Raw genomic sequence first — 72,089 nt, 5'->3', positions numbered from 1 at the left:
TGCATTATTGTACCTAATTTGTCAATGCTGTATTCGTATTTCTAACATAACAATATAGCAACACATTGGAATAAATTGCAATGTTCTGATTTTGTTTATATTTTTAATTTTTCATTATAAATCACAAGTTTTTGCTGATACTGTCATTTTTAATCTCCCAAGATCTTTCCCTTGCTGAAAAAACACTGATGAAATTTGTTAGATTTGTTTCAATGCATGACATGCAATTTATGCTTACATTATACATGCTGATCATGGGGTAGTTGCACAGGTACAGAATCTTGAGCAATTATGATAGAAACAGTTCTCCGCTGTTATATAATATATGATGCTATATATGGGCTCTTGCATTCTACCTGCAGTTTTCTTGCTTGTAAGTTATAACCAATCAACAATATTGTTGAAACTAAGAAACTGATTGATCTTGGTTTCTAGATAGGTTATTTCTGGTGTTGAATTCTTCTCTTTGTGCGGCTTGCTTGATCTTATCAAATTGTCAAGTTTCAATTTATAATTGATGGTAATTTCAAAGATGGTGTTTCTTTCATGAATGATTCTTTGGGTAGATTTTCCAAGCTAAAATGGTTTTAACTGTTATTACAAGAGAAAGTGTATTTTGTTACTTATAACAATGGAAAGATTATCCTGATCCATGTGAGCCACCCATCTAGGCTGTTCTGACACATGAGATTTAATTAAACTGAAATTGAAAATATTTTTCCAACTTGAGCTGCGCTGGTTTTAGCTTTGCCATACATGGTTTAAATCCCCATGGGTGGGCCCCACTTGTTTGGTAAGAGTTGTTAGTGCATGTCAAGTGGTGTTGGGACGTTGCAAGTTCAAAACCCAATGGTACGTTTGTATAACTGGTGGGATTCAGTTGAATGGCTGATATCGATACTCAAGTGAATCGTTCTGGCTGAAAAAAAAATATTACGTATCAGTCAGAACATGACACGTGTTAAAGCCATTAAAATGATATTAAAAAATTATTTTAAGTATTTTTTTACATTTATTAAAAATAGCCATTTCAAGGGTGAATCATATCGATTTTCTGCTGATATGATACTTATCGGCCGTCGGTGCGAATTGGCTGATTCTTATTGTATAGGCAGAAAATCGATACAATACTAACCTGAATTGGCTATTATTTTAATATTATTTTAATGGTTTTAACACGTCACTTTCTGATTGATGCAATATTTTTTAATTATTTTTTAGCCGATTCATAGCAATTCACTTGAAAATCAGTATCGACCGATTCACCTGAATCGTGTGCCAAACGATTTGATTGCCGATACGATTTTAACAACATTGGTCTGCCTAACCCCAGCTTGCCTATAAAAATAACAAAAAACCCCATTGGTGCCCGTTTTGGCCCCCAATGAGCCGAAATCGGTTGCACTCATCCCTATCTTCATACCCCTCGGGATTTCATTGATGCAGGTTGTTTTGATAAAATTGGACTCCATGGATGTGATCTACAACTTTCACCAAGTCAATACCTGCATTTAGTTCATTGAAATCTGACTTGTGTAGGATTTTTTGGCAATGAAAAAAAAAAATAAACTGTTGACAAAATACAATTTATTATTAAATTGACCATGATGAATCCATCTTTAAGGTCAGATTTGAATAAAACAATTTACAACATAATGTTTAAGGGTATGAAGATGGGGGATGACATAGGGGATGAGTGGAACCAAACTCATATATGCCGCCTTCAATCTGCCTGAAGCTTTTTTCTGTCATTCCAAAGTTAATTTGAAGATGGCAAGAGCTGATCAAGTCATGCGCAAGGCTTTTATTTGTATCAGTTTATCAGACAGGATAACAATGAACTACTACAAAAACCAACAAGAGACTAAAATATCACAAACACCGCAACCACTAAAGTTTAACATTTTTTTTTTAACAGTAAGTGCAGGAGAGTCAAATTGAAATAGACTAAAACATCACAGACATCACAACCACTGCAGTTAACATTTTTTTTAACACTAATCAATGTGCAGGAGAGTCAAATTGGAATCCTGTCATCACAAATGTTTTTTTTTTAACACTTTCGCGTTAATGTGGGTTTTCTTGTGATGTGATTCCTTCTTCAAGAAGCCAATATGATTTGCATAGCCCGTGAGAGTGGATGCCACTGTTCATGGTCAGGAGAACCCGTGCACGGCTGCGGTTGGGAGCCAACTCGGTGCAGTCAGCCCTGCTGCTGTTGATAAACCTGCACCTCACAGATATCATCCTCATGATCGCCCTCTACTGGTATCCTGTAAGTTCCTGTGTCGTCTGTGACTGCTTCTATGATGAGCTTCGGATGCGCACCTTCATGATCTTCGCATTCAAGTCGGACAGTCGCACCTGTCATTATTGAAAGGCAATTATAAAAGCATGGTCTAGATTATGATGAGACATAAATGACATAACTCATGCTTAAAACCAAGGATTTAATTGGATTTCGAGTTAGGCTAACAAATTCATAAGTCCAAACAAACTAGTTAGTGGTGAGGAGACATTGCAACTGCAGGTTATGCTTTCTTATGCCAGTATTCTATAGTTCATTGGACTAACTAAACACTGCCTTGATCAATCTGGCCTGCAATTCCCAGATCGCCTAAGACCATGTATGAGAGATATTCTTCATGGACTTTTGGTAGCATGTTTGGCAGTGCAGATAATAAGTCCATACATGAATTTGAGCACCAATTAGAGCCTTACCAACCATATATTCAGTGACGTTAGTCTCGCGGCTCGACAAGTGTCACAGTAGGCTCGACCTTGCACATAGAGAAACTCTGAGCAATTGGCTAAGCCTACCAATGACAAACAAATAGATGCAACATCAATACGAGCAACTGATCTTGTCATTCTTTTCTCCTCAATAGTTTTTTTTTTCTTCTCCCTAATAACCTCTTCCTCCTCTTTCCAATTTTGCAGTAACTGGTCCAAAGAAAGAGTTTAAAAAGAAGCGCTTGCATTTGGCAGTTAGAAGCCGTTTCTCAATATTGTTTCTGTATGGCGGAAATGGATTGGACCATTTCTTTTGATTAATGAGGAATTGTTTTTACCATATCTAAGTTATGCTGTCCTGTTTTGGAGGGTCCAGCAGTTAAACATTTTCATGTCTGTAAATGGTTATGGACTTGAGTCCAGGTAGCATATGAGGGGTTCAAGCTAATTAGGTCTAAAGGGACCTTCTGGATCCATTTTCCATGATTATGCTATGTACTGCATAGTTGCAAAACTCTGCGATCCAACTCAGGACTCGGCCGTGTTGGACTGGTCCCTAACCAAGTCAAAGATAAGGTAAGGACTAAACTTGGCCAATTCAGCCAAATTTTATCCTTGACTTGACTGCATCAGCCGAGTATATATTTTTGTAAAACAGTTATATATATATATATATATATATATATATATATATATAGAGAGAGAGAGAGAGAGAGAGAGAGAGAGAGAGAGAGAGAGACTGGAATATGTTTACAAACCAAATATGCTTGCTGCTATGATTTGAGATTTTCATAGGTTTGTTTGCAAATCTAACCCTGCAGATGCATTTGACGTGGTCCACTGTTAGATCTTCGTAATCGGATCAAGAAATGCAATTTTTTATGCTTGAATATTTATGAAAAATCTAAGCCATTGATTTTCAACCCTTAAAAGATTCTTCTTATACATTTTAATTGGATGATCCAAGAGTCTATTTCTATAAAACCAAGTGTCTAGATCACATCCGTACGGTGAAATTTTTGAAAAAAGTAAAAAAAATGTATGGAAATCTTTGTTCACACCAGTAAACATATTTGGTTGGTAAACATATTTTAGTTACCCCATATATATATATATATATATATATATATATATATATATATATAGAGAGAGAGAGAGAGAGAGAGAGAGAGAGAGAGAGAGAGAGAGAGAGGTGCAAACATGTCAAATGAAATATGCTAAATTAAAAATGCTAAATGGGTAGGAATTTTCATTTTATTTTTAAATTCTGACCATACAAATATGATCTACATACTTGATTTTATAGAGATCAGACCTTGTAAGGTTAAAAAAATCAACTGTCCAAAATCCTTGTAATTTTTCAATACTCTAAATATCATTTTTTTTTATCGAAAACACATAATCCTAGTGTCCATTCCTAGTAAATCGACCATGCTGATCACATATATGAGGCTAGAATCACATAAAAAGCACCAAAAAAGAGAGAAAACTCATTTAGCTTGTTATATATATATATATATATATATATATATATATATATATATATATATATATATATATATATATATATGTGTGTGTGTGTGTGTGTGTGTAAATATCTATTGTGGTTTTGAACCACAATACTATACAATGGTACAATCTCGTTTCATGGATCCAGCAACCAGGTGTTGGATCTAGCTATGTAGATGTATTTAGCTGGATCTAGCTATATAGATGTATTTAGCCTGGTTTATTTTTTTCTTTCCATGTTATAATTTTAATCATCTTTAACATGTCATCATATTTAATTTTCAAGATAATGAAATATCATAGGCTCACAACTCATGAAATGAGGATGGTTCAAGAATGGCCCAGAACATCATGTTCTTAAAGTCTAGTAGCCCTTTCATCTTTTAGTAGCCTCTTTCCTAAATTGCTTGTTTCAACAATTAAACTTAAGATGTAGTGGTTGCTCTAATACCAAACATTAGGTGCCTCAACCAATACAAAATAGAGTCCTGGATTGATTAAGGTGTTCCAAATCAAGCTCTTAACTTGGTTAGAATGTGATGACCATTACAATTAGTGAGGATTTAGTCATCGTTATGACAACAGCTGTTGCATTAGTTTATGATCATCACACATTTGCTTCTTATATCGCTGATACAATTTCTCAAGATATCATGAAATACATCAACACCAATGTTGTAAAAATCGGTTCACTAGGTGAAACAGTTTCTTAAAAAAAAACTAAGAATCAAATCAAATCAAATCGACAACTTTTCACCATCAGATGATACATATTATTAAACATTAAAAATATCAAAAAATTTATTAAACCATTTTTAATCCCTTAAGAATATTAATAAAATGAATTGAAATGACACATGAATCGGCTAAGGGCTGATTCGATCTGAATCAGATAATTCAGACTGATTTCAACATGGATCAACACCACATTCTCTTACCAGAAAAATATGTTGTTGCTGATGATGATCGTGATGCTTTAGTCAGGGGATTGGAGGAGGCCTTGTCTCCCCAAATTTGATTATTCAAAAGATACAATTTTCCTTGATCGCCCATAAGTTGAAGAAAAAAGGGTCTAGTCTTTTTTGAACAATTACAATATCTTCATTTCTCTTGAGAGATGAACTCAAAGTGACAGCCCAGAGTCATCATCCTCTTCAAGGGAGGAGGTGTAGGCAAAGTAGAGGGCCCAAATGAGACCAAACACACCAATTAGGATCCAACCAAGGAGGTTGTTGCTCAAGCCTAGGCTCAGGCCAGTCCCCTCTGTGCTCATCCTCTCATCCACAAGCGCCAGAGCTGGGCTTGATGTGGCAGCTGCATAAGCAGCAGCCATCAATGATGCTCCCATGCCCAAGCCATTGAATGCAGCAGGCTTCTCTTCCACTGAGCACTGCACCCTTCCCTTCCTTGCAATTGCTGGTAGACCTGACAGCATGATTATTAACTACTCTTAACACCAATGCATGTTTCTGTGTCTATTTACATGAACCAACCCTTCATTATCAATATCCACAGTTACAGATATCATTAATTGTTGAAAATCTCAACATTTTATAGCATGATTTTCAAATACTGGTACAATAAAAATTATGATATTCTGCATTTTTAATTTAAAAATGTTTTTATTGTGGTAATTTCACATTATTAATGTGATATCAATATTTTTATATTTTTTGTGTTTAAATACATTTCCGTTTATATTTTTAAATTTTAAATCTACCCAGTATTTTCCCAAGATTTTTTTTTTATCTATCATGAGATTTACCTTTACCGAGAAAATCCTGGTAACAAGATTTGTGATTAACTCAATGTCTAACAAAAATTCATTTGTAAGTTATAATACTGAAAACTACTGTACTGAGGAGCCAAGTTTAAGACTGTTTGTCACTTTTAAGCAGTGTTTGGATGCAACCACTTATCCAGATGAACGGGAGAAGATGGGATCTTCAATTATAGATGTTAATGCAGTTTTCCAGCTTATCCTATTTATCTGGATAAGTGGTGCACCCAAACACCTCCTTAAGGGATATTTGTCCTGTATGCCATGGAAAATAAAGGTAACTGAAAAAGCATGCTTCCTTTCAAACGGCGTATGTATGCAGAACTACAGTGGGTATCACACAGTTGAAGAATAATTTTCCATTATTGAACATAAAATTCGCATCACCATATATCCGAAATGAATATTAGAAAAAAGAACATAATTCTAGTTACTGGGTAAAAAGAATTTGTATCAGAGTGAGGGCCAAGCGCACTTGCACCATTCAAATGTAGGTTAGCATAGAATCATGGACCTATAAGATTTTGTGCTTTAGTCAATTAATGAATTAATATTAATGAATGTGTAAGATAGGTTCTCATAAAGGATAAATATTTGTTATAATTGATTGTTCTTACAATCGAATTGGAATCTCATGACACAAGTTGTTTTGACATAATCTATCCTCACAGATGTGTTCAGCATGCTTGATTTAGTAGAAATCAACCTTTGGATCATGTTTTCTCAGTAAAAAAAATATGTTTTCATGAGTTGAAAAAAAAATCTATGCATTCACAGCTGCTGATTTTTTTATTTCCAGAAAACCTGTATACAGGTCGGATTCCAGTGATACAAAAGCTGGTTCTTACTAATAAAAACATGTAGATCACATCTATGGTGTAAGATGTGAGGAAAAAAAAACTTTGTTTGCTAAGTCGATTGTAAATACCATTGACTTTACCAAACATTAACCCTCTCATAAGATCAATTTGATTTGAATATATATATATATATATATATATATATATATATATGCCTTACCTAGAACAGGTGAGGAGGGTGACACGAGCCCAAGATGGCCTCTATGCACAAGGTTGGCACTTGCAAAGAATGAAGCAGCGGTGCTTGCAGCAATGGAGGCCATGGAGAAGAGGGGAAGGAAAGGGGCGAGTTTGCAGCTGCCTGCACTAGTAGTGGTGTAAAGAGGAGTGCTTGTTTTTTTTTACGTGTTATTATTGTTTTTTTTCGTAGGCTTTGTGATCGTCCACCACACACATGGATTGTCAGATACCCCCTCAAATACTCATCTTATCCTCTCCAATACCCCTTGTCCACGTGCCAATTCTTGGTTTTTGGATAAATCCACAAGATGCCCAAGATATTATAGGAAATGACATGCAAGACCAAGGGCATCATTTCACATTGGGCTATTGGTCTCTCTCTCTCTCTCTATTTGTTTAAAGCACGCTCTTTAAATCTAATATAATGTCGTCCAATTGCCACAAGATTTTTTTTTATAGGCAAGCTGGGGTTAGGCAGACCCCTACCAGATATCTCTTAAGCCCCATGTGTCAGAGGGATTCGAACCTGGGGCCTTCAGCTTGGCACAGGACCCTGCTTACCGCATGGGTTACCACCTCGTCGCAAGATGATTTTCCTGTTTCTTGACTTATCAATGAATGGCATGTTTAACAAAACTCCATTTAAAAAAGTCTTTTTTCAAAAAAATTTAAAAAGAAGAAAAAACTTCTTTTCCGCATTGCTGGGAGTAAACCCATTATTTTGAGAGAAATCTTTTAGAACATGAAAATGTATATTAGAAAAATTACCTCTCGAAAATAACTCTAATACGGATCCAAAGTTATTGAATCTTGAATCATGTTAAGTTGTCAATCAAGATCTTATATTCCCTATTCTCTGACATGATTTTCAATAAAAAAAATATCATACAGATGAAATTTGCTTTGCCTCGTTTTATAAATCAAAATCAAACTAAACACATATTATTTGCTATTTTTTTGTATTGATGCCATTTTTTGGGTAAAACAAATATTTTTTCGATATCCAAGGGCAAATCCTCCATTTTCTGGTCACGGACGAATGAAAAACATTTTTAATCAGGTATTCAATCTCATTTTTTCCGTTTATCGCATTACTAACTATAAGATTTGCTCAGCTAGGTTGGAATTTAATTTCATCATGTGGCATTTACTCGGTCCATGGTATATGGGAAATTCTCTTGAACAACCAAAGAACCCTTCAAGTTGCCTTGGTTTAATCAATCACAGAACAAAAGCGTCAAATTGTTTGATTCTAAAGCCGTTTCCCGAAGTTATAAATTGTTTAAGCTCATTAAAGTTAAGGTCAAATTTTAAATTGTTTCTTTTGGGAGACCCCAAAAATTGCAATTCCAACAGCAAGAAAGAGAAACAGAAGAACCGAAGAAACATGTTTTGGTTCAAAGAATTGAAAACCATTTCCATGGAATCAGCATTTGTGCTTGGCAAATTACCAAAGTAATCGATATTCCAACAAAAACGGCTGAAGGATATCAGCCATTAGGTGAAAATGCCTTCTTCATTCTTCTGAGGAACAGTAATTTCATGGATCAAAGTCCAAATTTGCAAATTCACGGAATTAAATTTCAAAGTGCACAAGCCAAACGTAACGGTCATTCTTCCTAATTCATTAGCTAGATTAACAAGCATATAAACCTCACGAGTTAATTGCACAATAAGCAGAGTAACACTGCGACTTCACAATACGAAAAAAGCAGCTGCATATAACCAGTAAGCGCTTCCATTTATTACCAAGGATGACATTGTTCTGAGAATCATAACCAAAATCTCAGGAAAACTGCAAACAAAAATGAACTCTGAAATTGGTGGAAAAGAAAGTTCCATACTCAATGGCAGAGGGAAAATTTATGAATGAAGAATCAAACACCATATATGCCAGATTCTCTATTTACGTGGCAGCCCTGTCAATTGTAATTCATACTTCATAGCTAGCATACCTGAGCATACTCTGATGTCCAAGAGTAAGCATGATCATATCCCAGAAATCTGGAGTCCCTGTCTAGCAAATAGCAATGCACTCAAATTATAGAAGGTGACCACCCTACAGGCAAGCTTCCTAGTTTTCATAAGTTTTCTCCAACCCTGCAATGTAGAAACATGGTTAAATAAAAAGACATAAGAAAGAAAAGAAAACCAACATATCCATTGTCATGGTCTTAGAAGCTCTCATAGGACTCAAACTGGAGCAGTTCCCAACTTCCTATAAGGAGGAATGTTAACTCCCACAACAATTCAAGTTTCCCTGATGCAATGTAGGGTTGAAAGCTGGTAGACACTCCAAAGGTGCATGTATACAGCATGGCCTGCAATGCTCTCGCATACAACCACACCTCCCTTAGGCTCTATTTGTGCTTGTTCAAACTCATTTTTACCTGATTTATTGTGTATTATTATGCATGTTGAATTGTGAACATTTCTAGGAAGATTTTCATGCTACAGATGGGGAATTTTAGCAGCTTTATTGATCATCCAAAGTCCACACAAGACAATAAATCATCTTCATTGTCGGTAGATTACAAGAAGAAAAAGAAGCAGCAGCAGTTTTTTCCACCACATAAACACCTCTCAAACTGGGTCAAAGTTATACCAATCATATTAAAGTGACGATTATACCAGAACCTATGTCACATGGGTGCGGGTGCGGCGCGATTTTAAATTTTTTGGACACGAGGACTCCGCTATATATATATATATTAAAAAAAAAAGTGCAAAGGCACAGCACAGTCACAGTCTGTGACTGTGCACCCCACTGTGACACAGCCTTTTTTTATATATTTTTTTAAATAAAAAATATAAAAAAATTTATTTATTTTTTAGTTTTTTCACCCTACAAATGGACATTTTTGGACTCGGTCAACATTGACAGAGTCCAAAACAAGGACGGACTCAGCCTCGACTCGTTGACCGAGTCCAGTCCGTGTCCGCACCCGTGTCGGGGCGTGTCGACTCGGGTGCAGCACCTCCCTAACCGAGTCCATGTGACATAGACCAGAACAAAAATGCCAAACAAACATACAACAGGACCTTGCACAGCCAGGTTTTTTCAATGTTTTGATTTTCGACTGCTCTTCTCCTCGATTCCTGACTGAGAGAATCGCTCCCTGAGGACTCCAAGAACCTCCTCCATCTTTACACCTTTATTTGCAAGCAGGACCATGGAATGGTACAACACATCTGCCATCTCTGATGCTGTTCGTTTCCTGTCTTCAGCGTTCTCCAGTGTTTGGCACAACTCATCAGCCTCTTCCCTATAAAAAGCCATTTCCCATGGTTAGAAAGATGCAGCTTAATTGTGAAAAAAACACATCCATCTATGGCATGAGAACAAACAAAACCATCCATTAAATGATTTCTAGACAACTACAAATCAAGGATGACATTCTCCTTGTTGATGAAAGTAGTTTGAACTTTGAACCATACATCGAGCAATGACACATGTTTTATGCATATGTTGCTTCTTCATAAGTTCATAATAATTGGCTACCTATTGAGATTTATATGACCATGGTCAGCAGAGTCTATTGCAATTTTGCATGTAGTTCCTCTGCAAAGCGGGAGTATCTAGTTCAACAGTTCTACTCTAAAGCTGGGGTACCTAGTTCAATCATCTATGGTGCAGTTTTACATGCTGCATGATGAAGATTTTTCTGGCCTTAATAGATATCACTTTAACAGGATCTTAAAATGTCCAACTTTCTAATTTCAGCCATCAGAACTATGGATAGCAAAGAGGAATCAAAGCCTTGAAAACCAACATTTTGTATGGCAGTAACAATGACCTAGAGAAAACTTGGCTACTTTCTTGCATTCTTTGATATATGATTACTTGATTTAAGAGTAACATTAAACCACCATCATGATCCATAAGAAGACATACCTGATTTTGGAGCATAGGAGCTTTTCATCAAGCAATAGCTTCTTTGTCCATGAAGGTTTTGCATTTTGTGTTGCCCCAATTTCAGATTTACGTTGAACAATGGTGGATTCAAGGGAGTACAAAGTTGTCAATGCCAACCTGTTTTCTTCAGCCTGTAATAAGATTGGTTGGGTCATATTTCATGAACTAACACCGAGAATAACAAACACCGAGTAAGAGAAGAGTAAACCAAAGGGGACAAGCCATAAGTGTCCCAATCAACAAATAGCAGTAAGGCAAGACCTCAGACTAAGAAAAGAAATAACAGTAAAAGATTAAGATCATAAACCTGCAGAGGTTTTAACACATCAGCGACTGATGTATAATAGCAGGTATCTGCACCTGTGTGACAAGTTGGTCCATCAGGCTTGCCAAGATAGATTATCTGCACCAAAAAGAAAAAAAAGAAAGAAAAAATAAACTCATTCGTCTGAACGTGAGCTTCTTATCAAAGAAAGACGAATAAATGAATTCTGTCGAGGAAAAAAAACATCAAAAACTTACGGAATCCAAAACTTACAGAGTCCCGATCACAATCAAGAAAGACATCATGAACGTTGATGAAATTCATCGAAGTTTCTCCCTTAGTCCATAGTGATTGCCTGGATCGGCTGTAAAAAGTGGCCTTTCGTGACGTAAGGGTCGTAGCAATTGCATCCCTGTTTGCAAAACCTTGCATCAGGATAGCTCCAGTATCTATACTTTGGGCGATAGCCACCACCAAGCCTTTTTCATCCCATTTAATGCTATCCAACAATAAATCCACCTACATTTAGTAATGATTCGTCACAAATGTTGATATCATTCGCACCATACTTAAGTAAGAAAAAGCAGAAAACAAAAGGAGAAAACACAAAAGATTTCAAGCACGTAGTAAAAACAACTAGACATGAACGCGACTCTGTATACGATTAAGCACATAAATTTTCAGTCTTTTGCTAAGGAGTAAGGATATGATTCAGATGAAACACTATGAGAGTTAAGAAACTGAAAGTTCTAACATATACATTGACTTATCTAGATAAAAATGTCAATATGCATAACTTCTACAATATTACAATTCGTTATAAGGTTAGAAAAGGAAGATGTACTAAAGAGTTCTGTACACATCATATCAATTCTTCCTGATCAGCATTCCGCTCCAACTGAAATCCCTCCATACGTTCAAGATTTTATGTAGTCCTCTGAGAGATCCAATCCATTCAAATTTTGTCGCACCAGTTTCAAATCTTATCTCTTTGTAGTTGTACAACAAAACCTCCAAAATTTCGACCTAAATGAGAAACCTTTAAGATTCAAAACTAAACTTCTAAGTAAAAACCGGAACAATCTCACGAAAGAAACATAAAAAAAAAAAACAGAATCCAAACCAAATGCAAATTTTCATACCCAAAACTAATAAATCAAGTAAAAACCGAAGAAAAGACCTGGAAAACCCTAACTCAAGAAAAGAGATAAAGAGAACGCAGACGCGGACGGAAGGCGTACCCTGGTCGCTTCAGGATCAAGATACGCCTGCGAGTTCCGAGAATCAGAGACCGCCTTCGCCGAGACGACGATCGACCTCCTCACGTTTCCGTCACCGGAATCGTCTTTCCGGCTCCGGAGATTGCCGGAGCTAAGCTTCTGCCCGCAGACGAAAGAGCTCGAGAAGGAGATGCGACGGTTGGAGGGGACGAATGACGGAGATGAACGGACGCGATTCTCCGAATCGGAGGGATCTAGGGTTTTGGGGGAAGAAACCCTAGAGATCCCGATCGTCGCCGTCGCCGTCGCCATTTCCTCTCTCTCCCTCTACTATATTTTTCTTCCTCAAAGAGACGAGAGAGAGAAAGTAAATTCTGAAGATCTTAACCAGATTCGGAACTTCACTGTGGGTCATGAGCCGGATCCAAATACGAATTCGGACCTACTCCTCAGAAACAGCTATTACATTGGGTCCAGTATAGTAGGACTTGGACATACTCATGCAAGTTGGGGTGGGCAACCGGCCGGCCGGAAGGCCCAATAAGCCAAGCTGACCCAGCTCGCCATGGATCGGGTTTGGGTCAAGGTTTTAGGCCCGACTCTGTTGGCTATTGGACTGAAACCCGGTTGTTATATAAGTGGGCCGGGTCTACGTTGGCTCACGGGCCACAAGGTTGAAACTCAGTGTACTCTAGGAGACCTCAAGGATAAATCTTCAAGAAGTTAGTCTTACATACAACTCACAAATTTTCTCTTTTTTTGATGAGGATGGAGAAACCACTTCCATGAGTAAGAGACCTTACTGCACGGGACTAAGCCTGCCAAGAACCTTTGGCTCATGGCTTACCCCTTGACTTCGAGGAGTCCCCTTGCTAAGGCTTGCATAAAACAAGTGATGCTAGTGAGATTTGAACTTACCTCTCTACGACCTAAACCCATCCCATTAAGTAGGGAGGTAAAACCCTTAAGGTCTCCCTTACTTATCACAGACCAGTGGCTGAATAAAAATTCTAAATTAGGGTGGGCACAAATTCACAGTGAAAAAAACAAGAAAAACATAAAGAATCTAAAACCTAATTAGATATTCATGTTATAAAGACCAAACCTTGAATTCTAACAAACATCATTAATATATAATAATAATAATAATAATTAAAAAAACTAAACTCCTAAAGTTTTAAGTTTATAACTAAAATAAAGCATGTGAAATCAAGTTCAATATTGATTGAAAAAAATACATAAATTCCTAAATGCTAATTGAAAAAAACATAAAAAATCTAAAACCTAATAAAATATTCATGGTTCATGCTATTTAAAAAATAAAAACTAAATAAAAATATTAAATCTTAAACAAACATCATTCATATATATGCTAATTGAAAAAACCCTTAAATTTTTAAGTTTTTAACTAAAATTAAACATGTAGAATCATGCTTAATGTTGATTAAAAATAAAAACACTAAAATACCTAATTAAATATTCAACTCATTTGAAAAACCAAAATCAAATACCTAAATGCTAATCAAAAAAGCAAAAAAACATAAAACCTAATTAAATATTTATGTTATTTAAAAAAAACTAAATATAAAACCTAAATCCTAACAAACATTATTTATATATATAATAATTAAAAAAAAACATAAAATTATAAGTTTATAACTGAAATCAAGCATATGGAATCGAGTTTGAGGTTGATTAACATGAAAAAAGACAAAAATATATAAAATACATAAAAAAACCTAAAACCTAACAAAACATTCATGGTTCATGCTATTTAAAAAATAAAAAATAAATCAAAAGCCTAAATCATAAACAAATAGCAATCATATATATACACTAATTGAAAAAGAACCTTAAAATATCAAACATAAGATCAAGTTTAATGTTGATTGAAATGAAAAAATATAAAAATACCTAAATGTTAATTTTAAACAAAACACAAAAAACTTTAAATCCTAATGAAATATTCATGGATCATGCTATTTAGAAAATAAAAACTAAATAAAAAACCTAAATCTTAAATAAACATCATTCACATACATACACTAACTGAAAAAAAAAAAACTAAAATTTTAAGTTTTTAACTAAAATCAAGTATGTGAAATCATCAATCATATTTAATGTTAATTGAAAATAGAAACACAAGTGGGTTATTTTGCGGCTGGGTTAGGCCCAAGTGATGCCCATCTTGACCCATGCTTCTCTTTATAGTTTTACCCACCCTGACTCTATACATCTAAGGAGGGTTTCCTAGGTCAGGGTGGGCATGTGCCCACCTTATCCTCCATGTGGCTCAAAGTATATACCCAACTTTGACCTTACAACATCTCCTTAAGTTTCAAACTTGTGTCATTATGTGACGTTCGGTAGGCATAAGAAGTACCTAATGATCATCTATTAGTAACTTATATAGGGAATAAATGTGGTAATTCCAATGTTTTATGCAAGATCAATCCTCAATTCCTCTGTCTCTCACGCGCGCGCGTACACATACACGGACACAATTGTCTGAAGTGCCTTCACACAAATAAGGCTGCATTCGTACAAATAGGGCCGAAGATCTTATTGGACCACTAGGAATTGGATAGGAAAATATGGCTGTTCCAAACAATTTTATGATGTTTGGAGGCATACAAATGTGATTTGGAATCTCATGCAATTTCCAAATTACAGTGGAATATGTGATTTGAAATTATAACTTCATGTCACATTTAGGGTACGTTTGGTTGCGGAGAATGAATCTCATTTGCAGAGCAAACAAAACATATGATTTGAAATCTCATGCAAATGAAAAACAGAAAGTGATTTGAAATTAAAGGGAATCTCATGTGATTCCAAATCACATCCATGTCTCCTTTGTCTTTCTCTTCTCTTCCTCTCTCCAATACGAAGAAGGAGAGCACGGAAGAGGGGGGAAGGGTAAAAGTCGGAAAATCCAAGCCTTGGTGAAAAAAAGATTGCTGGAGGAAGGAAAAGCTTCAACGAAAGCTTGCTAAAAAAAATAAAGTAAACTATTTTTTTTATTTTCCTTGCTGCTGGTGGGGAGCTCGTTGGAATGGATTTCGGCAAGTTCCATTAGCCCTCTCTATGATTGAACATGGACTCTCACTCACGAGACCCTGTTTCAGTCTTTTTTTTGCTTTGGTTCCTTGCAAAGCACAGTGAAGGAAAAGGCTTGCTATAATTGATTTCGGTGAGCTCGGTCGCCTTTCCTATACTGAATATGGGCTCTCGCTCGTGAGGCCCTATTTTAGTCAAAAAAAATTGGGAGGAGTGCATTGGAATGGATTTCGGTGAGCTCCATTAACCATCCCTATGACTGAACATGGGTTGTCGCTAGCGAGGCCCTATATTTTTTTTTTGCTTTGGTTCCTTGCGAAGCACAGTGAAGTGAGGATCTCACCAAAATCAATTTCAGTGAGTTCCAACGCCTTCCCTATGACTGAATATGGGCTCTCGCTCGCAAGGCCCTGTTTCAGTCTTTTTTTTTTCTGCTTTGGTTCCTTGTGAATACAGTGAAGGGAAAGTTCACCGGAATCCATCGCCTTTCCTATGATTGAACATGGACTCTTGCTCGCGAGACCCAAATTCAGCCTTTTTTTTTTCTTTCGGTCCAAAAGGATGCACAGTGAAAGGAAGAGCTTACCAAACAAACAAAATTGAATCTCATACAATTGAGATTCGTTGCCTCAAAACAACCAAACATGAGAAGTGAAATCTCATGAGATTTACATTCACATTTGTAAAGAGCAACCAAACATACCCCAAATGTGATTTAAAGTCATATGATTTCAAATCACATATTTCACCATGTGATTTTGGATCACATGAGATTCACTTCAAATGTGATTTCAAATCACATTATGTTCCTCATTTGCATGAGGTTCAATATCACATGTTTGGTTAGATGTGCAAATGAGATTTCAAATCACATGTTTGGTTGGTTGTGCAAATGAGATTCATTCTCTCATATGCATGAGATTCCAAATCATATTCATATGCAACCAAACATACCCTTGATTCCATCTCATGTGATTCCAAATCACATGAGATGCAACAAAACATTTTTTCCCCTTGAAAATCAAGTATCTCTATTGTTTTAAGTGATCTAATAGCATATGGATTCGTATCATATTCAAAATTCAAGAACCCTACTATGACATTTGAGTTGGAACTAGACCTGAAAAAAATCAGATTGGGACTATCATGATCTAACCAATGTTGTCAATATCAGTTCCGGAAATCAATTCAGAGAATTGGCTGAATTAGACTCGAACCGAATCGAGCTATATCGGTCATGTTTACCTTTTTCTAACAAAAAACAAAAAATTAAAATAATAAAATAAGGGCTGATTCAACCCCAGATTCAAGAAGAATCAGGATTGAATCGTCCCATTCTATGAGGCAGAATTTGCCCCCCATATATATAGAATCAGTTTGGGCGGATTCATGCCCATTCTATGCGAATCAGCCAATTGATACTGACAACATTGGAATTAAGGCTGATCAGATTCATTCTTGTGAGACTACTAATTGAAGTAGTTTTTTTTGTACTGACTGCATTCAACAATGTGCACAAGCGGCAATGATCGCCTGGAGCAACTTAAGGCTGACATTCAGAAACTGTGTGTATCCTAGATTATGGGAGACTTGTAGACTTTGTATATTTACTTTTTGTTGGAAATTTTACTGAAAAAATTTGGACGTATTTGTAGTAGCATAATTGTCTATAGATGTAATTGAAGTCCATGATATTCTAAGTGCGAAATACCTCTGTGGCATATGATGATCATTTAATCATAAAGTAAGTTCATTTATATGAAGCCACTGGGTTTATCTTAGAAAGTAACAACACCATCTCTGTTATATGATTGAAAGAGTGTGTCAGTATTAGTTTAGCAGCTATTGGTGATTACTATATCTTCATTGCATTTTGCTAGGGAGAAGGCAAAATTTAGAGATCTCACAATACTAGTTTTTGCATTAAAAGTCCGGTGACATTATTTATACGAAGAAAAATTTGAGGTCTTTAGTGATTATAAAAGCTTTAAATATTTATTTTTACTGAAGGAGCTGAATATGAGACAACGCACTCAGCTGAAGGGCTAAGGGGTTCTTTAGTCAGTCTCGTACTAAAAAGTTAGAGACTCGTGAAAGGTTTTGTCAACTGAAAACCATTCATGGCAAAACAAAGAAGGATTCAATTGATCAGTCTAAGTTACAGAGGACAGACCCTCAATATGTAAAATTAAAAGTGATGACTCCACAAGATGATACATCTTTTAATCTCAAAGTAGACGATAGTATCGGGATGAAAAATAGAATTTAATCCCATCTAACCTTAAATTAAGGGATGAGCTTTTGAAAGAGGCTTACAAAAAGAAGCCAACTCAAACAGCCTCATCTACAAAATAAAGTAGTCTCAAAAGTCTCAAAGCCGTAACCAATAAGATTTGTACTTTAAACTTCTTGCTTATAAGCCAATCACTTAAACCATCTACATTCTATAACACCTGCTCGGTTCTCCAGAATGGCTACGGGCCTAGGGAGAAGGTGCTGACCCTTCATCCCAGGTTCGACTCCCACCTAGTGTGCAGGTGCCTTTAACTGGTGGGCTCCATAAGGGCCTCGGTGTTGGTGACCCCACCCGGGGTTTACCTTGCAGGGGAGCAGGCCCATTAAGTAACCTGGTTCTTGGTGATGGTTACTCATCATAAAAATAAAAAACCATCTATATTCTATGGTAAAAAAATATATATAAAATATATTTATTAGTTAACTAAGCCTAACCAAACTGAAAACTTGTTTGTGTTCAGCCTGACAAGCCTATTTTGCGAGTTCAAACAAGCTTTTTACAAGCCAAACACACGCTGAGGTACAAGCGGCTCATTTCGTTTCCCAGCCCTAGCTCAAAAGTATTGAGGAATGGGCACAGGGTCCTGCCTTTAATTGACCATTATTAAGAGCCAACTTGGTCATTCTTCCTAATTCATCTAGCCAGAATAGCAAGCATATAAACCTCATCACTCAATTGTACAATAAGGAAAAGCATAACTGTCAGTTAACAGTATGAAAAAAGCAGCTGTACACAACCACTGAGCTCTTCCACTTATTAGTGAAGTTCACATTGCTTATGAGAATCATAACCAAAATCTCAGGAAAATTGAAAAGAAAAGAATCACAGAATTGGTTGACAGAAAATTTCACCTGCAATGGCAGAGGGAAAAATTGTGAATGAATAACCAAACACCACAGATCCCAGTTTCTCCTTTTAAGCATCACCCTGTAAATTGCAAACCATATGCTGAGCATACTGTGGTGTCCAACAGTAAGCATGATCATACCCAAGCAAACTAGAGTCTCTGCTCTTGCAACTCTCATAACAGTGCCCCGTGATCATGGGGAAGATGAATGAAGCTATTGATGGATGTTGCACTGTTGTAAGTAGGGATGATCATAGTTAAGAAACTTGGACCAGTACCCTCTATACTTGGGTATGCTGATCTCAAGCCATGGTTTCAAGTTTCCATCATAGTGAATCACGGCTGCTTGTTTAATCTCTTCTCTACTCTTGCTTGAATCATAGCCAAGGCCAAGCACATGCCACCTTTGATCTAGCACTGCAGTCAAATTATAGAAAGTGGCAAGTCCTAGAGGCAAGCTTCCCAGCTTCCATAACTGCCTTCTCTGACTCTGCAACATTGAAGCATGGTTAAAAGAGAGAAAAGAAAGAAAGAAAACCAACCTATCCATTGTCATTCACAAACACTGCCATTATGAAAAGGATTAAAAGAAAGAAAACCAACATATCCATTGTCATGAACTTGCAGTTAGGCTCTCTCACCAGTTCCTATGTGGAGGAACATTAACTCCCCACAACAATTCAAGTTGCCCTAATGCAATGTAGGGTTGAGAGCAGGTCAGATACCTGAGCAGATATGGACCAATGAATAGAGTCAGTTTGCACCTTTGAGGGGCAAATTGAGCTCAATTTTTCTGATCCAGAGTCACATCTGCACCAGAGTGATTCACATTATCAGGATCAGACTCGGTCCTCATTTTTCCATTTAAAAAGTTTTTACCCGCTTTAGACCCAATCTTGTTGGGTTTAGTAATATACCAGGCAAATATCCAACTAGATCTGAGTCTGTTTTAGATCCAGGTCCTGAGCTGCTAAGAGTGAATCAGATACTGATCAAACAATGGTTGAGCTCACATCCAACCCAGTTTCACCCATTTGCATTGGACAATGAACCTGATGGATCCTACACACATTGGTTCAAGAAAAGGTCACCTGCTCTCATGACCAGACATGAGAATCAAATAGCTCAAGATATGCCTTTCTTACCAATTCTTGCCATTTACGATACACTGCTGTCAAGTTACGGTGTCTCCACTCCAGCAGGTCAACGATGTTCATACCAAATGCCCATGAACATGCATTGGTAGTGAATTCACCCACCACCAATGGATCGGAGAAGTTGAGGAACATGCCAAACTGGCGTGGTGATTCACTATCACCACATGTTTCCACAACTCCAATCACTTTCCCATGCATGTCAAAGCTCCATAAACTGCTCAAATCTCTCTGCACTACCACATCATGGTCAAGGAGAACGATCCTCTCTAGTTTTGGAAATAAGTCTGGTAAGAAAAAACGAAGGTGGTTCAGTGGAGCTGCATATTTTGGGTTCCTGTTCCTGTAAACCAAGGAGCTTGAGTGCTCTGCTTCCAGGCGTTGCAACAGCGAACGGGCACTTGTTGGCAGCCAATTGAGATCATCCATGCTCAAAACATCGATAGTACTCTGGCCTGGTGGATTTGCATGGAACCACATCACCATGGCTGGATAGTTCATTGCATCAGTCACCACATGGAAGACTATCTTTTCTGGATTCTGAAATAGCAAATTATCCAATATTAGCACTGATTAAAATATTTTTGAAGATGCACAATGTAACTTGTTTCCCATCAATCAGTTAGAATTGTGTGCATTGTGTCATGCATATGATCTGGTGCCCTGTGCAAGCTGTAACAATTTCATTCTCGATGTCATTACTGTTGAAGTGGAGATGGTGGAATTGACAACCACTGCACAAGCAAGAACGTTGTCTGAGAACACAGCATAGTGATAAAGATCAGGCAGATACAATTTCTGTTTGTTGGGAAACTTCTGTTCATCAGGATGCAACACAAAGTAGTTGGTCGTAAGCTGCATTGACAGGCAGTGAAGCCCCTTAGGGAGAGTGCCAGCTGCAAGCTTCATGAGATATGAAGTCTGTTTCATATGTGCACGGACTTGTTCTTCACTGTTATATGCCATGGCTCGGAGCTTAGTTGCCATAATTGGGCAGTCATGATACATTTCACCAGCTTTTAATAAGGTAGCATCCATGGCTCTTATGCGCTTTGTTGCACTGTGGAATTCCAACATGGAGCAAGATACAATTAGTTTCCTTATTTCAACTTATTTAACTGATAGATAAATGCGATCACATGTGGCAACAGTAGATATTGCATCATTACCTCTTGGGGAGATCTGAATCCTTTGTAGCTGCACCGACTACCCTTTCAACCTCTCGTATCCGCAGTCTTAATTCTTTAGCCAAATGAGAGTTACTACCTGGTGGAGAAAAGTTCAAGTATGCCTTGGCTCTGATAAGCTGGTCCATCATCAATCTCACTTTCTCATCAGTCGGTTGCCTGGAAACAGGGCCTTGTCTTCTGGTTCCAAGGTGCCAGTTAGACTGATTCTGCAAATAAAAAGAAATGTTTAATATGACCAAATGTAGCCCATGAACTACAATCTGGAGATAGAAATGATGAGACTGTTATGGACATATCATGTTTGTATTGTGAGTGTGTTATCAGGGGCAGTTTGGTCAATTATCTTATTGGGTCATTGTTGAGATTGTTATTTGTTAAAGGGTATTTTCGTACCCTCAATATATTTTAATATAAAGTTCTCTAGGGCATCTCCTCACAGCAGTCAAGAAGAACAACCCATTGTTGCACCTCCTTTCTTTCCATCTTCACATTATTGTAGGGCACGTACCCCAAGACAGCAACTCCCTCAAATCTCACATGGTATCAGAGCGGGATGAGAATAAGCTTCTCATCAAACCCAGCTGCTGATAAGTATTCTTTTCTATTTCTTGTTTCTTCCATATATCTTATATATCTATTTATTTCTTCCTATCCTCTATTCTTGTCTCCTATAGTTTCTTCTTTTTTTATCGCTTTCCTTTATTTTTCTTATTTCTTCCATAATCTTTCCTCTATTCAAGATCATCTATTTCTGGTTGTTTTCTTATTTTCTTTGCTTATTGTGTGATATTGTAATCATTTTCTTATTTTCTTTGTATTGCCCCTTAAGTGGACTTGTATTTGTGATTTAGGCACATTGTTTTTGCATTTCCGCTTGTTTTATTACATGGTATCAGAGCTTCTTGAGTTCTTGGACCTCAGAACGTTTTGATCGTGGTGATCAAGAGAACGTGTGCTCGTGATTGAAGAGTTTGTGTTCATCCTCCTCTCTCTCTCTCTACCACTCACTTCTTCTTTCTCCTCTTGTTCATCATGGAGCATAAATCAAAGATTGAACTCTCCTTCAAGCTCAATGGGGCCAATTATATGATGTGGTCCGCCACTAAGGAGAACCACCTCAAAGGGAAGAAGTTATGGGGGTACGTGATGAGCACCACTCCCGAGCCTCTTCTAAAACTCACAAAACTTGAAGAAGGCATAGAAAAAACTTTTGAAGGAAAAGATCGAACTAAGACCATTTATGATTATCAAATCAAGGTAGAGGAATGAGAAAGTAACCATGCTAACATTTTAGCTTGGTTCATGAACAATGTCGACATTAAGATATGTGTCAACATTGCCAAATTTAGAAAGACAAATGTGGCTTGATTCTTTATAAAGGGTATCTATACCCAAAAAGACCTTACAAGAAAATATTAGAAGCACTAAACAAGGGGTCATGAGTGTCCGAAACTATTTTAGTGCCTTGCCCCCTCTTTGAAATGAGTTGACACTTTTTGAACCTAAGTGGGTAGTCATTGCGGATGTGGAAGTTAGGCATGAACAAATGAAAAAGAACACATTTTTCAATTTTTATATGGTCTACGCCCAAAGTTCGAATAAGTGAAGTCTTCCCTTCTTCATAAATTATCCACTATGCCTTTTGAAGAGTCTCTTGCCGAAATATGCCAAGAGAAAACTCGTCTTGAAATGACTACTAAAAGAGGAGATGAAGTATTGGCTGTGGCTAGGCCAGGTAACAATATGAGAACCTACAAGCCTCCACATTTTAGGAAGCAAAACTATAACGGAGGATCACAAAAAATCATTTGCCATTATTGTAATGAATCAGGGTATATCAAACCGGCATGTTCAAAACTCAACAAAAAGGTGGCCTCCATTGAAGAATCCAAGAAGAATAAAGAGATAAATAGAGGAGATCTTAAAAATTTTATTAGTCAACTAACAGAGGCACTCTAACAATTCCTCAAGACATTTTCTTCAAGTTCGGGTACCGCTATTGCTTTATATCTCTTTCATGGATGTGCTCTTGGATTCTTGACTTGGGGGCTTCCTTTCACATGACTCTGCATGAAAAAGTTTTTCCCGATGTATGCACTAACTCAAAATTACCTTGTGTTTCAACCGCCGATGAGACATCTTTAAAAATCAACTGTATTAGAACTTTAGACTTTAAAAAATTCTTTGTTCCAAAAATTAGAGTTGTTCTTAAATTGAAAATTTTTTCCATAAATTTTCAACCATGGATGTGAAATCTCCTTTTCATCTAAAGGTTGCATTGTGCAACATCTTCGGTTGGGCAAGGGTATAGGAAAGGAGATCTCTACTTCATGATTTTTTTATTTTTTCTATTCAAATCATTTCTAAGATAAAAATATTGTAACTTGGCATAAAAGACTTGAACATCCAAGCTTATCTAAGATGTATCATTTCCTTTCTGCGGAAAATTTTTTGAATAAAAATTGTTTGCAAAGATTGCATTCTTGGAAAAAAAATCAATTTATTTTTCAAATAGAACCTTTATTTCAAAAAAACCTTTTGATTTAGTGCATTCGGATGTATGTGGCATATCCCCGATCATGTCAAAAGGTGGCTAAACATATTATGTTATATTTATTGATGACTTCACTAGATATGTATGGGTTTACTTCCTTAACTTCAAATCAGATGTTTTCTCATGTTTTAAAAAATTCACATGGTTACTAAAAATCAATTTCAAAGAAATATTTTTATATTTAGGTACGACTTGAGTGGAGAATATGTCAAAAGATTTTTAAAATTATTTAAAACAAAATAAAATTTGTCATCAAAGATCTTGTCCTAGGACTCCTCAATAAAATGGGTTCGCGAAAAGAAAGCATAGACATATCATAGAAACCGCTAGAACACTACCTATTTCTAAAGATATTCCTAATTTTTTTTTGGCCAAAGTTGTCTTGACTTCAATTTATTTAATAAATAGAATACCTTCGTCCACTTTGCAAAATATTTTTCTATTCAAAAAATTATTTAATATTACTCCCGCTTTCAAGTAATTACAAATTTTTGGTTGCAAATGTTTTGTTCTTACTCATAAAAATGACAAATTGTATCCAAACGCCTTTGAATGTGTTTTTTTAGGTACGACTTGAGTGGAGAATATATGTCAAAAGATTTTTAAAATTATTTAAAACAAAATAAAATTTGTCATCAAAGATCTTGTCCTAGGACTCCTCAATAAAATGGGTTCGCGAAAAGAAAGCATAGACATATCATAGAAACCGCTAGAACACTACCTATTTCTAAAGATATTCCTAATTTTTTTTGGCCAAAGTTGTCTTGACTTCAATTTATTTAATAAATAGAATACCTTCGTCCACTTTGCAAAATATTTTTCTATTCAAAAAATCATTTAATATTACTCCCGCTTTCAAGTAATTACAAATTTTTGGTTGCAAATGTTTTGTTCTTACTCATAAAAATGACAAATTGTATCCAAACGCCTTTGAATGTGTTTTTTTAGGTACAGTGAAACTAAAAAAAGGTATAGGTGTTTTTATCTTAAAAGCTATGTCACATGGGTGCGGGTGCGGGTGCGGGGATTCGGCACTTCCAAAAAAACCGGGTGCGGGGGTGCGGCAGGGGCAAAAATGTAAATATATATATATATATATATATATATATATATATATATATATATATATATATATATATATATATATATATATATATATATATATATAAGGGGTCCGGGGGTTCCCCCGGAGCGGGTCGGGAGTCCAATTTTTTTTGCTGGTGTGTGTGTTTGTTTGAAGACTCGTTACCCACGTTCTGCTTGTTGTGTTACTTTGAGGCAACGGGACAAAATTGATGAAATGAAAGGATTGGCAATCCCAGCCTGCTGCGTTCTGCTGATTGTCATGATTCAATCATGTCTGAAACTCCATGGTTTTCACGAAAAAAAATATAAGCGCAAGGTTTGATGTGGTTTGTTGGAGAGAGAGTCTTCATGAGGCCTACGACTCCACTGCCACGCCATAGGATTTTTCGAATTTCATTTTATATGCAGTTGCACAGAGATGACAGCTAAAAGAAATTTATTGGATTTGACATGTGAAAAAGAGAGGTCTACACAAGGCTACAGCTGGAGCACCGAGATACTAATAGTTTTTATTCTACACAAGGCTACATCTCGTCAGGAGAACAATGAATACTAATAGCCAGCAAGGCTATCACCATCATTATCATTTATTATGGAGAGAGAAAATCCTTTATGAAAAAGAAGGATCTGGATGGTTTTAAAAGTGCCCCTTTATAAAACAAGAGCAGCAGCAGTTGTCAGTAGAATTTTTTTTTTAAATTTCCGCAGCCCATTTCACAGGGCAAATTTTAAAAAAAAAATAAAAAAAAAAATGGACCGAGATGATCCTGGGTGCAGTCAACGCACCCAGGATCAGGTTGATCGCACCCGGTGCCGCACCCGCATCCGCGTCAAGTCGCGTCGACGCGGGTGCGGCACCCTGCTAGCCGAATCCCTGTGACATAGCTTAAAAGTAATAAACTATATGTTTATAAAGATGTAACTTTCTTGGAAAGTGAAAATGGTTCTGATAAAAAAGATAACAAGGAGGAAGTAGACTATAGTTTCTTGTTTGACCTTTTGCCAAAAGAAGAACATGGTTCCTATAAATCAAATGATTGTGAGATAAATCATGATGATAATTTTGTTTGTGATAACTCCTTAGATAATAATGTTAATGGACATCATCATGTTGATGATAATTTAGATTTATCTCATAATAATGATAATGTGGTTGAAAATTCCTCTAATGATATGCATGTCTATATCCAACATAAGCAAAGCGATCAACCTTGTGCTTATGAAAAGTATTCACAAAGTCTACCCATAGAAGACAACCCTTAAGAGATTCAACCGAGTCTCCAATCCACCAAATAGGTTTGTCATATGACTCCTTATCTCCAAGCTATAGAGCTTGTTTAATGGCACTCCACTCTTATCATGAACCATCACATTACAATAAAGCTAAAAACTATCATCATTGGATTGAAGCCATGAACATAGAACTACATGCCCTTCGTAAGGCCAATACTTAGGGAATAGTTAGCCTACCATTGGAAAAAAAAATCATAAGACGTAGATGGGTATTTAAGGTCAAAACTAAAAGTGATAGTTCTATTAAAAGATACAAAGTTAGGTTAGTTGCTAAAGGGTACACTAAAGAATATGAGATTGATTATGAGAAAACTCTTGTGCCGGTAGCAAGAATGACTAGTGAAAGAACCCTAATAGTCGTTGCCTTCATCCCAAAGTAACCAATTTACCAGTTAGATGTCAAAAATGACTTTCTCAATAGAGGACTTAATGAAGAAGTTTACATGGATCCTCCACCGGGTTTTGACATTAATAGAGAAAAAAATCTTAAACTAAAAAAAGCTTTGTATGGAGTTAAACAAGCCCCTAAGGCTTAGTATGATAGATTCAATGTTATTATGATCAGCTTGAGTTATCGTTCTTGTTATACTGACACTGCTCTTTTTGTCAAAAATACAAGTACTAATATTGTTATTCTACTGTTGTAAGTAGATAATATGCTAATCAAAGGAAATGACAAAAAGGGAGTTGACGAAATCAAAATTATTTTAAAGAAAAATTTTGATATGTCTGATATGGGCTTTTAAAGATATTTTCTAGGTATTGAAGTTGCCTACTCACCCAAAGGGTATATCTTGTAACAAATGAAACTTCCTGTTGATATTGATGTTGCCAGGTATTTAGATGACAAAAAGTTGGACTCCTGAAGTTGTCAATTCAAAACTGAAGCAAGATGAAACATTGCTTGAAGATCCTACACCTCATAGACAACTGATTGGATCTCTTATCTACTTGTCTATCACCAAACCAGATATAGCTCATGTTCATACAACAAGTCAATTTCAACATGCCCCAACAACCGTGTACATGAGTGTAGTTTTAAGAATTGCCAGATACATTAAGGACTCCGTAACTAAAGGGCTTTTCTTATCTTCATTCTTCTCTTTAGATTTAATTGCTTATACTGATGCAAATTAAGGAGAAAACCCTAATGATAGAATCTCAACAACTGGTATTTGTGTATTTTTAGGAGTTTCTTTAATTTTATAAAGATGCAAGCAACAACAGAAAGTCTCATTATCCTCTAATGAAACTGATTATCGTGCAATGACTACAACAACCATGAAGCTCGTGTAGCTAAGGAACCTTCTCAGAGATATGAATGTAATAATCTCCAATATTTCGAATATGTGTTGCGATAATAAAAGCGCAATTTACATTGCAAGCTAAACGAATTCATGCAAACACACAAGACTCTGAGTTTTACGTGGTTCGACTCAAGATGAGTTTACGTCCACGGCTCAATGTTTTTTTCTCTCCATCTCTTTCTATTTATTTGAGAGATGAGAGGTTCCTTGTATAATGAATTGGTGTACACGTTTTGGGACTCATTTCATTAGAGTCCAATGTAGAATACAATGTTCGAGTTATCTCAAGATAGAACCTATCTCTCCAAGGTGCCTCTTCTCACTAGGAGTCTTCATAAGATTAGTTTTGGATCTGTGGGAGACTGAAGGTAGTTGGTCTTTCCTCTCTCTTTCAGATTCATATCTCTAGGAGCCTTATTCAAATTATTGTTTTTCCTTAACGAAGAAGTCTTGAAAGAAGTCTTGGACGGTTGGGTATCTTTTATTTGATTTGGATATGGATTGCCTAATACAGGTGGGTGCAGATTCTGTCCTGGATCCAACATATCCTTAACACAAGCAATCACACCTTCCATAAGCGAACAAAGCCCAATGAGATGGAATGTCATGGGTGCACTTCAGTATCTTACTTTTACGCATCTAGATCTTGCTTATGTGGTCAATCAGGTATCTCAATTTATGCATTCTCCCAAATGTAGTCACATGGATGTCGTTAAAAGAATTCTTATATATATATAAAAGGTATTATTAGTGATGCCTTGTGTATTCCAAGCCCTTAAATATCTCTCCTCAAATGAATTTAGTAGTGGTAGCATACTCAAATGCAGATTGGGCAGGTGATGCATCAACTAGAAGAGATTGATGACTGGTTACGGTGTGTTTTTGGGAAAAACTTCTTGGTCTAGCAAAAGACAAAGGACTGTGGTCAGATCAAGTATTGAGGCTGAGTATTGGGCAATGGCAGCAGTGACAACAGAAATTCTATGGATTAAACATCTCCTTACTGCTTTGAAACAAACGATAGATCAATTACTAATATATTGTGATAATTGTAGTGCTATAGCCATTGCTACCAATCCTGTTCAACATGGAAAGATGATGCATGTTGAATTGAATCAACACTTTTGTTCGAAAAAGAGTTGAAGACAAAGAGGTTCAGCCCTTATTCATTTTTGGGGAGCATCAACTTGCGGATAATTTTACCAAGCCATTAGCTTTGTCTTGCCATTGGATGCTTAAAAACAAATTGTCCATGGTTTTAACCCATGCACAGCTTAAGGGAGAGTGTTAAAGATATCTTATGTTTGTATTATAAGTGTGTTATCTAGGGGGAGTGTAAGGGTATTTTCGTACCCTCAATATTTTTAATATAAAGTTCTCTAGGTCGTATCCTCACAGCAGTCAAGAGGAACGACCCATTGCTGCACCTCCTCTTTTCACGTTATTGCAGGGCACACACCCCAAGACAGCAACTCCCACAAATCTCACAGAGACAACTAAGACCAGGCAATTTTATGACGAATGCAGGGATGCATGAAGACATGCACATAATTGCAGAAGCATGCACATCTTGATTGGAAATATAAGACAGCTGATGATTCTTGCTTGAAGGTAAGTAAAGGCAGAATCCAAAGTCCAACATCATACTAAACGCAGCTATGTTCATAAAAACAAAACATATGTATAATGGTTCAAAGAAATTTTAAGAGACAAGGGACTTATTCATGCTACTTTCAAGTCTCAACAATCCACATGGATTTAACATCAAGACTGAATGCAAGAAAAGATTAAACTATGCCTTGTACTTTTCATTTGGCAAAGTTTTGCTAGGAGCATACACACACACACAAATATATATATATATATATATATATATAGAGAGAGACATCAACAATTAACGGAATTTTTTAAACCAGTAAAAAGTTCTGAAAAACCGTGGTAGATCTTTAAATCAATAGTCATTCAGGAGTGAATTTTAGTAAATTTATAGAGAATATACATTACGCATAATACATGTAAAAATGTGGCTTTATAAAATCATTTAATTACAGTGGTAAGAATTAATACATAGAGCCACCATTGTAGCTGATAACTGTTGTGGGTGAAAAAATGAAGTGACATTTATGTCCACTAAAGACTCTGGTCATCTATCTCACTTAGACAGACATAATTATGGGACACAATATAGATACGCTTGTTATAACATAAGAACCATATAAAATAGGGCAGAGGGAAGACCACACACATGGACATACGTTACATATGAGATGTATCATGACTGTGTATGTCTAATATTCACTATCTAAAGGTTTAAATTCTATTACTCAAACACTGTTTGCTTCCAAGACCTCTACTTTCAAATCACGTGGAATTTAACTGAATGGTGGCAAAATACTCTCTTTCCCAGATGGTATGGTTTTTTACCTAGGCTCCGAATTTGGAGCAAAATCTTCTGTCTTTTTAATTTTTTTCATTTTAGAAACTTCTGATAAATGTAAATCTTCATAAATAGATAACCGTGCTGATATAACACTGTTCTCGACTATCACATGATGAAAGCTAAAACTCGCATCTTCACAGACTCTATCTCCCTCCGAACAGTGTGGATTGAATAGGTTTCCCTCTAAGATCTCTGCCTCTTCATTAATCAAAAGAAGCACAATTATAAGACCTTTCGACACTTTTCGCTCTTCCATAGCCACTTGACATGCTTATCTCATGAGCATCTGCTAACCGGGATAAGACACTAAGAGTAAATGGTGCTTGGACCTTAAACAATTTCCTTTAAGATGATTTCATGTGTTGATTCAGCTGCATACATTGCTTGAGTAGGGACATCTTGTGAAAACAGATTTTCTGCACCTACACTCATCTAACATAAATTTTTTCCCTTTATCATCCTTCAAGACAAAATTTATGATCTTTGAAAAATTCTTTAAAGTAAATCAAGATCTATGGTTAGTCCCAATAGCCAAAGCTTTACATTTTTCATAAAGAAAATGGGACCGTTATAAAGAAGCATGACCATGCAAACAACTTTGAAGCATGACCATTATAGAAAAGCATGGTGTATATATATAGATATATTTTTACATTTATATTCATTCTGAATGCTAAACCAAAATGGCAAAAATCTATACAGGAAAATTAAAGCATGATTATTTTGCCAAGTTTATGTTTGTTATCCTATGTCACACGGAACTCCATTTTGCCCTTCGTACCCGTGTTGACATGCATGTCCCCGTGTGGACACACGTCGACACCTGGACACGCCATTTTACCCTCCATACATACAAGTTTGTATTCAATTTATAATTTATAATTATATTTTCAGTTTATAACTTTATATTTTTAGTATATAATATATATTTTAGATATAGCATATATTTATATTATATTCAGTTTATTTTGTATTTATGTGATATTTAATATGTATAGCCGTGTCCCTGTACCCACATTTTTGGGGATTGCCGTGCCCTCCGTACCTGTACCCGCACCCGGACCCGCACCCATACCCAGGTGACATCGTTGTTATCTTACCTCTGGTATTGTTTAGTGCCTGAAAAATGTTTTGTAATGGCCTCACAGTAAAATCATGATAATTATCATATGATGTAAGACAGGTTGAAGACACTGTGGATGGTCTAGCTAGAATTAGTTGCTTAAAAAACAATAAAATCAAAATTTGCAGATTCTATTCCCTACAAAAAAAATGGTGAATTTCACCAATCTGCATACAGACAATGAATAAACAAAGGCAGTGGTGATGGTGGAAAATCTTTAAAGTGGACCCCCCCCCCCCAAAAAAAAAAGCAGGAGTTTCATTCACAGGGAAATCAAGCTCGATGCTACCAAATATTGAATCACTTGCTAAGGATATCAAATGATTGTTAGTTTCCGAGAGCCAGATCCAGAAATGCTCGTCGCACATTTTTAAGGTTCAGAGTTACATCCAGAAATACCCGTCTAAATATCATTTTAAAGGTTTGCAGCCCACCAACGTACACTAGAAAATCAGGGAAAATCCATCCTGACCTTACGGACGAATTAGATTACATATGCATTACCAATCACTACATTTGGGATGTGAGCTTCTTACAGATATTAAGCTGTCTGTTCAGATTCAAATTTCAATATTGTCTTCTTTCTTTTAGAATCTCCTGCAATATATATGTTCATAAGCATCTTGGTCATGACACTTTTGAAAAGAAAAGTCCGTGTAAGACAATTTTCTGGACACTGCCAAAGAGTGCATATGAAAAATACTACTGGTTTAGATGTGCCCTGTAATGAGCTTATTTCAAGTTAGAATACAGAAAAACAACAAAAGCTTATATGGGTACTCATCCTGGCATGTGTTGTACATGTAAGTATATATATTTAGCTATATATACTTATATATATATATGTGTATGTACATATATATACATATAAATATGTATATATATATTTTTTATATGGTTGTAATAGGTAATACCCATTAGGGATATTTTGGTCATTTCACCTTGTGTAATAGGCTGTGCCCATTAGGGACACAATAGTCTTTTTTTGTACATTTCTTTTATTTCTTTATTTTTGTATTTTCATTATTTGAGTGAGGGCATTTTAGACAAATGTCATAGAGTCATTGGGAGCTTCCCAATGGCTCTATGAGCCCTCTAGCTTGTATATAAAGGGTAGGGATGGTAGTGGACTGGGGCGGAGGTGAGGGACAAGGTCTCCACCCCCACCCCATCTTAAAATTCTGCCCTCCATCCCCGCATGGGTTTTGATTTTTACCACCATCCCTGTTTCATGTCCTCCATCCCCAGTCTAAACAGGGTGAGGCGGGGTGGGGCACCGTTTATCCCCGGTCCATGGACATCCCTAAAGGTATTTTAGTTATTTTACTAATGGGGATCGGGGACGAGGACGGGACGGGGTGGGACGGGGCGGAGAAAACCGTAAGTCCATCCCCACACGGGTTTTGATTTTAACCAACATCCCGTCGTCCATCCCCGGTCCAAACGGGGCGAGGCAGGGCAGGGCCCCGTTTTCCCCCGGTCCACTGTCATCCCTAATAAAGGGGTCATATTCCCCTCGGAGTGCTACACTTTCTCAAGCATATTTTTCTCTAATATATTCCTTATTTTTTACTTGTGTTCTTTGCCCTTTGGTGGCTTATGTGCATGTATTCCTGTATTGACCCATAAGTGGTATTTGTTGTTTATGCTCGTGTTCTTGTAAGCCCATAAGAGGCATCTACTTGTATTATTTTTCCCGTTTCATTACAGCATGAAGAGCTAGTGTTTAAAATATCACAGCAATTTAGGTGTATAGATTCTTGAAATGCTAACTCATTATTAAATAAAAACACATGTTAAACTTACTTCCATTTCTACAGCAACTAAATAAAATAAACATCTGCAGTATCTCTTTCAAAATTTGTAAATAGCTACATAGCACAGCGAACAAATCAAGCTAATAAAATTTTTCATCTTCCACTTTCAGAAATGCACACCAACAAACAGTATCAGAAATCATGAAACACCATCAATTAAACATACACACACCTGTTTTCCAGGATTGGCAGGAATGTTTGTGCGAAGATCTTTGTCTCCATGACTGCCACCACGAGACTCTGTTCAAATGAAAGTCAAGAACCAAACAGAGAAAAGAAAGGGAAGGCTGACCAAGAGAAAACAAACTAACCGCTTAATCCTCTATCTGGAAACCGATTGGAGCTGTTCTCCTCTTTATAAATGACTCTTTTTGGCTCTTTCACATCCGCAACCCCTTCCTGTTAATACCAAAAGGTGCGTATCAACACAAGATTGGAACAAATGAGAAAAGAATTATTACACCAACAATTTTATACAGGAAAGAAAATCAAACAAAGATGGCTTGATTTACCAGTTGGATTGCATTCAGTCTCTGTGAATTGGTCGTGAATCTCTGTACCAATCAAATCCCGTAAAAAGAACATGAATAGAGGAGAAAACCAACCATCCATTACATTCTTAAATTAAAATAACAAAACAAACCAACGAAGGATTGAAGCCTTTTGACACTTACAATATTGTTGAACTCTTCAACAAATTCCTTGCGCACTAGAGACGGATACAAGAGACATAGTTAAGAGGATACCAACAAGTTACAATAAGAAATCTCATTTTTCTTTTCTTTCTTCCCCTTCTCTCATCCATTCTCATGAAAAATAAAAAACAAATGGGTACCTCAAAAAACGCATTCAAAAACATGTAAGAAAGAAAACAAGAAAAAGGGTTTTCCAGATTTACCCGTCAAATTTGAGAAGTGATTGATTCTGTGAGATAAGAAGAATATGGGCGCCAAAACAGAGACGGATAGCAATAAGACGATGATCACCCTTGGTCCCTTAAGCCCCTGCTTCTTATGCATCTCTCTCTCTCTCTCTCTCCCTCTAGTGAGAGAAACCCATCAACCAAGAGACCAGAAAGAAACCAAATCTCTCTCTCTCTCTCTCTAACCTCTAGAGAGAGAAACCCATCGACCGAGGAACCAAGAGAGATAAAGGGAACAGAAATATAGGTTCGGGAAGAAGCAGAAAATATCAAAAGAAGAGAGACTCGATGGGGGACTTTTCATGGGTTGCTCGTACTAGCGAAAATGGGGAGCCTTAGGTTTGATCATGGCGTTCACGTTCACAAAAGACAGCATCACAACGACGATGCTGAGGATGATGATGATAGTGATGGTGGGGGATGATGGGATGCTGATGATGGTGATGGTGGGGGATGATGGGATGCTGATGATGGTGGGATGGTATATCGCTCTAGGGGAAGCAACCCCACTCATTAGGGATCCCCAAGTCTTTGTATTTTGCACCAGGAGCAACCAGCCAAGGGGAATTGCTGTACGCATGTGCCAGGGGGCGGTGTTTCTCACGTGCTAAGAACTGATCGGATCTTGGATCCAATCTAATGCACTGGATCCTTTATGGTATCATGGAGCTTGTGAATTTGTTAGAAATCGACTTTTGAATCTTATAATTTTGATAAAAAAAAACATGAGTTTTTATGCTCCAATATTTATGAAAATTCTGAAATATTGATTTTCAATCATTAAAAGATCCTGCTTATGAAACAAACAAACATAACTATGAAAATCTCAATTCACATGGTAGTTTTCATATTTTAGTGACCTTTATATATATATATATATATATTCGACATTACGTCAGATGCACACACATTCGTAAAAAATAAAGGATTTAGCACCATCGCCGCTAAATGTCTATATAAAACAACACTCGTATGTTTTGAGACACGTCCATTTTTTGTCCAATTCACATGGTAGTTTTGGTGTATATATATATATATATATATATATATATATATATATATATAGAGAGAGAGAGAGAGAGAGAGTCCCTAGAATATGAGAACTGGAATATGAAAACTGACGTGTGAACCCCTATTTTCATGGATTTTTTTTTCTCTTGAATTTAACCATACAGATGTGATTTACATGCTTGGTTTTATAAGAACCCCCTCTTGAATCATCCTATTTTGATGTATAAATGAGATTTTTTTAAAGCTTTAAAATCAATTACTCATAATCTTTATAAATATTCAAGCATTCAAAAATCACATTTTTTCATCAAAAATACACTATCTGGTGATTCTTATCTAATTCACCTTGCCAAGCATATCCACATGGTTGGATTTAAAAAAAAAGTGTTGAAAAATGCTTATATTTATAGTTTTCACATTCTAGTGAATATATATATATATATATATATATATATATATATATATTATCATGGCTCAGTCATCTCACTAAATTGACCCAACGGATTTTAGATAACTTTGCTGGACAGAGCTTCCAATGTGATTCAAACCGAGGGCCGTGCGTTTAATTCCACCAAGCACCAACAGAAGCACATGGGGGAGAGAGAGAGACTTTTAGTGCCCTGTTTAAAAATATAAAGGAACATCTTTTACTTAAAAAATAAAAATGCAATAATAAATAAATTTCTTGAGACTAGATAAAGTTATTCTTTTCTTATTAAACCAAGCCATCAATTAGATGCAAAGAATAATGTTCCTTCGTATGTAGCCCGTTTCTTATGACTTCATGTGGTTTAATATTCTTTTCTCGCTCAACTTAATCAGCTAGTTGCAAAAAAGTCAAGCCTCTTCAATGTTGTTATTGCAATCATCATCACCAGTTTATTGTGACTTGGTGGAATTAAACACATATTACGTGGGATTTAAGTGAGGGCCCTCGCTTTGAATCCTACTTTTGGAAGCTAGAAGACATGGAAACATGTGAGAGGGAAACTTGACTTTATATGGATAATCCTTGCTACTTGTGGTTCCAAACCCTCTACGGAACAACATTAATTAATTAATTAGTTATTTATTTTTTATGACTTTTTTGATGTGATTTACATGTTCAGTTTAGTAGAAATTGGTCTTTTAATCATGTTTTTATGATGAAAAATAATTGTATTGTACAGGTAATTTGATGCGTGTTTCTAAAAACCCTACCATTTTAGATATTTTTCCATGTACAAAATTATAAATACCCAACTTCATTTTAACTTTTTTAACCCTTGTTTGTGTGAAATTGGCAAAGTTCGCATGACATATAACTCTGCTCCTCAGGTAACATAAACTCTCACTTAAAAGGAGTTTCAATTTTTTTTTATGGACATCACGAAGGTCGCATAAAATTATGTGTGAAATTTGTGATAATCTCAAACTTTGAAACATCGCACATACTTGACAAAGTTCTCTCATATGTAAGCATTCAAATTTCATCTAGTGCAAGAGCTAACTGAGTATCTGTTATGAAATCAATATTTCACTGCTTTGCCCCAACTTCCTCCTCCTTCTCAATGGCCCTCTTTGTGGAGGGATTGACTACAACTTGCAGGGATACAATAGCTACATCCTCGTCATTGGTGACACGTACCTTAAATGATAAGTTGATGGTTTCACCATTATTGTATCACTTTTCAACTTTGGAGAGGAATAAAGTAGGGTGATCTTCCATCCAATCTTTTGTTTGCAGCGAGACAGAATTGGTATATAGTGCAAGGGAGACAAACGACTTGGTTGGCCATTTGGCATACAACTTCATTCATATTATGCAACCAAATGTTCATCCTCACAATATTTTTCACCTCCTCAACCACATCTACATTCTTCTCCTTCACCATCGCATCTTCATAGAGGGACCACTTTACCTACAGAAGCTCAAATAATTTATGGTTAGTCATATATCACATTATGTTTCAAAACATAGAAAAAATTATCAACAAAACTTACATGGCTTGCACAATAATTTTATAAATTGAGCATGTCCCATGTGATGGCCCATCAATCTTCCACTAGTCATCTCTTCACTGCGTGATTGACAAAATATTACAAATTGTGAAAATCCACAGAGATAATCACTCATTGGAGGAAGCCTTATAGTGAATATATGCTCCCATATTCAAACTTGTAAGGGTTAACAAAAAGATTAATACACAGTATAGTACATCAATAATGTTAAATAATATTTGAGTATAAATCATAAGTCCTACTGTATAATGAAGAAATAAATACTTTCAATAACACCAACATCCTGACCATATTTTTTCTTTTAATCATCGCGCTACTCAAACTTGCATATAGGTGTGCAAGTAAGGCTGCTCTCTATGCATATTGATTGATGCAGTCTAGGTCTAGTAAAAACTGAATGTATGATGCATGGATTGACTTTCCACCAATGTCGATAAATAAGTATGTCCCAAAGAACTAGAGCAAGAATGTTCTCATTTCTTTCTCCGCCCTACTATCGCTCTTCTCTCTAATACATGGTAGTTTCTCCTTCTTGGTCTTCCCTATTTTTGGGGTCAAAAAGTTTCCTCAACCATGACAACTTAATCATTTCTCCATCGAACGCACCTTCCTTTTCTTTGAAATGAAAATCACACAACTGCTTGAAATCTCCCCACTGATGTCCACTCACTAGCTCCCCATGGTGCTTCAATTTAGTGATTTGTGTTATGCCCTCCAACGTGATGGTCATCTCAAATTCTCAGAAATAGAATGTTTTGGTTGCTGGATTCCAGAACTACACAACAACCTCTAAGAGGGGGTGATCGATGTTCCATGGTGTAATATCAAAGAATTGTCTAAAATGTGTTCCATGCAGCAACTCCTTCGCTTCTTCTCCTAGTCTTACGAACCGATGGTGTGCTTGAAACTAGTAGAATCAGTGTATATAGGATGTTGATTTTTTGAATCTTTTGGCTGGGAATCCTGTAATCATAATTAATTTTTTCATAATTAGTCAAATGAATCATTCAATTATATTGAATTGTAAGAATCAAACTAGTGCATGTGGGATATCTTAACATGTTTCACATACATATGAATCAACAAGAAAACAATAGTTCACACACACACACACACACACACACACATATATAAGATTTTAGATATTGAACTGCAAAAATCAGACTAGTTATCCTGACAACATGTCTTACATATACATGAATCAAAGAGAAAATAATAATTCATGCTTCACATACACATATATATAGCTACAAGACCTAGAGATACATTTACTTCCTAATGATGGTCTATATTAACCTCAACCTTAGGTTTCTTATCTAACCCTTAGTGAGGTACCTCTATCCTCATTTCGCCATTGCCAACACAATTGATCATATCTTCAACCTTATCTATCTAGGCATTTAGATCCGCAACAACATCAGAGTGAGCCAATGGGTTACTTTTCTTTATCACTGAGCCACTCTCACCCTCTTTAGATGTTTTCCGAATGAGAGACAAGATTGAGACCATAAACGTTTCAACTTTTTCTACACATTCTTTCTTAGATATGGAACACTATGAAAAGGCTAGCTATAGTTTGGAAAACTTTTTTTATATTTCATGTTGAGTGTTTGAGCACAATTTTCTGAGTTTATAAAAGGGATATTTTCGTAAAAAATGTCAGACACCCAGACTTTTGACATTGGATGCGGCCCCCTCTCTATATATGTATCAAGCAAGCTCTGTGTTTCATAGTACAAAGGATGACTTAGTTCATAAATTTTCTTCTTTGTCTTTTTCTCTTGTGAACTAACAATAGAAGATGATCAGGGTGTGGACTTGTAACACCCCAAAATATTTAACTAAAAAAAACTAAAATAATTTTTTTTTAGAAAACATCTGAAGTAAATAAGAATTCAGATAAATATTCTAGACAAGTTATAGGTAATTAACAACGACTTTCATTCTATAAATCAAAATATTTTAAACATCATTGTAATCAATTACATGCCAAGCAAAATCTTAAACAATAAAGAAAATTATTTAAAATAGAGTTCCACAAGATATAAGTAAAAATGTATGGTTTCATGGTGCCACCCGCAATGATGCCCGCATCTGCTCCACGCTAATCATTCTTTATTTGAAAAATGTTAAATATTAGGGTCAAACTACAATCAGTCTGAGTAAGTAACACATAAGCAATATGTATGTTCATCATGCTAAGGGTACACAAATCACATATACCTTTCTAGTATGCAATAAATATTTTTGGTCATGGATACATGCAATTCATACACAGGACATGCAATAAACCATTAATTCACTTAGTAGACAAATTCTAAATTTAAAAAAAGGTTATATTGCAGAAATAAAGTACAACATTCACATATCCAAATTGCATCTAAGTGCACAAAAGAAATTATTTAGTTTTCTCTAATTAACCTTTCCTATAGGTACGCATAGGTTGAGAGATCGTAGCAGGTCGAGACCACACGAGGGTTTATTATATGACATTAATTTTTTTTATATAACCCATGTGACTAACTCTATGGATACCTTGAGGAGACAGTCTGTTACCGAGAGAGTACTCCCCCAAAGCACAAACTAGAATATGATGCATCTTGAGATTTCTGCAAAAGACATAGATCGATCACCTAGGACACATTGGTAGTCTTGTCCCCTAACTTCGAGAACTGAAGATCGGGTGAGATGCCTAGGTCTCACAAAAACAAAAATATCCCATGGAGTTTGTACCATATACCCTCTCAAAGGTAGATTATGAGTCTGGTAATATATATTGTCTTCCAAGTATACCGAGAACCTAGAGAATCTAGTAATATATACCATCTTTCAGGTGTAGCTAGAACCTAGAGAATCCAGTAACATATACCATCTTTCAGGTATGACTAGAATCTAGAAACTCAAGTTACGTGCACATGTATTAATTTGTTTATTTCTTGGTGCGGGTCATAACTCTTCAAAACATTATTACAACCTAAAGCCCAAACCTGGGGTGATCTATGTGCATTTATACCTTTCGATGTCTTATAACACAATTATATATCATGTTACACACAATAAAACCCAATGCATATAAGGCACAACAACGATTTCTCAGAACTGTAGGCTCATACACAAGCCGAACACCTGCGCATGCATATATATAATAACAACATGCATGTCTCAACAAACAATTTTATATGATGCAGGTTGTGTGTCACAATTGATATATAACACACTACACCTAAATAGTGATTAGGGTGCCCAATTCATTTAATGAAAATCATCAAAATCTCAAGCATAATACATTTACCTGTGTATCATATGCAACTATAATATCATGCTTGCTTATTTGCTTATGTTACTTATTCATTTTCAACTACTACAGCTAGTCCAAGATGCATCCTATGTCATGTATATATCATAGCGGGTTTTGTTCTGGTCAAGGACTACTTGCTTTGGGTCTTGCTTAGTTCGATACCTGGGTAAAATACAACTAATGAATAGTATACCCCAAAATGTCACAACTATTTAAGATGACCATTTCCTCGTGTACACAGTTATTCACATTGTCCACTCACCAACCTTATCCTAGTATACAGGTGATCTGCTTATTCACATAGTTTTGAAATGAAAATATGCCCTGATAATGCACAATTATATTTTGAATAATGTTGCATGTTTTCTTCATAGTTGATAACTTTAAAACATATTATATTATTTTTGTTAAACTATTCAATGAATTGTATCATTCCTAGATAAACTATATTAGAATTGTATCATGCCTTGATGAATTATGACATATTATATGAAAATATATATTTTAATATTACGTAATTACCTGGGGTTAGTGTATACCTACCAGGTTTTATGAGTCTGGCCATTTTAATGGATTTTAGGTGATTACCATGCAAGACAATGGATGGTGAGATGCAAGGGCGGCGTCAAGAACCAATACCTTGAGGATCCAGGGCTAGACTTAGGATTTTATTTTATTTTGATCCTAAGTGTTTGTGTAATTTGCAATTCTGTCCTTGTTATCTATCTTACTGGATTTTGTGAATAATTACTTTTAGAAATGCAAATCATTTTGGTTTTCATAAACGATTTGTTAGTAGTTTTTTTATTTTACATTTTTTATTCTTACTTGTAACATGCTCTAGAGTCTTACAACCCTTGCATTAAAGATATCATTTTTTGCTGTTTAGAGTTTAAAAGAAAAAAACAAAATTTAAGTTTTCTTAAATTTTTGGGTTACGATTTCAGGGCGTTACAAGAGTACTATCAATGATTCCACTGTCCACTCACTAACCTCATCCTAGTATACATGTGATTTGCAAGGTCGTTCGTACAAAGCTTTAAAAAGAGATATCCCAATACTCGTGCGGTAGTCGTTGTTGTATGTGAACTCAGCCAGTACCACGTGTGTATCCCGATCACATTTTCAATCCAACATGCATACTCACAACATATATTCTAGAGTTTGTATTGTCCTTTTCAGTTGACTGTCAGTTTGGGGTGAAAAGTTATGCTAAACTTCAGTTATGTGCTCAAGGCTTTCTGCAACTGACCCCAAAACTGAGAGATAAAACATGGGTTTTAAGCAGATATGATAGAGGTAGGAACTCCGTGTAGTCACACGATCTCTTTGATGTATAAATCCACCAAACTTTTCAAGGCTTGTCCCTTCTGAATAGGCAAAAACTAAGTCGATTTGGTATGCCCGTCAACCACAACCCAAATAGCATCATGGTGTTTGCAGGTTCGAAGTAATCCCACCATAAAGTTCATAATGATGTCCTCTAACTTACACTGTGGGATTTCTATCTGCTCCGCTGCATGGTTTCACCGGGTCTCTAATGCTCGATCTTGATTTATTGATAAGTCAAGCATCTTGAGACATATATGGTAATATAAATGAACTTTTTAATCACTAAATAATTAATCCAAAATCAGCTTACCCAGTGACTTCCCGTGTTATGCCATTCTACCAGTACCCATACTGTATGTCCTTAAACATCTTCCTACTACCTGAGTAAATGGTGTACTTACTTTTATACGAGTCATCTAATAATTCTTTCCTCAACTTAGGGTCATTAGGCACCCAAAATTGCTCATGCATCCACATGCTTTTATCCTCTTTGAGTCAGAAAAAAGTATTCACATTTTGGGTGAGCACCTTCAGTTTCTCATACTGAGGGTTTATTTTTGTTCGACAATTATCCTCTCTAGAATTTCTGGTTAAGCTATCAAACTAGAATATCTCACAGCACCTTGGTTACTGAAAAATGGCTTCAACTCAACAAAGTCTTCTAGTAATTTCCAACTTATACCTACCAAATTGGCCAATGTACCCCCAGCCTTGAGACTTATAAAGGCATCAGCCACTGCGCTCGCCTTTCCTAGGTGATAAGAAATAGTAAACTCATAATTCTTTATAAATTCTAGCCACCTTCTTTGCCGTATATTTAGTTTTTTTGAAAGGACATATATTTCAACCTTTTATAATCCGTAAGCACTTCAAATTGTTCTTCATACATGTAATGTCTCTATATCTTCAAGGCAAAGACTACCGCTGTCAATTCCAAGTCATGACTAGGATAATTTTGCTTATAAGTCTTTAACTATCATGACACGTAAGTAATAACCTAGCCATGCTGCATCGGAACACACCTTCGGACTGTATTCGAGGCATCTGTATACACTACAAATTCGCCACTACCGGATGGCAAGGCAAGTACATGTGCTATCGTGAGCTTTGTCTTTAGCTTTTGAAAACTTTCTTTACATTTCTCATTCCATTCAAATTTAACTCTCTTTCTTAGAAGCTTTGCCATAGGCATGACGATCTGTCAAAAGTCCTGTATAAATCACTAGTGATAACTTGTCAAGCCGAGAAAACTCTTAATCTCACTTACATTCTTTGGTTGTGCCTAATTCACTACTGCTTCAACCTATTAAAATATTTAAGATCCATTTACCAGAATCTATTAAAGTGAAGGAATAAATTTTTTTTTGTATCATAATTTTTAATAGGGATAGTTATTTACCTTCGTTAGGTCCACTGAGACTCCATCATTCGAGATGACATGTCCTAAGAACATGACTTCTTTGAGCTAAAATTCACATTTTGAGAATTTGATGTACAATTGATGCTCTCAAAGGGTCCCAATACAATCTTTAGATGGTTTCAATGTTCCACTATATTCTCAGAGCACACCAAGATGTCATCAATAAAAACAATCATAAATACATCCAGATATGGTAGGAACACCCAATTCATCAGATCCATGAAAGCAGTTAGTACATTAGTGAGTCTGAAAGGTATTACCACAAACTTTCAATGTTTGTACTTCGTCTGAAATACCATCTTTGAAACTTTATCATCCTTGATTTGAAGTTGATGGTACTTGGATCTCAGGTCAATCTTTAAAAAGACCTTGACTTTTTGTAGCTGATCGAATATGTCTTTTTATGTGGGGCAAATGGTATTTGTTCTTAATAGTAGCTCGGTTAAGCATCTTGTATTCGATGCATAACCTTATGGATCCATCTTTCTTGTTGACGAACAACATCGATGCTCTCCAAGGTGATACACTTGGTCACATAAATTCCTGCTTCATCAATTCTTGTAGCTACTTCTTTAGCTTCTCGAGCTTTGCTGATGTCATGCGGTAAGGTGCATTGGAAATCGGTATATTCAAGACACCAACTCAATCTGAAACTCCACCTCACTGTGCAGAGGGAGTCTTGGGAGCTCCTCCAAAAACATGTCAAGAAACTCACGAACAATATCCAAATACTCGATCAACACTGGTTTGGACTCCACCATCAACACACTGAATATGAATATAGTGTCACCTCTTTACAAGTACTTCTGAGCCTTGAGTGTAGAGATCACTCAGTGTTTAAGGACAAGTCTTGAGAGTTTGAATTTGACCTCCGACATACCAAGTCAAGATAAGATGACCTTCCCTTTTCTATAAAGAACCCTAGTATAATGCTCATAAAGCCAGTCCATACCCTATATGATGTCATACTCAATCATATCGAGTAAGACTAGATTAGCGGGTAAATTGTGTTCTCCCAATTTTATATCCACATTCAACATATAATTTATGTATACCTTATGAAAATCGAGAGGGTTATACATGACTAATTCATGTTTCAATGACTCAGTAGGTATCCTTAATTATTTAGCAAAGTTTATCGATATAAAAGAGTGAGTCACCCGTCCTGAGATTAGCACGTACCTTGCACCAAGTTGCCTTTTTTCAACTGCTCTGCGGTGGTAGCATAAACTCGACCAGACACCTTCTTCTGGGATGCCTGTGGCTACTGTTGTTGTTGTTGTCCCTTGGATACATGCCTTATATCATCGATTACAGCACTCCTTGATATAGTGTTTCATCTTTTTGCAGTAGAGACATTATTGTCTAGGGTGAAAGCAATTACACTTCTGACATCGTTGGTTTTGTACCTATTGTGGTCTGTTTCCCCCATTATATTTTTGCTTCTTTGCTGATGGGGTGAACTTCTTTCTGCCAAACCTCTTCTTGAATTTGGTTTTTGACCTCTAGACTTATTCAGTTGAGACTTTTGTCCTTCGATCTAGTTATCGTCTAATAGGGTTGCAACCTGCCTAATATCATCATGAGCCTTGAGAGTTAAGTCGATTGTGGAACCTGGTGATATACTCGGCTAAGGTCGAGTCACCCTACTGTAGGTCTAAGAACTCTTGCATCTTCGTGCTCCGTTTGTACTTAGGAAAGTAGGCATCATTAAAAACTTCTACGAACTGAGCCCAAGTCACTGGTCTATTCTGGAATTGGACCTCATGAGTGGTCTTCCACCACTTTTCTGTGTGCTCCTTGAGTCTATAGGTCCCAAAGTTGACCTGGCAATCTTTTGAAACCTCGAGAACAAGAAAAAGTTGCTCGATCTCCTGTAACCAATTCTCTGCCGCCTCTAGATCTATTTTTTCTGTAAAGATAGGTGAATCCATATCTATACATTTTTTATATAAAATGTCACCCCCTGCAATTTTCCTTTCCTAAGCCACTTGGTGTAAGTTTGCTCTCATCATCTGCATGGCAGTGGCTTACTTCCCCACAACTTCCGCTAGGTTGTTTAAGGTGTCCATGATGCCATTGCACCTATTTACCCAGGCCATCTATTTTAAAAAAAAACCAAAGTTTCTAGGTTTATCTAGACTACGAACTCGCTAAATGATGATCCTATTAATATTTATAGGTTCTCTTTTACACACAAAATTCATGTTGATGTTTTCGAATGATATAACTGAAATTCAGTTAAAATATACTCATAGAACTCTGCAAGATCGCTGGAAGGGCTATGAACCATAAATTTTATCTCGTTTTAATACCAAAGTTGTAACGCCCCAAAATATTTTACTTGAAAAAAGTACAAGATTTTTTTAAAACACAATGAAAATAACTTAATAAGAATTCAGTTAAATATCCCAGGCAAGTTACAAGTAATTAATAAAGACTTTCATTCCATAAATAAAAATGTTTTAAATATTATTTTAATTAATTACATACCAAGCAACATCTTAAATAATAAATAAAATGATTTAAAATAGAGTTTCACAAGACATAAGTAAAAATATATGGTCTCATGGGGCCACCCGTAGCGGTGCTCACATCCGCTCCACACTGACCATTTCTTATATAAAAATTGTTAAATAATGAGTTCAAACTACAACTAGTCTGAGTAAGTAACACATAAGCAATATATATCTTCATCATGCCAAGGGTACACAAATCACATATACCTTTTTAGTATGCAATAAATATTTTTTGTCATCAATACATGCAATTCATACACAAGACATGCAATAAATCATTAATTCACTCAACAAACAAATTCTGAATTTAAAAAAATGTTACATGGCAAAAATAGAATATCACATCCGCATATCCAAACCTCATCTAAGTGCACAAAAGAAATTGTTTAGTTTTATAATAAAAAAATATAAAAGAGCAATTGTTCATGTACTCCACTGAAACTCTTTATTAAGTGGTCTAAGGAAATGGAACCCATATTTTGACGGTCAAAACAGTATAAGCAATATCTACAACAATTACTTATATAAAATCCTCAAGTTGGTATTATTGTGCAGGTATATTTGTGATCACATATTTGGATGCACATACGTCATGCACGAGAGTGGGACATATAGATAGAATAATAGCGATTTTATAGTGCAGTTACTATCAATTAAAATACAAGACAACATTAATCACTAAATAATAATAATGTAAACAAAAATAGAGTGTCTTTCTAAAAGAAAAAATATGAGCTCACAAGATTGGTCTAACATTCTATTGCGACAAATAGATATACAACATATACGTTTATGCACAAGATGTGGCTTGGATCTCTTTGAAAGAATATATCCACTCAAAAAGCTTTGCCTAACTCCAAAGCAACCTTAAAAAAAATTGATTGTCTCTTTATTTATTTGTGTATATATATTTTTTCAGAAGTCATGCTCTTCAATAAAGAAAAACCTTGCTGGACCTATTCAGGATTAGTATAGATGATTGTATATGTAATATAATACATATCACTACAAGAAAAATTCTAATTAGATACGACAATTTGCGACAGATTTTTTCTGTCATAAATTTTTGACGAATTAGCTAGAGAAAACTATCTGTCGCTAACATTCAAATTATTTGCAGAATTAGCAACAAAAAATATTCTATCACAAATCCATCGCAAATTATCAATGGGTTCACAATGGAAACTTTCCATCTCAAACTCCGTCGCCACTTAGCGATGGATCAACGACAAAATTTTTTTGTCGCTGCTGGGCGACGGATTCACGATTGATTTTTTTGTCGCTAATCCGTCACTAATTTCCCTCGTAAAACCCTAATGCAAGCCCATTTCTTTCCCTTTCTTTCTTTTTCATCCCCTGCTCATCACCCTTTGCCCACCGCCCATTGTCGGTCGCCCGCCGCCCATCATCTGTCACCGATTGCCCACCACCCATCATCCATCGCCCGTTGACCTCCCCCTTCGACTGAGTCCCCCTCTCACCTCCGCTCCCCTCTCTTTCGCTCTCATCATTTTTTAGACCAGTGAGCTTCGTCTGACAACCCCCATTCGACCTCACCCTGTCTCCCTCTCCCGGCTCCGGTCTCTCTCGTCTGCCAACACCAATGTCGACTCCTTTCAGGTAACCCCTAACTCCCCTCTCTCTTTCCTTTTTTGCCGCTCGACGAGCCCCTTTTTCCCTCCATTTTCTTTTTCGCCAGGGAGGGGCCGGGCCCCCTCCCTGTTCTTTTTTCGCCAGGGAGGGGCCGAGCCTCCTCTCTATCTTATGGGATGCGAGGGACGACATCGACCCCCTCCCTGCTCTTTTTTTGCCAGAGAGGGGCCGACCCCCCTCCCTGTCTTTCTATCTTACGGGATGTGAAGGAGGGGCTTGACTCCCTCCCTGTTCCTTTTTCACCAGGGAGGGGCCAAGCCCCCTCCCTGTCTTACAGGATGCGAGGGAGGGGCTTGGCCCTCTCCCTGTTCTTTTTTTGCCAGGGAGGGGTCGATCTCCCTCCTTGTCTCCCTGTCTTACGGGATACGAGGGAAGGGCTCGGCCCCTTCCGTGTTCTTTTTTCGCCAGGGAGGGGCCAAGCCCCCTCCCTGTCTTACGAGATACGAGGGAGGGGCTCAGCCCCCTCCCTGTTCTTTTTTCACTAGGGAGGTGTCGGTCCCCTCCCTGTCTTATAGTCTCTCGCTCGTCAGTAGATTATTTTGTATTGTATTGTTTTGTATATTTATGCTTTGCAGGTACATAACTGAACTAATTGCGCGATGCTTAGTGCTATGTATCACATGCAGTTAAAAATGCAATACAAAAAGAAATAAAAAAAAATGCAAAGGAAAAAACAATGTAAATCGGATAAATACCCATGGTGAGTAAGTGATGAAAGCGTATCACATGTTATTTAATTTTTTGAATGCAACACTTTTCTGTTTACACACTCACTTAATTAGTTGTGGATATCTAGAACTGCTTTGATGGAGTTCGGAGATCATGCTGAGCATGATTTTAATGTATAAAAATAGAAATGTTTTTATTTTTTGAGTTCAGATTCCATGCTAATCATGGTAGTAGTTAGCAGGATATTAGAGTGTGTTTGTTACAGGTACATGTTTGACATTGTTTTGATATGAATTATTTGAATGTATTTCAATGTTTGATGTGACTGTATTCATGCTTTTTAATTAATTTTTTTATCCTTTAACCTTGCGAGAAGCAGAAAAAGAAGACATTGTGCCTTACAAAGATGTGTTTGTTGAAACACATAAACGTAAAAGCACAAAAGAGTTTGTATCAGAGAAGGCGAGAGTGACATCAATATATATTTATTATATTAATAAACATTATAATATACAAGTTACTATGAATTACATTATCATAAACATTATAATTCTTGATTATTAATTCATATTATAATCATTACTTTGTAGGAGTCATACGAGCAGCAGATGGTAGAGAGATATGACAATAGCTCTACTCAGCATCCATCTTTTGATCCTGCAGCATGTGTGACTGCAACCGGTGAACCCAAAAAGGGTCGTGTGTTTGAGTTTGGGAGTAACATGAACACCACACCAGTCGTTGCCTCCTACAGTCAGGGCTCGCAGAGTTCTCCTACCAACATCAACTCCCACCATCTGATTAACCTTGTTATGTCTTGGGATGGTGTGTGTCAGTGTCTTGAGGATAAAATGCGTGACTTTTTACATGAAGTCATTCTCAACCTTGTCCATAATGAGTTGTGCAACTTTTTTCGGGACAAAAGAACTTCGTTTGAATTCAACATGAACTTTGGTGCCCGTCAAGTATAAAGATTCATGTAATTTATTTCATTTCGTTAGATTTTAAGCTAGTATATGTATGATTGAACACATATAAGCATGATTTCATCACTATAAAAATTTTTGACTGCCTTATAACACATATATGCATGATTGAATCACTATGAAAGTGGTTTGACAACCTTAGAACATATACAAGTATTCTTTCATCACTATGACAACTTTAGAACACATATGGGCATGATATTAGCATATATAAAAGTTTTTTTATTACCTTATAACAAATATATGCATGATTGAATCAATATAATTTTTTTTTGACAACCTTAGAACACATATAAGCATGATTTCATCACTATGAAAGATTTTTGACTGCCTTATAACATATATATGCATGATTGTGATATATAACACATTTATTTGACAACTTTATAAACATTATATCCATGCGTGAATCACTATGACATTTTTTTGACAACCTTAGAACACATATCTGCATGATTGAATCACTATGAATTTTTATTGTCAGTCTTAGAACATATATCTGAATTCAATTATTGTTCTTCACTTTATTGCTAGTCTATGTGTCATTCATTAATTTACCTTGATTACATATAATTTATTTCATTATATTTTGTTTATCAATACTAACATTTCGATTCTCTTATAGGATGCTGGAGATGATCAACGTAGAGGAACTGATGGAGGCATGGATGAAGAGGCAAAGCGAGACAATGAAGAGGATGATGCTCTGAATCTTGTCGAGGATTAGTTTCATCTGTTTAATTTGTTTCACATACTTGTAATTAATTAGAACTTGGCAATGACTATACTGGGTTATTAAATTTGTTTAACTTAAAACTTGTGTTAAATTTGTTTTACCTGCTTTGTATATGTATTTTTTATGTGTACTTTGTTTTTTATACACATGTTATATAAATTGTATAACGAAATTTTTTTCTCGATATTCATATTTAAAATTTTTTATTTCTTTTTAAAATTTATGACGGATCATATCCGTCGCTAATATTCGTTGCAAATTTAAATCAACCGATATTTTGTGACAGAATTTAATTCATCGCTAATCCCTCGCTAAATTGGTGACGAACATTAGTGACGGATACATATTTGCCTTCAAATTTTAGTGCCGAATTAGTGACGGAATACATTCTTTCGCAAAACCAAATCAGTCCTTATTTAGTGATGGATTAACGACATACCATGTCTGTCGTTAATTCGTTGCTAAATAGCGACAGATTGGCGACAAATAAATTCTGTCTCATTTTAGCGACCAAGATTATGCGACGAACGCTTTTCATCGCTAATCCATAGCTAAATACATTAGTGAAGGATTAACGATGGATTAGTGACGGATAGTGTCTGTCGCTAATTTACATTTTTTTGTAGTAAATATAGTAGACGATATTCATGTGCCACTTAGCAGGATGAATACGCATATGGCTCATGTATACCTACCTCCACAAGTGTGATGATTTGAGGATTCAATTGGTTGTCGTCCTCTTCCAACCTGCACACCTTGTAGGTATGGTGAGGAAGATAGGGAGCAAGAGGAAAGGAAAAAGACAAAAAAGAAAAAAGGTTGAGACATGAGAGAAGAGATAACGGGGGTGGCATGTGGTGGGTCACCCATATAAACCCTCATCTCTCCTCCTCCGTGAATTTGGTAATTTTTCAAGGAAAATCTCAAAAAAATCAGATTTTCAATGAGTCCTTCCAACGTTGGTTGCTTGGTGAAGAGGTAACTAATTTTTCTTTCCTTAATTTTGAGATTGAAACCTTTTTTTTCTCATATGGAGCCCCTCCCAAAAAAGTGTGGGAGGGAGAGACTGTCAATCATGACTTGTCCTACTTCTTTAGCATTGCATAATCTTTCCTAATAATGTTTAGAGGTAAAGAGAATATTCAAAACTTACCTCAATTAAAATCCTCCTTGTAGGAGGTCTTCTCTAACATCCTGTGGAAGGAAGTGGTCTTCTAGACTTATCATAGTCATGTCATTACCCATTTTCTATTTATTTTGATAAACCCTAATTAATTGGGATTTCATTCAGAAGTGTGTAACTTTGGACATTCTATTTATTTAAGATTTCCCCCATTTATTAACCATAGATGATTTGAATTATTGGACTTATCAAGTGGGTGGGGGACGTCCCACCCATCCAGGATTGGGTTTGATCCAATTAGATCCATTCCCTATTTGGTCCAATAACTGACTGGAGCCCACATCGAGGCGTCCTAACCTATGGGTCCAAATTACCCAGATAATACCCCAATTGACATCCAAATCCATAATCTAAATCCAGCACTGGTTGGGGACACATTGTCCCACCCTGTCCACATGCCAAAAGTTTTTTTTCCAAGTGTCAACATCCACAGGATGCTCCCACCTCAGCGCTCTATTCTCCCATTTTTTTACTCGCTCCCAAACGTGTTTTGTTATTGTGGATTCCACTGTTCCTCCCACACGAGGTTCCCAAAGAGGGCCTTAGCCAGGTCACTAATTGTGTTCAGCTTTAGGGATGGTAGTGGATCGGAGGGAAAGCGAGGATCCATCCGAACCCATCCCATTTGCAGCGGGGATGGAGGACATGAAATGAAGAATGGATCGGGTGTGAACTTACACTTTCCTTCGCCCCGCCCTGCCCATTAAAATGACTATAATACCTTTAGTGATTTAATAAACTTACATATAACTCTATTATATATTTCTAATACTAAATTTCTAACCTTAAAGCCTAAAATGACTCTTTCAGCTTTTTTAGATCTCCTCCTTTTCGATTCGATCACTGCGATAAATCATTTCTCAAGGCTCTTTTTGCGTCCGCTTCGCGTGATAACTCAATCCTCTTGGTGGCTTGACCTCTCCTCTTCTTTCTATGGAACACAACAGGAAGATATGTAGATGATAAATTTGGTGAGATGCAGAAACGAGAATGAGGATGGGGACGAGATGGGACGGGACGGGACGGGACGGGACAAGGGCAGGGTGGGAATGAAAATGGGGATGATAAATTTAAGATGGGGGTGGAGATGAAAGTCCAAAGTCCTCCCATCACGGGTATGGATCGGGAATTAAAGTCACTATTTTGAGATAGGGTGGGATGAAAACCTTGTCCTTAGCAGTCGCCCCAGTCACTGCCATCCCTACTTGGCTTCTAAAATATTTAAAAAAACAACCAACGACTCATAGCACAAGTTATTATTGAAGAACGGAATAAAGAATTGATTATTGACATGGTACAAGGACATTCTTGTCATGTGAGAGGCACCGCAAACCAGAGAAAGTGCTTCCTAACGGGTGAGGTGTAATGTGCCTTTTTACAAAAGTCTGTTTTATGTGTGTAAGCATGTAACCCGAGTTACCAACGGGTAGGGATGGCAGTGGGGCGGGGACAAGGTCTCCACCCCCGCCCCGCCTCAAGATTTTATCCTCCACCCCCGCCTCCATCCCCGGCGGGGAATGGATTTTATCCTTCATCCCCGCCTTCATCCCCGTTTCATGTCCTCCATCCCCGATTCAAACGGGGATGAGGCGGGGCAGGGATATTGCGGGGAAAAGTGGTCGGGGCGGGGACGGGGCGGGGAAAAGTGCACGTCCATCCCCGCCTCCACCCCTGGACGGGGATGGATTTTAACCTTCGTCCCCGCCTCCATCCCCGTTTCATACCCTTCATCCCCGGTCCAAACGGGGCGAGGCGGGGTGGGGCCCCGCTTTCCCCCGGTCCACTGCCATCCCTACCAACGGGGGGCTCCGCTTGTATGGTCGGAGCAGCTAGTGCACGTCACCTTCTGTTTGGGACGTTGCAGGTTCAAAACCCAATGGTATAGTGTAACTGGTAGGGTCTGCCTAAACCCCACAGCTTGCCTTTCATAAAAGAAAGAAAGAAAATTTCAAACAAATGTATTTTCAACTACTTTCATTTAGGCATGTTGTGTCAATACAAAATTTACAAAATTAATGCCACAATAATTAAACATTTCTTTGACATGTAAAAGCAATGACTACGTCTGCACAATTTTTTCAACTTCTTTAACTGCATGTATACAGTAAACTTTCAAAATCAATTGTTCATATACAAAACTTTTAAAATTCAATAAAATGCATAGACATCACAGTCCTTTTCATGTGTATACAATTCATGGTTTTTATTCAAGTATTTAACTCCTTTGTTGCACTTAGTTCTCAATATATTCCTGAATGCAAAATATAATACATATAAGGAATCTTTCAAAATGTTACGTAATTCTGCAAACTAAACATGTATATATATTATAAATTATTTTGCATGATACATAACATCAAACATGAAAAGCTGAAGGTCTCATGGTATTCTTGATAAACATTGTATATTTGAGAGTATACAATCCACATTTTAACATAGAATGTGCACGGGTTCTTGTGCATAATCAAACTACATGTCACTATTACATTATTTAATAATTAATATACATCATGTAATTTAGTGCTTCATAAACAATGCAAAAAATACAAAAGAAAAACTGCATACCTTTCTAACTGCTTTCCGATAACACTTTACAATTGATTGGTCACTTATGCTTATTTATATCCTTCTAAAGATTGACATTTAAGTGCTTCTATAGTCACCACCAAAGGGGTTTGGCATAGTGGGATGGGACCTAGGCTGCTAGGCAGGTGTTCTAGGTTCAAATCCCATGGAAGTCACCCCTTGTGCAAGCCGAAATGTGGAGACTCCCTGAGGGCAAGGGGTAAGCCCACTGAGTTGTTTTTACTCAGGCATGATAGATACCGTAAGTATGACAGACAAAGCCAGTGCGACTAGGTCTTTGATCATAGGGGTGGTTTCTTTGTGTAAATATAAAAAAGTGCTTCTATAGTAAATTTTCAAATAAGGAATCAACAGCACAATATCTTCTAGTTATATTTTTTTAACACTACTTCCTGTTTGTCATAAGTTTCAGCCAGTGAAACCCCTTTTATAAGGATTGGTGTCATGAATTAGTATTTTTTGAATAGAAAATCAACAAGGTTGTAATTATTTTTTTTCAACAATATTATTTCCAGCACTAATTTCTGCTTGGTTCATAATGGTCACATGAGTTTTAACTAATAAAGCTCTTTTTATAAGGATTGTGCTCATGAATTAGTAATTTTCAAATAAAGAATCAGCAACACAATGTCTTATCGTTATTCTTTCCAACATTATTTTTTTTCATGCTAATTTCTATTTATTTTATAATAATCATATATATTTTAACCAATAAAATCCTCTTTTATACAGATTGAGGTCATGAATTAGTATTTTTGAATAAGGAATTAACAACATAATGTCTTCTAATTATTTTTTCTAACATTAATTCCTGCTTGCTTCATATAGTTACATGAATTTAGCAATGGGTCATGAATTACTAATGTTCAAATAGGGTATCAAAGTACAATGTTTCGAAGTTGAGTTATTTGCGTTTATATGATGCCCATGTCTTCCATGGTTTTCATAGCTGCCCATCATCAATAAACTTACTATATTATATAAAATTTCAAACAATCAGCGTGCGAGTAGAAGAAAATTAATGTTCAAATAGTGTTTTTTTGTATTTTGAAATTTTTTTATTGTACACGTAATGTTTTTTTACATCTTGACAAAAATTTGCTGCACAAGCAGCCATTTGATCTATTTTGATAGAAATTTGGTGCACAAGCATTGAATTTTTATATTTTCACATAATATTTTTGTATAAGGAGTGATTTTCTGTATTTAAACAGAAAATTATTGTGCAGACAATGTCATTCTGTATTGTCACGGTAGTGTTAAATTCCTCTAGAATTGAAATGCTAAAATCACTAGGAGTTAAGAGTAATAAACACATGAGACCAAATTAGAAATAGACTGGTAGATGAGCCTAAAATAGGGAAACTCATTCCAAGAAGCACTTAAATGTATATCTACAGAAGATTATCTTTCTCATACAAGTATAAATTGACGACAAATCCTCTTTTAGAGTGTGGTGAGCTCCGTCAACTAAGATATACTGGTCTCATTTACATGTCTACTCATGGCTCATATTAACTTGAAGCAATCTAACATTGCATTGCCTACATCTACTTTCTATAGATACAGTGGCAATTTGCTGCAAATTTTTCATAATTTATGTGAAGGAGAGAACTGTTTATCAATGCATTATTGTGAAGGCAAAAATCACCTGTCGATATCTATTATAAAGGTGAAAATTGTTTGTCGATGTATTATATATTTTGAAGGAAAAAATTGCATGTCGATATTCTATTTCGAAGAAACAATCGTTTGCCGATATATTATAGTGATAGCAAAAATTGTGCTCCTATATTTTATTGTTAAGGAAAAAATCATCTGTTGATATTATATTATAATGCTTATCATTCTGACTAGCATATTTAATAAACACATATTTTACAAAAGGCAATCATTATGTATATGATGGTGCTGATGGCTATGCATATAATGTTGACAGTTACTCTGAGCTTTAGAATAGATCCAATGCTCAAGACCAAATACTTGTCAAATTAATCAACCCACACAAACAATAGAAAATCATTGTATATGACCCAGGGGAAACATAAAAAATCACAACATGAAATTGTTGTGCACCATGACTAGCTATTGTATGTAGCCATTTTTCTGTGTTTTGTGTGGGTTGTGCACAATGATTCTCTTTTATTTGTGTATATCACAACTATTGTCAGTGTTTCACTTGCATTGTGCGTAATGATTTTCTGTTATTTATTTCAATCCCAGTGTTATAAGTTGTGCACATCGATTTTTTATTGTTTGTGTGTGGGTCAAGTACTTTGTGATTTACTTTGAGCATTGGATCTACTTCTACTATGTTTAGTGGTGAATATGCATATGATGTGGTGGTAGTTATGCATATGTAATGTTTATTTGGTTACTATATGTATTCTATATGTAACATTTATTAGTTCATAAATGATATTATATTTGATTCTCTAAAGAAATTATTATCTAATCTAATAAATTTTTTTAGTCAAAATATAAAAAACGATTTTAAGTTTTGGCCCAAATTTCATAAAGTAAACAAAAATAACTTCTCTAGAGTTGCATAGCTTCATCTCTAATATGTATAGAAAAACACTGAGAAGCATACAAAATCACTGTGAACCATATAAACAATAGAAAAATAATGTGCACAACATTGAGACCCACACAAGCAATAGAAAATCACGGTGCACAACTCACCCAAAACACAAAAGATCACCACTTAGAACGGACACTCATGGTGCACAACAATTCGACGTAGGGATTTTCCATGTTTCGCATGAGTCATGTACAACGATTTTCTATTGTTTGTGTGTGCTGATTATTTTGTTAAGTACTAGGCCTCAAGCATTGAATTTTCTCCCAAGCCAGAGGCACGAACAACTATTATCATTATATGTTTTCTACCTTGATATAAATTCATAATTTTCGCAGATCCAACTTCGTGGTAAGTTGGCCGTGGATACGCAAGGTGGTGGGCACCCTACTCATAAGGTGTAGGTTCCAAGGATTTTAGAGAATAGTTATGTAATTTTATCCTAGATTCCTTGTTGGATCAGCAACATTAGTAGACTCGGCATCATCCATTGTATTATGTACCCGAAGGCTCAGGGCAAATTTTTTTGAACCACATAAAATCTTTGTTTCGTTGTGCGGTTTTTTCTTTTTGCTTTTTGGTGCTTGTTTCTTCGATCCATCATTGGGTAAGGTGGAATGGTCATTCCCTAACATCTCTAACACTATCATATGCAGAACTGTTGCCTGTATCATGTGCATAATCATTAATCACCACCATAAAATCCATTGGACAAGAGAGAACTATCTGGCCTAATTAATATTATTGGTTGCTATCATAAAAAATCTCAAGCTCCAACCCACCAAGTCGTCTTTAGAGAAAAGGCAGAAACTTTTTGACACAATAGAAGATTGGAGGATGAAAAGGTTCAACCACCTTCTCTTGCATCTTCCACAAAAAGGAAAGTGAAACCCTCAAAGGAAGATGAGAAGTCTGAAAGGCTTTGCATAGACAAATAAGAAGAAAAAGATAAAGAAAAGAAGAAAATAAAAGGTGGGAGTGTTTGAATGCAGAGAGAAGAATAAGAAGAAGAAAGGTGAGAAGTCAGGCAAGGGGCTTTTTTTTATGGGTTAACGGCATTTGTTTTGAAGAAACATTGATTTTTTAGCCTCTAGTCTCGGCAAATACTTGGCTTACTAGTCCCGATCGGGTGCAATATGAATGCACATAAATTGTGCATTAAGCACCTGGTCACCCTCCATCAGGTCTTGGACCCACACCTGTCCCCAAGATGAAGGGTGATCAGGTGCTTAATGCACAAATATTTGTGCAATCATATTGCACCTGATCTTTTCACCTTGGCATGCCCTCATGAATAAAGTATTTTATAAATGTGCTGTCTCAATCACTGGATCTGCTTTGCTACTGTTGGGCACCATTCTGACGGGCTGTACAACCGAAGATGGAGGGTGATCAGGTACAGTGGCACATTGCATTGTGCAATGTGATTGCACCTAATCCTGTCTTGGTAGACCCGCCATTGTTATCTCACCGCCTGATTTGTTTTACTGCAAGTGGGAAACAGGTCCCTGTTCATATGAAAGAGGGCGTGCTCTACTTCATATGAAAGAGGATGTGTTTCCCACGTTTTGTGGTGAAACAAATTAATGCCCCCTTAATATTTTGGTTCTTTCCTTTACTTTAAACGCATTGCTGCAACTAGGTGTGGCAAAACCTGACACGGACGGCCAACCCGACCCGCCAACCTGCCTCTTAGGCGGGTTTGGGTTTGGAAAAAATGAACCCGTTTAATAACCGGGTCGACCTGCCTAACCCGTTTATTAAACGGGTCGGGTTCGTGTTAGGGGTATGCCAACCCACCAACCAGGCTGATCCGTTTAATAAACGGGTTAGGCGGGTGGGTCGACCCGCCAACCCGTCTGCCAACCCGCCAACCCGACCCGCAAACCTGAGAACCCGTTTACCCGACCCAACCCATTTATTAAATGGGTTGGCGGGTCGTGTCGGGTTACCCGTTTATTAAACGGGTCGGGTTCATGTTTGCCACAGCCGACCCGTTTAATAAACGGGTTGGGTTCGGGTTGAGGTATGCTGACCTGCCAACCCGTCTGGTCGACCCGCCAACCCGTCTGGTCGACCCGCCAACCCGACACGATTGTCACCCCTAGCTGCAACTGAACCAACTTGAAAACTTCATTTACTGGTCCAAAATACCATTTTAATTTGAACGGGTCCTATTCACTCGGTCCAAATTACTGAATTCGCCCTAATCGGATTCTGATCTGAATGGAAAAAGGCAGTACCAAATCCAAATCAGACTAGCATGAAATAGCTGATTGGATGCTGCTTTGCACATAATCACATCAGCGCCCATTGGATTTTGGGATATAAAACTGCAAACCGAATTCAAATCTGATTGGCTGCGTGTCCTTGGTGACACAAGCAAATACATGCTGATTTGGACATGTGTTAGCTAGTATGGCCAACTTTTTTAATATTTTAATAAAAACGCTTTAATAGTTTTTTATTGATTAAATTTTTTAAAAATCCGTGTCCTGATATCCCATTGTTGAAAACAAATCAAACTTGCAAGTCAAATTTGCACATCGTGTCGTACCCACATATCCTTGTGACATAGTCCAAAACCCCCCTCCTTTCTGGTAGACAAGCCCTACTGGTGACTATACAACCATACCAGTGGAATTCGAACTTGTAACATCCCATCATATGGTGGCATGCACAAACTTCTACAAAACAGAAGGAGCCCTCGTTGGTTATACCCAGGGGTGACAACGGGTCAGATCTGCTTCGGACTCAGGTGAGTCCATACCCAGATCTGTTTTGAGGTTCGGGTATGGAGTTCGGTCACAGAACCTATCGGGTCTGCTATAAGAAAAATCATACCTGGACAGTATAAGGATTACATGGACCAGACCCAGTCCAAACTCAATAAAATAATATATTTTTATCATTTCATATTGAAAAATCACTGGTCTTAATCGAAACTCAGGTCAGACTCGGGTCTGGTATGAAGTTTCACAAACCATACCCGGCTTCATATACTAATCAGACCCTTTGAGTTCGACCCGGTTTATAATCAGACCTCTTTTTTATCACCAAACCCTCACCCTATAAGGTTTGGTACGGGTAGGGTCCGGGTCAAACCCGAACCATTGACATACCTAATTATACCCTTTGAATTGGAGTCCCTTTCATTTTAAGTGCCAGTTTCCACCCTACCTTCAGCCTAGATATGTGAAAAATGTAGGTGATATTTTGCATTCATCACGATAACTTCAGTAAGAAGTATTTATATATAATGCAATATTAAAAATGTTTGCTGATGATTTAAAAATAAAAATAAAATAAAAATACAAATTTGTAACACCCCAAAATTTCAAAGGTTCGTTCCCAAAGAATTGCTTTCAGGGGCGATTCTAACAGCAAGCCTGAAATCTCATGTTCAACCGAATGATTTGAATCAGAATGATTTGAAATAATTCTGATTCCAAATCCGGTTGCGTTGAGGCACCCCAACGTAACCAATTTTATCATCGTTTTTATAGGATTTAATATTTCTTATAGTTTTCTTGTTATATTAATTTTTAGATTTAAAATCGCACAAGCTTTCTTTATATTTTAGAGAAAACTTTTTCCAATGTATGAAGAGGTTTTCCCACGTGGAGAAGATCATTGTAACGGGGTGTGTGAAAATCTGTCGCAATGACACGTCTAAAAGGACTCAAGACACGCCATTTTTCCTAAGTTTCCAACATTACTTAGTATAGAAGGAGACACGACACGGGAATGGTTTGGAGTATCCCTGTGACACTATGAAAATGCTCGGTTCACCGTGTGAGATAGCTCTACACGTCATGGGTAACTAAGGGAAGCATGTGAGCTTTTTTTTGTTGGTAAATTGCATTTAAACAAAAAAAAAAGTCAATTTAAGTAGGTCAACTATTCTAATGTGATTAATTGGCAGTCGCCGTTGACACAACCAAACACACTCGTCACAATGACACGGTCACTGACACGTTTAGTATTATTTTAATACTTTAATAATCTAATCATTTTATATAATATTTCACTAAAAATGAATTTTACCATTTTACGTATTCAAATATCAAAATATAAAGAACCCATGTCGTCGTCATGTCCTTTTTGTTTCAAATTTATATGCTTTGTGTCATAGCTTGTGGTGCAAAAACCCTAGCCTCCTTTGGCCATTAGGGAGTAGGGGTGGGCAACTGACCGGGCAGTTTGATGAGGCAAGCCGACTCGGCCCATCATGAGCTGGGTTTGAGTCAAGGTTTTAGGTCTACCTTCTCGACCCGATGAGCTTAAGCTATTTATTGAAATTTAATAACATAAAAATTACTTAATTACTTATATTAATTTTATGAAAACTAAAAAGATAATTAATTAGGTACATGGAAACTTGTTAATTAATTATTATTTACCTAATTAGTTGCATTAATTAGGGGCTGGGCTGAACCTAGCTCAGCCTGCTTCACATTGGCCCATTGAGCCAATGGGCTGTTCTTCAAGCCTGAGCCCGTTAAGAACCTGGCCAAAGCCTGACCCGTTAGTAAATGGGCCAGGTCATCTCCGGGCCAGGCCGCACTTAAACCTGGCGGAACACGCTCTAAACGGGCCTGTGTTGGCCCGATGCCCACCACTACCAGGGAGTGCACCCAACTTCAGCCTCGGAACAAGAGACGTCAGACTGCACTTGTAGGTTTTGAACTCGTGATGGCCCTTCAGCTGTTTTTGACAATCATAAGTTGCCCAACAAAACAAAACCTTTTTAAACAAATCCAAAAAAAAGGTAGCAGATATTTGAATTTTCATTGGATAGTAAACACATACAATTGAATTTTGTTGGATCCATATTTAAAGTTCAGGAAGACGTGATTGGAACTGGGTGAAAATCAGAATAAACTCTAACCCTTTTCTTCTTTTTCACAACAAAACAAAACCTTTTTAAACAAATCCAATATTACAAAGACTTAAGTTCAGATTTGAATCTAGATTCTGTTGCATATTGCATCTAATCCAGACCCAAAATCAGATCCAACCCACAAAAAACCAGATATATTCATGCTGTCAGTAGGTTCAGAATTTGAAAAAAAAAAATTGTAATGTATATATAGTTGTGTGGATTCTAAGTTGTTCAGTTTTCTTTTTGTAAAGTATGGTCATGCTGCCAATATGTTTGAAATTAGAAAAAAAAAATTTGTAATGTATATATGCTGCGTATTTGATAAATTAATTTTCTGAAAGAGGATATATGTGATGGCGTGTAGAAAGCCTGATATTGCACGTTGTGAATGTAGTTAGTATGTATACGAAGAAGCCAGGAAAGGAACATTGAAATGCAATTAAATTAATTTTTCAATATTTATGAGCCACTACAAATGTTGTCATTATGTTTATATGGTGACTTTGTAAGGGACTTAGATAAAAGATGATCAGTAAGTTGGATGTCTATGTTTTAATCAATTCACTATTGAGGCAAAATATATGACAACTTTAGAAGCATCAAAAGAAGACATATGGCTTAAATGCACTGGCGGAGCCAGGGGTGGGCGGTCGCCCACCCCAGAATTAGAAACCGGATTTTTTTTTCTTCTGACGATGTTAAAGAAAGAATATGCGTCCATGTGTATTTTCTTTTGACGATGGTAGTGCTAATCTTTTCTCTTAATTTTTTCACCTTATTGAATTGTGTAAAAACCGCAAAAGAAACAGGTTATTAGTTTGTGGGAGTTGGAGTTCTCTCTTGTGAATATTCAACAAAGATCTGTGTGTTTTTCCCCAACTTATTCTTTTGTCATTTGTTCTTTGTGAAACCGTGTAACCTACGTTTATGAGGAACCTGGCTCCACTCATCCCTATATCATCCTCTGTGGTCATAACTCCCTCTGGGATCTTATTGGTACTAAGTTGTTTTGATCAATCTGGCCCTATCCATGGGTTCAGCACTGTTGATTTAATAGAAATCAATCTTTTAATAGTGTTCTTTAACAAAAAAAAAACATGATTTTCAATTTATTTTAATAGCGTTCTTTAACAAAAAAACCATGTTTTTATTAATGGTTATTGATTTTTGAATCAGCAAAAAGTCCTGCACATAAGTCGGATTTTGTCTATTCAAATGCAGATCTTCACTAAATGGATGGTGTAGATCATATACACAGGGTCCAATTTGATGAAAATAACTTGCATCGTCCTAATGACAGGAATGGCGATATGGATGACTGGAACCTAAATGTGGTTATGGGTGTCATGCAAAACACTATGCTTGCTTCACTAAATGAAGGAAAAGAGGGATTGAAAATGTGTTGTTATAGCCTGGTCACGGGCAGGCCGATGCCATGAAGGCCCTCAAAACGATGAAACCAGATGGTACCATCAATTTGATGGCCATCGCCTTCTCCGGCTAGGGAGGCCGCTTCTAGAAGAGCATGTCAGATCTGCCACGCACAACTAAAATTTCTTCTGACGATGGGTGGGTGAAAAATTTCTAGCTCTGCCACTGGTCCAAATAAATGGATCATCCTTGAAGACCATAGCATTGTCTCCGAGACCCGAAGTCTGCCCACCCAACTAAAAACTTCTGGCCACTGCTTAAATGGCTGATCAATGAACTCTATGTTGAGCAAATAAAGGTGCAAGTGTGATTCACTTGGCAAAGAATCTAGTAAGTCATCCCAAGTTGAAGCACATTGATATGCAATATCATAAGATTCAAAATATGATAAAAAATGAAGAATTAGACTTGGTAAAGTTTCACACACGATGAAACTGATATATATACCAAACCACTTACCAGGATAAAAGTATGAGTCTCAAGAAAAAAAATGCATTGAAGGTGACAGAGTTTTTGACATAAGTAATGGCAAGTCAAACCCAAGGTAAAGATTGTTGGTTGTGTGGCTTTGACTTACGCATGAGACTCACTTGGAGTCCCTTTACTTTGGCTTAAAGGAATCCCCAGCGAGAGGAAGGTGGTTCCAAAGTGAAATCTCGAGAGGTAAAACCAAAAGAAAGGGGGAGAGAGAGAGAGAGAGAGAGAGAGAGAGAGAGAGAGAGAGAGAGAGAGAGAGGGCGCTTTGTGTACCTGTGCAAAGAGGACAACTTGTTGGAACTTACAACAAGGATTAAGAAAAAATGAGGTATAGCTTATTAATCTCAATTTGTCGGATCATGGTAATCACTATTGACTGCATATTAGTGTATTTTATTTTATTCTCAATAGCTTATTAATCTCTTATACTTGCCAAGATAATAAAAATTTCTCTCATACTCTTCGTGGAGGTGTAAGCCGTTTTGCCAAATCACTTAAATTCAGTAGCTTGTATGCTTGATTGCATTCTTGTTCTTTCGTTGCATCACGTATTTGCACACCCACAATCCCAAATATCAGCAACTTTTTGAAAGTCTCAAGATCTTCAAAAACCATTAATTAAATTCCTAACAAATATTGTGACGTGACATTTATATTTTGTATATATTTTCTTTCATACCTTTAAAATATAAAATATGCTGATATTTTCCTTATAGAATTTCTCAAGAAAAACAACTTTTTTCTAACTTATGAGATTTTACTTTGCCGAGAAAACCCTGATAATGAGATTTGTGATTATGCTTCAGAATTAGGGATGCATTGCAAGAAAAAAAAAAAAGGTGGTTTAGCCATGCAGTGAAGAATCGAGGTTTGCTATCATTGACAATAGTTTTCTAGACGACAAATCAACAAATAAGTATTGGGAATGAAATTTCATTAGCTGAGAATTAATCAAGATTTGCTCAATATATGGTGGGTCAATGATGGTTGGCATAAGAGTAGGCAGGCCGATGTTCGTTGATTGATTTTATTCCTGACTTTGACGGATCTACGGAGGAGGAATTCTCAACAAATTATCGTGTCAATGATGCTTGGCGGTATAAGATTAGGCCGATCCAATGTTGTCAGTATGGGTTTCTGCCCTCAATCGTTTGGCCAACGAATCAGGTGAATCCGCCGGTACCGATTCTCAAGTGAATAGTTCTAAATCGGCTAAAAATTAATTTTTGTCAATCAGAACGTGACATGTGTTAAAACCATTAAAATAATATAAAAAAAATTGATTTTCAAAATTTTTTACATTTATTTAAAAAATAACTGATTTAGGTTAGTATCGTATCGATTTTCTGCCGATAGTATAGTTATCGGCCGATACAGGCCGATGCTGAAATCATTGGGGTGGTCGATGTTCGTTGTTTAATTTTATCCCTGACTTGGACTGATCGGAGGAATTCTCAACAAATTAGCCAATTGGACACGACAGCTATTTTGAAAACTGGTTGTTGTGCGAGTTCTTTTTTTTTATTTGATAGGCAAAGTGGGGTTAGGCAGACCCTCCACCAGTTCTGTACCCTTGGGTTGTGAACAAGTGGAGCCCCCCTTTGGTGATGTGGATAGTTTTTTAGTTTATTCTCTATGAGAGCGGTTCCTGGGAGCGGGTATATGCCATGACACCGTATACAAGCGAAACAGGTTATATGTCTCCCCTCGAAGACGGCCATTAGCTACATTGCGTGTTCGGGGATCCCAATGAGTGCCATGTATGTAAGCACGTGCGGCTTCTATCCCCATGTTTGTCAGCACCAGTTAGCGTCGGAGTCTGGTGCAGTTGCAAAGACTTAAGTATCATTTACTTCATTGGTGCCATAAAACGATGATTTTAGAAAAGGAGTTGCTGCAAAGACTTAAGTACCTCGAAGATGGTTATTTAAGATTCAGTCCCTGCACTGCAGGATTATCCGAGAAAGGAATCTCCTTTGAAGAAGGCCATGAATATCAACCCTCTCTCACTCTCTCCCTTCTCTTTTTGCCTCTGTGCACATCCAGCAGACGATCCTACATTGCTCCATCAAGCATCAATTGACCTGCACACTACCTCTGTGACATCCAACAGACGATCATATACTGTAGCATGGTTCAACTTGATGAGTTGTGGAACCTGATTCAGAGTTTTTGCTCTTACAGAAAGGGGTTCGGGAGCTTCCCCTCGGTGTGAGTCCCGCTGCGCGGTCAATAGGCGGGGGGTCCAGGGGGGGCCCTGCCCCCAAAAATAAAATTTTTTGGGCCTTGTATAAATTCTTTCTTTTCTTTCCCTCTTGTAACTGTCGAAAAAGAGCAATAAAGTGTTTTGATAGTGACACTCATACTGTCGAAAAAGAGCAATAAAGTGTTTTGATAGTGACACTCATATGTTTCCTTCAGTTGTTTCTTGCTCGAGGTTTTTGTAACACCCTTTCCCGCGATTTTCTATTTTTTTTTCGCAACACGGTTTTCGTAGATCGCTACTCGATTTAGCGATTTTTCATTTTTTTTTGCTACACGATTTTCGTAAGTCGCCACTCGATTTAGCGATTTACGAAATTTGTATAGCGATTTGCCATTTATTTTCGCTATGCGATTTTTGTAAATCGCTACTCGATATAACAATTTACGAAAATCGCGTAGTGATTTGCCATTGATTTGGCAGGGAGGTAGGTCCTGTTGGAGAGCATGGCGCCGGAGGTCGAGATGAGAGCCTCGCGGTGCCAAAACCCGATGAATGCCCGCAACGACTTGAGGGTGCAGGCGCCCTTATTGAGCAATGTCAGGGTGCTCTGGAGGGCATAGCCCTAATCGGAAGTATTGCCGATGTAGGGGTACACGGATTGCACTTTGAAAGACTTTGTTGTAGGTGTACTGGAGGAAGATTCCGTTGTAGGTGTCCTTCGAAAGCGGCAGAGGGGACGCCGCAGTCGGTTGCCCGTTGGACGATGACAACATTCTGACCACTGCTAGCAGAAAGAGGATGGTGATCACCATCGGATCGTCGGCTCTTTGCCTCTCTTAATACAATTTTTCACGGAGAAAGAAGAAGAAGATGACGATGGAAAGTTCAAACGGAAAAGAAAAAGAGAGCGTTTCAGGTTTGTTTCACTATTTGGACTTTGAAGAGTTAACATCATCCTCAACTTTCTGGATGGAGGATGTTTTTGTTCTTTTTTCAAACCATCATTTCCCTTTTTTTGAATGAAGGATATTTTTGTTATTTTCTTGAATCGTCGTTTCATGGCAAGAATAACAAGGGTACTTAAGTCTTTGCAACTGCATCGGACTTCGACGCTAATTGATGCTGACAAACATGGGGATACGATCCCAATGTGCTTAGATACGTGGCACTCATTGAGACCCCCCCCGAACACGATGTAGCTAACGGCCATCTTCGGGGTGAAAGTGTAGTAGGATCGAGGCAACGAGCACTAGAGGGGGGGGGTGAATAGTGCTTTTAAAAATTGTCTGCGGAATATTGATAGATTTTGTAATTTGAAAAGCAAACACACAAAGAACACAATAATTTATCCTGGTTCGGTCTTTCTCGACCTACATCCAGTCCCCAAGCAAAACCCGCTTGAGATTTCCACTATCAACCTTGTGTAACTACAAGATCATACAGACCAAATCCCGTCTCACTTTCAGTAACACACCTACTGAAAGCAAACAACTCCTTTAAACCAAGGAGTCCTTCCTTTTACAAAAAAAAAAAGTAACAACTTACAAAACAACCTATGAGCCCTTCTTATGAATGCAAATGAGATGCAATTGGCTTTTAAGGTTGTTGAAATACTCTACCCACGAATTCACTATCTCTCAAACAAATTTGAGTGAAAAACTGAAGTGAAAAATATCACGTGAGTGAGAAAATGAATATGAGTGAAAAGCAAAGAGTAAATGATTCAAATTGATTGAATTGCAGTGCTTTTGAGTGTTAAATGCACTCATATTTATAGTTGAAAGTTTCTATACGTTGAGGGTATGAAAGGGTGTCAAAACAGTCCATTTTGAACGATCAAAACGTTTGAAAAATGAAAAGACACGCCTTTTTAAAGTTTCAGGAAAACCGGCAAAATTAGTCGACTGGAACAGTAGTTAGTCGATTAATAATTAGTTATTAGTAGACTGATAGTTATCGTCGGTCGACTGATCTGTTAATCGAGTCGTTTGAAAATCTGAACTTTTGAAACTTAGTCGACTAGAGAAAAGCTAGTCGACTGATAATATCATCAGTAAAAAACACAAGTTCTGTCCGGTCGACTGATATAAGCATTAGTCGACTGCTGCTAAATTTCCAGAAAACACATATTTTGTCCAGTCGACTGATAAAGTCATTAGTCGATTGCTGCTAAAATTTCCAGAAAACAGTCATTCTGTCCGGTCGACTAATAAAACCTTCGGTCGACTGATTTGATAAAAATGACTTTTTAGAAAATATGGCGCGAAAGGGTTACTCGACTGGTGAGTCTATTGGTCGACTAATAAACACGAAAAATTAAATAAAGAGTTTTCTAAAAAGATTTTCATGAAGGGTTCTTTTAGAAAAGTTTTTCTAAAGACTTTTTAGGTAAAATGCAACCTAAATATGCACTCTAAGTAAGGCTCTTACAAGAATCTAAGACTTTAAATGAATTTTACATTTGCACACAAGTCTTCAAAGATTCTTCATCGAATTCTTCAATTTCTTCATTGCCTTAGCTGAAATGCAGTTGATTTACTTGTTCATCATCAAAACCTTGTACTTTGAAGTATCATGTATGGCTTCATTGTCGTAACAATCTCCCCCTTTTTGAAAACTTAATCAAAGATGAAGCATTTAGATACATAGATGGAGATTTTACTCCCCCTATCAATATGCTGCAAAACATTTAAAAGTTAGCACATTCAAAGCACATATATCACATATTGATTGGTTTGCATTTCTATCATTACTTCATGCATTTTTAAAACTTTTTCATAAATGCAAGTTTCAATGCTTTCTCATGATGTAATATCCACGTCATAATGCAATATTCAATTTCTATCTTTTTCTCTTAATTTCTCATTTCTCATGCAAGCTTTTCTCATGCAAGGTCTATCTTTTACTCCTTGCAATTTTCATCATGTGTCTACCAAGAGACACCAAGTTATCTTTTTCTCCCCCTTTGTCATAATAAAAAAGAGTAAGGGCATAAATAGCATAAGCAAAATGTAAATTCAAGTTCAAAATATTACAACCCATAAAGTATCAAAGTTTAGTAAAGACAAAAAACAAAGATCAGAAAAGTGAGTTGAGCAAGTCCTTGATTGCAGTAATATCTTTCTGAATCGAAGAAAGTTGTTGAGTCACATCTTTACGAAAAGTGTGTTGATGTAGCTCCAAAGCTTCCAGTCGCTGCAAAACTTCATCATTGTCTTGACTAGTAGAAAATTTCTTTCTTTTTGCTTAAGATGAAGGTGTCGCAGAAGATGGTGAGGGTTCAGAAATTGATGGTTCAGTAGGATCAGATTGTTCAGTTTGATTAACATTTAAAGGAGGCAGATATTTGATTTTCACCCGTTTAAAAATAGTTTGATCAAAGAACTCCTTTTGCTCAATATATTTTTCATTTGTTAAGGGAACTTTGAAATGTCTGAAAATACGAGTTAGAAGACATCCATAAGGAAGAAATGGTTTTTGTTTCCACAAATTTGTAAAATATATGTTGGCCCAATTTACAGAAATATTTCCAAATAATACATAAAGAGCTGTAGATAGATCTGTGGAATAGTAATCAAAAGAACCAGTTTTAGGTAGAACATTGTGGGCAAGGATTCGTCCAGCAATGCATGCACAAGTTTGAAGATTAGTATTTTTGAAAGGAGGGCAATGAGGTGCACCGGGAAGAAGAATTTGTTCGAAAATTCTTTCATCATTAAGTTCAATAGTATTAAAAAGAGTGTCTGAGGGTGGAATTTCTAGGATTTGTCCAAGTAGTTTAGAATCAAACTCAATTTCAACATCACGAACAAAAGAGGAAAGAACTCCAGTTTCATGATCAATTTGTAAATTGGTATAAAACAAGTGAATAAAAAAAGGATAATGAAGGGTGTCTGCACAGGCATCAAAAAGATGTGAAATACCTAGAAATAATTCTCTGATTTTGTAACGAGAAAATATGTGAAAGATGACATTTCGGCCTAGTAAAATAGGAAGTGCAGAAACCGATCCAAAAGTATCATATAAAAGAGGACTTTGGAGTAATCTGAGAGAAAATCCGTATTTTGCTAAAGGTGTAGGAGAAGGAGAACCTTTTGCGGATGCAGTCTTTTGACGAGACATGGTTGAAATAGATTCACCCAAAAAAAATTTGCAGTTGCAGAGAATGCATTCGTTGAGAAGAACAGTTGATGTCGGCTTCCAAATGGCGTTCGGTGGGAGGAAGATGCTGTCGTGCGTCGTGCAACAGAAATAGAGGAGAATACGGTGGCTGACAGCGGGTGAGAAGACTGCCACAAGGGGATTCCAAAAACTGAAGATACACTGAGCACGACAAAAGGATTCCGGCAAGAACTGAGGATGCGTCGATCACTGCAAGAGGATTCCGGCAACCCCTTGTCACGGCCAGAAGGTTCCGGCGAGGAGAGGTCCGAACGACACTCTGAGGGTTTTTCGGAAGAGAGAGAGAGAGAGGGTTTCGTTTTTAAGAAAAACGAAAAGGTGCGTAAATGAAAATGAAACGATGCCCTAAAAAATCAGGTGTTTTTAAAAAAAATCCAAGGGGTATCGGGTCCCTTTAGTTAAAATTTTTAAATTTTTTTTTATAGTCGACTAAAATTTTATCGGTCGACTAATAAGGTGCGACTCATTCAAAAAAATTTAAAGCATCAGTCGACTAGAAATTTATCGATCGACTAATAAGGTGCGATTTTGAGATTTTGTTCAAAAAATCAACATATTGTAAATCCAAAAATGAGCAAATACCTAGTTCTCTCCTAATTCTCATAAAATCTTCATTTTTAAGTGGTTTAGTGAAGATATCGGCATGTTGTTCATTAGTGGAAATAAAATTTAACAAAATATCTCCTTTTAATACATGATCTCTTAAGAAATGATGTCTAACTTCAATATGCTTAGTTCTTGAGTGCTGAACAGGTTTTTTCGAAAGATTTATAGCACTAGTGTTATCACAGTAAATGGTTGTTGTGGAGTAATTCAAACCAAAATCTTTTAAGGTTTGTTTCATCCATAGTACTTGTGAACATGCTAAACTAGCCGCTATATATTCTGCTTCAGTTGTTGAGAGTGACACCGAATTTTACTTTTTACTAAACCAAGAGACTAAGGAATTTTCTAAGAAATGACAAGTTCCGCTAGTACTCTTGCGATCAGATTTACTTCCTCCAAAATCTGCATCACTATATGAAACTAAATCAAAGGAAGATGATTTTGGGTAAAACAAACCGAAATCTGAAGTATCTTTCAAATAACGAAGAATTTGTTTTATTGCAGTTAAATGAGATTCCTTTGGATTAGCTTGAAATCTTGCACACATACAAACATTAAACATTATATCAGGTCGACTAGTAGTTAAGTATAATAGAGATCCGATCATATCTCTGTAGAGCTTAGTATCTACATTTTTACCATTTTCATCTTTATTAAGAGAAGTAGTTGTACTCATAGGATTCCTTCTTAATTTCGATGAGTCCATCCCAAAATCTCTTGAGAAGTTCTTTTGTATACTTAGCCTGATTGATGAAGATTCCTTCTTCAGTTTGCTTTATTTGAAGTCCAAGGAAGTAGTTTAATTCGCCCATCAAACTCATTTCAAACTCTTCCTGCATAGCTTTAGCAAATTCTTTACAAAGAGAATCATTAGTAGAACCAAATATTATGTCATCAACATAAATTTGCACAATAAGAATATCTGAATTAAGATTTTTAATAAATAAAGTGGAGTCGACCCGACCAATGGAAAAACCAGATTGTTCTAGAAAATTTCGTAGTCTTTCATACCACGCTCTTGGTGCTTGTTTAAGTCTGTACAAAGCTCTTTTTAATTTGTAGACTTTTTCTGGATATTTCTCATTTTCAAAGTCTGAAGGTTGCTCTACATAAACTTCTTCATTGATGTGTCTATTTAAAAATGCACTCTTAACATCAATTTGATATAACTTGAAGTTCATGTAACTAGCAAAAGCAAGCATCATTCGAATTGACTCTAATCGAGCCACTGGTGCACAAGTTTCATCAAAATCTATGCCTTTTTCTTGATTATAGCCTTGTGCTACTAGCCTTGCTTTATTTCGAATGACTTCGCCATTTTCATCCAGCTTATTTCGGAAGACCCATCTTGTTCCAATTACTGGATGATCCTTTAGTCTATCAACTAGATCCCAAACATCATTCCTAGTAAATTGGTTAAGTTCTTCAGACATGGCCAAAAGCCAAAACTCATCATCACAAGCCTCATGTGGATGATTGAGAACTTCTTTCCAAACCGGTTGAAGAGAAACATTTTCTTGAGAAGTACTCTCTATCAAAGGTTCTTCTTGAAGTATTACTTCTTCTCCTTCGCTTAGAGGTATAACCTGCTCACAATTCTCATCAAATGCAACATGTAAAGATTCTTCAATGCAAGATGTTCTTTTATTAAAAACATGATAAGCTTTACTTCTAGAAGAATATCCAAGAAATATTGATTCATCTGATTTTGAATCAAACTTATCAAGATTATCTTTGGTATTTAACAAGAAGCATTTACTACCAAAAGTTTTGAAATATGAGATCTTTGGTATACGATCATAATACAATTCAAAACATGTTTTATGTAAGATTGGTCGAATAAGAACACGGTTTAAAATATAACATGCAGTATTTATTGCTTCAGCCAAAAAGTATTTTGGTAAATTTTTATCTTGAAGCATGGTTCTAGCACATTCTTGCAAAGTTCTATTCTTTCTTTCAACAACTCCATTTTGTGGAGCCGCTCTAGGAAAAGCAAAGTTATGAGATATACCATGTAAATCACAATACTTTAGAAAAGATTCATTTTCAAATTCACCACCATGATCACTATGAATTTTAATAATAAATATAGATTTTTCATTTGTAATTCTTTTACAAAGTTTGGAAAATTCAGAAAAAGCATCATTTTTGCTTTTTAAAAAAACCACCCATGTAAATCGAGAATAATCATCCACTATAACAAAAGCATACTTGCTACCATTCAAACTTTGAATTCTAGATGGTCCAAATAGATCTAAATGTAAAAGTTCAAGAGGACGTTTTGTTGAAACTATATCTTTTGCTTTAAAAGAACTCTTGATTTGTTTTTCCCCTTGGCAAGCATCACATAAGTGATCTTTCTTATATGGTATTCTAGGTAGGCCTCTAACAAGATCATTCTTGGATAACTTGGAAATATTTTTAAAGTTAACATGTCCAAGTCTCTTATGCCATAACCATTGAATTTCATTTGAAACAATAAGACATTTTTCATTAAAAGTGGGTAACTCATCTAGATAAAGTTCATACACATTGTTCCTTCTTATACCTTTAAAAATGATCTTTTTAGATTGAAAATCAGAAATTAAGCATAAATCATGTTCAAAAGAAACATGAAAACCTTTATCACATAATTGACTAATAGATAATAAATTATGCATTAAACCATCTACTAAAAGAACATTTTCTATCAAGGGAAATTTTGGATTACCAATATTACCAATACCTATTACTTTTTCCTTGTTATTGTCACCAAAGGTGACAGTTCCTCCA

At 36.5% G+C, this 72,089-nt stretch overlaps 3 protein-coding genes, 1 long non-coding RNA gene and 1 pseudogene across 5 annotated transcripts; all 5 read right to left on the bottom strand.

Annotated features, from left to right (window-relative positions):
- Nucleotides 1-1,805: 1,805 nt before the first annotated feature.
- LOC149829120 (pollen-specific protein C13-like) lies at nucleotides 1,806-2,871 on the bottom strand (annotated as a pseudogene).
- A 2,346-nt stretch (nucleotides 2,872-5,217) lies between these two features.
- On the bottom strand, nucleotides 5,218-7,226 carry LOC149829119 (photosystem II reaction center W protein, chloroplastic-like). Of its 2 annotated transcripts, none has more exons than XM_090017904.1 (2): nucleotides 7,043-7,226; nucleotides 5,218-5,667 (listed from the first exon to the last, which is right to left on the bottom strand). In XM_090017904.1, exons 1-2 carry the CDS (start codon nucleotides 7,143-7,145, stop codon nucleotides 5,366-5,368), a joined length of 405 nt encoding a protein of 134 aa, XP_089874030.1. In that variant the 5' UTR covers nucleotides 7,146-7,226; the 3' UTR covers nucleotides 5,218-5,365. The 2 variants fall into 2 exon arrangements, with proteins under 2 accessions (XP_089874030.1, XP_089874031.1); XM_090017905.1 differs by having other exon boundaries at nucleotides 5,218-5,658.
- A 1,552-nt stretch (nucleotides 7,227-8,778) lies between these two features.
- On the bottom strand, nucleotides 8,779-9,368 carry LOC149829118 (uncharacterized). The gene is made up of 2 exons (XR_016434388.1): nucleotides 9,018-9,368; nucleotides 8,779-8,857 (listed from the first exon to the last, which is right to left on the bottom strand). It is a non-coding gene; the product is annotated as an uncharacterized LOC149829118 (long non-coding RNA).
- A 137-nt stretch (nucleotides 9,369-9,505) lies between these two features.
- On the bottom strand, nucleotides 9,506-12,818 carry LOC149829117 (histidine biosynthesis bifunctional protein hisIE, chloroplastic-like). Its single transcript, XM_090017903.1, has 6 exons — nucleotides 12,485-12,818; nucleotides 11,517-11,762; nucleotides 11,286-11,381; nucleotides 10,958-11,109; nucleotides 10,076-10,328; nucleotides 9,506-9,699 (listed from the first exon to the last, which is right to left on the bottom strand). The coding sequence occupies exons 1-5, from the start codon at nucleotides 12,773-12,775 to the stop codon at nucleotides 10,124-10,126; spliced, it is 990 nt and encodes a 329-aa protein (XP_089874029.1). The 5' UTR covers nucleotides 12,776-12,818; the 3' UTR covers nucleotides 9,506-9,699; nucleotides 10,076-10,123.
- Nucleotides 12,819-18,466: 5,648 nt separating this feature from the next.
- On the bottom strand, nucleotides 18,467-33,912 carry LOC149829116 (putative galacturonosyltransferase 6). The gene is made up of 9 exons (XM_090017286.1): nucleotides 33,529-33,912; nucleotides 33,305-33,339; nucleotides 33,143-33,184; nucleotides 32,942-33,029; nucleotides 32,803-32,870; nucleotides 20,990-21,216; nucleotides 20,523-20,880; nucleotides 19,812-20,360; nucleotides 18,467-19,156 (listed from the first exon to the last, which is right to left on the bottom strand). Exons 1-9 carry the CDS (start codon nucleotides 33,647-33,649, stop codon nucleotides 18,881-18,883), a joined length of 1,764 nt encoding a protein of 587 aa, XP_089873412.1. The 5' UTR covers nucleotides 33,650-33,912; the 3' UTR covers nucleotides 18,467-18,880.
- Between the last annotated feature and the right edge of the window lie 38,177 nt (nucleotides 33,913-72,089).

Source organism: Nuphar pumila, chromosome 9 (assembly GCF_984573655.1).
Source record: "Nuphar pumila chromosome 9, dmNupPumi1.hap1.1, whole genome shotgun sequence".
NCBI classification, from domain to species: domain Eukaryota; kingdom Viridiplantae; phylum Streptophyta; class Magnoliopsida; order Nymphaeales; family Nymphaeaceae; genus Nuphar; species Nuphar pumila.
Note: the sequence above shows the minus strand (reverse complement) of the source record. Positions and strands in the feature narration are given on the sequence as shown.

What these genes read in the sequence shown, in the direction of transcription:
- LOC149829119 (XM_090017904.1), bottom strand. Translation starts at nt 7,145, where the DNA reads ATGGCCTCCATTGCTGCAAGCACCGCTGCTTCATTCTTTGCAAGTGCC. An exon ending in ACCCTCCTCACCTGTTCTAG is followed by an intron (nt 5,668 to 7,042) that starts GTAAGGCATATA and finishes TCATGCTGTCAG; the next exon opens with GTCTACCAGCAATTGCAAGG.
- LOC149829117 (XM_090017903.1), bottom strand. Translation starts at nt 12,775, where the DNA reads ATGGCGACGGCGACGGCGACGATCGGGATCTCTAGGGTTTCTTCCCCC. An exon ending in TTGATCCTGAAGCGACCAGG is followed by an intron (nt 11,763 to 12,484) that starts GTACGCCTTCCG and finishes TACTAAATGTAG; the next exon opens with GTGGATTTATTGTTGGATAG. An exon ending in ATGTGTTAAAACCTCTGCAG is followed by an intron (nt 11,110 to 11,285) that starts GTTTATGATCTT and finishes ATCTTATTACAG; the next exon opens with GCTGAAGAAAACAGGTTGGC.
- LOC149829116 (XM_090017286.1), bottom strand. Translation starts at nt 33,649, where the DNA reads ATGCATAAGAAGCAGGGGCTTAAGGGACCAAGGGTGATCATCGTCTTA. An exon ending in TTGAAGAGTTCAACAATATT is followed by an intron (nt 33,185 to 33,304) that starts GTAAGTGTCAAA and finishes TGATTGGTACAG; the next exon opens with AGATTCACGACCAATTCACA. An exon ending in CTGCCAATCCTGGAAAACAG is followed by an intron (nt 21,217 to 32,802) that starts GTGTGTGTATGT and finishes TTTTATTTGCAG; the next exon opens with AATCAGTCTAACTGGCACCT.